Here is a 72089-nt window from a genome sequence, read left to right on the forward strand (position 1 = left end):
GGATCCAGATCCTCATTCCATTGGATCTCAAATTTAGATCCTACATCCAATTTTTAGGATCCAGAATCCAACTCTACTTTAGATCTCAGATTCAGATCCAACATCTAATTTTTAGGATCCAGAATCCAACTCTGCTTTGGATCTCAGATTCAGATCCAACATCCAATTCTTAGGATCCAGAATCCAACCATACTTTGGGTCTCAGATTCATATCCAAAATCCAACTCTTAGGATCCAGAATCCAATTCTACCATCGGATCTCAGATTTAGATTCAAATTCCAATTCTTAGGATCCAGAATCCAACCCTACTTTGGGTCTCAGATTCAGATCCAAAATCCAATTCTTAGGATCTAGAATCCAATCCTACATTGGATCTCAGACTTCAGATCCAAATCCATTCTAGGATCCAGAACCCAATTCTATTTTGGATCTCAGATTTCAGATCCAATTCCATCTTAGAATCCAGAGTCCAACCTTATTTTGGATCTCAGATTTCAGATCCAAATACCATCTCGTATTCCAAATCTTAAATCCAATTCCCTTCAAAATTCCAAATCCAAAATTCCATTTAAATTCCAATTCTTAAAGCCAATTTCATTTCATTCAAACCAAGTCCCTATTTCGAATCCTAAAAATCAATTCAAAACTCTATCCAGAACTTGGATTCGGATTTCATCTTGAAAATCCAAACTTTTACAAATCCCATTTTTTTCAATTCCTTTAGATTTCCCACATTCCCTTCTAAACTTCAAAAGTGGAATTCAATTCTGTTCCAGATATTCATCCAAGTTCAAACTTTTAAATTCAAAGTCCATTTATGACTTTGAAAATTTCCTTCATTCCCTTTTTATTACAAGACTTCAAGATAAATTTCCAAATGCCAGATTTATTTTCCCAAGCTCCTGATTATTCTAAAAAAACTTAGAACTTTAATCTTAAGTTCTAAGTTAGAAAACATTTCTTCATTTTATCAGATTCACTTGGGATTTCTTCAAAACATTTTTTCAAAAGAGCATACATCTTTGCATTTGCACAAGCATGATTCATTGTGCATTTTAGACTTAGGACAAATACTTAGATAAATTCTTTGCAAAGCAAAAAGGCATAAAATTCGACCCTTGGTTTGATTACCCCTGGTAAAGGCGCCAGGAACGGTCGAACCTCGTACCGACGAGCGGATCCCGTCTCCCAATTTTCCCGCAAATGTTTTAAAACGGAGGCGAGTTATTTCAAATATTTTCAAAATTAAGGTCAAGTGAGACCCGCAAAAGAGTTCCTCTTCTCTTCTCTTCTTTCTTTTCTCTTCTCTCTTTCTTTCCGTTCTTTTATCTTTTCTCCCTTCAAAAAGGGAGGAAAATAAGAGGTTGGAAAGGAAAAGAGAAGGAAGAGAGAGAATATTACGAGAGGGAAAATTTTGCGATGATCACAGTATGGTAGATTCCCCCACTCAGGATAAGGGTTAAACCTGAACCATTTGCGAAAGATCATTTGATTTCAAAAGCTATTTCAGTCTCAACAATGAGACGCCCAATTTCTTCTCCCTTTTCAAAAGCTTTAGGGACCCTATATTTTCCCCTTTCGCGAAAACCCCTCTCGGATTTGTTCGTCCGAATTCCGAAGGTCCCATCGTGCTTTCTCCATTTTGAGAAAACCTGTATGGTAGATTTCCCCCACTCAGGATAAGGGTCAAACCTGAACCATCTGCGAGAGGTCATTTACTTTAAAAGTTATTTTCAGTCTCAACAATGAGGCACCCAATTTCTTCCCCTTTTCAAAGCTTTAGGGAATCCTATATTTTCCTCCTCTCGTAAAACCCCTTTCGGTTTTGTTCATCCAAATTCCGAAGGTCCCATTATGGTTTCTCCATTTGAGAAACCCGTATGGTAGATTTCCTATTCAGACTAAAAGTTAACCCGGAACCTCGCTTCGCGAGGTATCTTCCTTTCAGGTTTGGGTTAAACCTGAGTCTCATTCCAATGAGATTGCTCGTTCTAACGATATGTTTCCTTCCAATCCCATCACGGTTCTTCCCATTGAGGAATCCATACTTTGTATATCCATCCAAGAAAGGATTTTACTTAAGCTTCGTCTCACGAGGCATGTTTCAAAAATGTCCCATCAAGGTTCTCATGTATTCCTTTCCTCATTCAATACATTTTTGATATATCTTCGTCCCATCCAGGTTAAGGGCTAAACCTGAATCATTCCAAAAAGAGTATCTTGTCCCACCCACGAGACCTGATCAAAATTCTCATTTCTCACCATTTCGAAATTTCCATCTAAAGTCCCATCACGATCTCCTCACCTTTTACTCAATCATATCATTTTGAGGATTTCGTCTCCCCAAAACCATTCAGGATAAGGTTTTAAGCCTGAGAAGCCATGTTTCTAAAAATAATTCTTCCACACCCAGTTCATATATGATAACTGGGGCATTTTCAAAATTTGGAGTGTTATCTTTGCCACTAAGCTCGGCTTTCAACCGACTTAGTAGCAAAGAGGGGCATCTGTGAACACCCCAAATTTTTCAAAGACTTGCAAAATGACCCTTTTGCCCCTGACTCCATCTTCTAGAAAAATCAAAGCGATTTCAAAACTAAATTTCAGTCATTCTTCAGATTTTCTGAATTAAATTCCATATTGATGTATTCAAAATCAATTCTGGATCCGAATCCAGTGTTTTAAATCCAAATTTCCTCAAAACCCGGATCCAAACCCATTTCTGAAGAAATTTTTTCAAAATAGCTTTAAAATTCTCAGAAAAATTCCCTTTTGTAAATATTTTTGCAAAAACACAAAAAATTAGTTTTAATCTTTGTTTTCTCACAAGCTTTAGGACTCTATTCTAAAAATGCAAAAAAAAATTTGAAAAAACAATACAAAAACCAAAAATTTGGAAAAATTTTGAGAAAAACAAATGATTTTGAGCCTTTTGAAAAACAATTTTCGCTAAAGACCTCTGAAGCCCTCTTTTGTAAAAAAATTGAAAGTTGAAGGGGGGACTTTTGCAGAACCTTTTTAGGGTTTTCTTTTCGTAAGGAAAAAGGGGAAAAGCCGCCCCCCTCCATTTCTCTTCTTCACTCTCTCTCTCCACCGAAACCCTACATCCTCCAAACCCTCTCTCTCCAATGCGCTCTCTCTCTTTCTCTAACCCATCGCACTACTCCATCACCAACGGATTCACCTCCGGCCGCCGATCTCCAACAAACCCCCCCTTTCGAGAGGTTTCTCCCTCTTCTTTAAGAATGGGTAGAGGCAAACCCTACAACCATCGCCTTCACCCCCGCATCTCTTTGTTTCTTCTCCTTCCTCTTGTTTTCATCCGTTATCACCATACCCCAGCCTCTTCTTCTTGCTTTTTCCTTCCTTCTTCTCCTTCACCGCTCTTCACCCCCACATCCTTTTTTTCTTCGACGATCCGTCCATTATCACCCACCACGCTCCTGATTCCCCCTCTTCTTCATTCTTCTTCTTCTACTGATATCTATTGTTTTCTTCCCAAGCAAGCCGAAGGAGGTCGGCTACCTCTGCAAGGATCTCAAGCAACCGACAAGTCCCCCATCCCTAAAAGGCTTCAAAAATCGGTTGGTTCCTTTCCTTCAGAGCCCCTACAAAGCTACGATTCAGCCTCTTCTGATAAGGAATCAGGATTGATCCTGCAGCAAGGGCTCCACAAAGGTAAAATACTTCTATTCTCCCACCCCATCTTCTCTCTATAACCTACGATTCTGTTGTCTTCCTCTAACTTTTCTATTTTCGGCCCCATTAAATGCACCATTGAGTTACGGTTGGGTTGCTTATGGCAACATCAACCTCTCTCTTGTGCAATAGCAAAGGAACGACTCTGCTCCAACATCTCGTTCTCCTTGCCCCTTTTCTTTATATTTTGTTGTTCTGTTTTACATTCAAATCTATCTCCCATTTTTTTTTAATTTGCTTATATGCTCTGCTTCACCTTAAACGATTTGGTGATACTTTTTCTTTTCCTCTCTGCGAGTTGCTGTTCTTTTCCCTAATCGTTTGCTGCTTTTGATTGTAGTGTGGATTTAAATTTCTGTCTATATCTTAGCTTCTTTTCTATTTTTTGTCAAGCACCTGTCTGCATCTTGCTCTCTCTCGTTATTCGTTTTTTTTTTTGTTGACATTTTAATCTCTTTTAGTGATTTCCTATTGTTATTATCAATTGCTTGTTTGTGTCTAAATTCCCAGTGTGCACTACTGTTTCTCCATCCATGATGTCTATTACATTAACAAGTTATGATATCACATCTTGTACCGACATTCATTTGGTGGATTTTGTGTAATTGTTATTTGCAACTTTCATTAAGTTGATCTCTGCATCCGCTGGCATTTGGGTTGATCAGCTACAGTTGTCCTGTATAGGATGGATAGTCATTATATTTTATAATATTTGTAACAACATCCAAGATGGATGGAACATTCCATCTTCTTTGTAAATTCACTTATTCCCCCTTTGCATTACCATACAGTTTCCTGCATGTTTCATTTTTACATATGGCATCATCCCACTATTACCCTGTATGCGTGGTGAGTACCGGAGCACTGAAACCCCTGAGATATTTTTTCTGCTGCCTTCTAAAAACTGAGTTTCATTTTCTGTTATTCGTGTGTCTGAGAATCTTTGGCATTGGATGGCATTTCTGAGAAAATTAACTTTATTCGTTCCAACTGACATTTCCAAATTTGTGATTTCCTTGTCTTTTACATTTTAGCATCTGTTAATCATTATTTTGTTAATATTTTTATGCTCTGTATATGATAGCATCATTGCGTTAATACTTTGTTATATCCCTTCTCTGTCAATTGAAATAAGCAAAACCTCCACAAAGCAAGGCTACAAGTATACTCTTTATGGAATCTGTGTGGATACTCTTCTCCTTATCTTGATGAGATCATAAAGAAGAGTTACTATTTTAGAAATTCTGAAAGGATATCAAGTATTCACTCAGGTATGTGAAATCTTCCACGTTGTAGAATCTCTAAAGCTCTTGTTATATCTCTATGTGAATTTATTTCCCTGATGTTAAAAAAAAAAAAAGGGGAAAAGTATGACAATGTCTTCTGAGTCGAAAGGCCTTGAACTCTTATCTGATCAAAAAGACAGCATGGGTCTTACTGCAAAAGAATGTACAGGCTTAGAAGACTTTATTTAATAGGTTACACGATGTCTCGGGTGAAAGTGCACTAGGATCGAGGCAACGAGCACTAGAGGGGGAGTGAATAGTGCTTTTATAACTTTCTGCGGAATATTGAATGATTTTGCAAATCTCAAAGCAAACACACAAAGAACACAAGATTTTATCCTGGTTCGGTCAAACTCGACCTACATCCATTCCCCAAGCAAAACCCGCTTGAGATTTTCCACTATCAACCTTGTAAACTACAAGATCACACAGACCATAACCGGTCCCACTTTCAGTAACAATCCCACTGAAAGCAAACAACTCCTTTACACCAAGGAGTCCTTCTTTTTACACAAAAGAAATAACAACTTACAATACAACCTATGAGTCTTCCTTTTGAATGCAAATGAAATGCAATTGGCTTTTGAGGTTGTTGAAATACTCTACTCACGAATTCACTATCTCTCAAAGTGATTTGAGTGAAAAACTGAAGTGAAAGTATCACGTGAGTGAGAAAACAAATACTTGAATGGATAGGAGTGAAAAGCAAGAAGTAATTCAATATAATTCTATTGAATTTCATATTTTTGAGTGTAGAATGCACTCATATTTATAGTTAAAAGATTCCATACGTTGAGAGTATGAAAGGGTGTCAAAACTGTCCATTTTGAATGATCAAAACGTTTGAAAAATGAAAAGACACGCCTTTTTGAAGTTTCAGGAAAAATGGCAAAATTAGTCGACTGAAACATCAGTTAGTCGACTAATAGTTAGTTATTAGTAGACTGACAGTTATCGTCGGTCGACTGATCTGTTAATCGAGCCGCTTGAAAATCTGAACTTTTGAAACTTAGTCGACTGGAGAAAAGTTAGTCGACTGATAATATCATCAGTAGACTGAAAAACCTTTTAGTCGACTGCTGCTAAAAACTTTTGAAAAACAAACATTCTGTTCGGTCGACTGATAAAAAGCATTAGTCGACTGCAGCTAATTTTCCAGAAAACAGACATTCTGTCCAGTCGACTGATAAAACCTTCGGTCGACTAATTTGACAAAAATGACTTTTTTTTAGAAAAAATGGCGCGAAAGGATTAGTCGACTGATAAGTCTATTGGTCGACTAATAAACATGAAAATTTAAGAAAAGAGTTTTCTAAAAAGATTTTCAAAAGAGTTTCTTTTTGGAAAGTTTTTCTAAAGACTTTGAAGGTGAAATGCAACCTAAATATGCACTCTAAATAAGGCTCTTACAAGAATCTAAGACTTTTAATGAATTAAACATTTGCACACTAGTCTTCAAGGATTCTTCACAGAATTCTTCAATTTCTTCATAGCCTTAGTTGAAATGTAGTTGATTCTACTTGCTCATCATCAAAACCTTGTACTTGAAGTATCATGTATGGCTTCATTGTCGTAACAATCTCCCCCTTTTTGATGATGACAAACTTAATCAAAGATGAAGCATTTAGATGCATAGATAGAGATTTTACTCCCCCTATCAATATGCTGCAAAACATTTAAAAGTTAGCACATTTAAAGCACATATATCACATATTGATTGGTTTGCATTTTCATTCATCATGCATTTAGGAATACATTCATTCAAAGCTTTCTTTTTCTCTTAATTTTGCATTTCTCATGCAAGATCTCCTGTAATGTAATTGCTATCATCTTTTTCTCAAGATCTCCTTGCAATTTCAAAGTAATGCTATCTTTATCTTTTTCTCCCCCTTTGTCAGAATAAAAAAGAGTAAGGGCAAAAATAGCATAAGCAGAAATAGAGATAAGTTTAAAATATTACAACCCATAAAGTATGTTTTTCAAAGATCAAAGATCAGAAAAGAGAGTTTAGCAAATCCTTAATGGCAGTTACATCCTTCTGAATTGAAGCAAGTTGTTGAGTCACATCTTCACGAAAGGTGTGTTGATGCAGCTCCAAAGCTTCCAGTCTCTGCATAACTTCATCATGGTCTTGATTTGTCGAAAATTTCTTTCTTTTTGCATGAGATGAAGGTGTTGCAGAAGGTGAAGGTTCAGAAATAGATGGTTCATTAGGATCAGATGGTTCAGTTTGATCAACATCTAAGGGAGGCAGATATTTAATTTTCATTCTTTTAAAAATTGTTTGATCAAAGAACTCTTTTTGCTCAATGTACTTTTCATTTGTTAAAGGAACTTTAAAATGTCTAAAAATACGGGTTAAAAGACAACCATAAGGAAGAAATGGTTTTTGTTTCCACAAGTTTGTAAAATACACATTGGCCAAGTTGACAGAAATATTTCTAAATAAAACATAAAGAGCCGTAGATAGATCTGTGGAATAATAATCAAAAGAACAAGTTTTGGGTAAAACATTGTGGGCAAGGATTCGTCCAGCAATGCGTGCACGAGTTTGAAGATTAGTATTTTTGAAAGGAGGGCAGTGAGGTGCTTCTGGAAGAAGAATTTGTTCAAAAACTCTTTCATCATTCAATTCAATAGTGTTGAAAAGAGTGTCTGAAGGTGGAATTTCAAGAATTTCTCCAAGCAATTTCGAATCAAACTCGATTTCAACATCACGAACAAGAGAAGACAAAACTCCAGTTTCATGATTCATTAGTAAATTTGTGTAAAACAAGTGAATAAGAAAAGGATAGTGAAGGGTATCTGCACAAGCATCAAAAAGATGTGAAATACCAGGAAATAATTCTCTTATTTTGTAACGAGAAAATAAGTGAAATAGAACATTTCGGCCTGGTAAAATAGGTAGTGCAGAAATTGATCCAAAAGTGTCATAGAGAAGAGGGTTGCGAAGTAATCTTAGTGAAAAACCATGTCTTGAAGTAGGTGTAGGAGGAGGAGAACCTAAACCTTTTGCAGATGCAGACTTCGTGCGAGGCATGGTTACCAAAATGTCGGCTTCCAAATAACGTTCGGCAAAGGGAAAAAACTTTCTGGCGATAAAAAATGAAGGACAATGTGGTGGCTAATGATGAGGAAAAGTCGGCCAAAAGGGGATTCCGGCAAAGCACTGTCACGGCAAGAGAGTTCGGGCGTTTCAAGATCACGGCCAGAAGATTCCGGCGTCTCCCTGTTACGGTAAGAAAATCCCGGCGATGATGGAGTCGAACGGCACTCCGAGGGTTTTTCGGAAGAGAGAGAGGCAAGAGAGAAAGAGGGGTTTAAGGGTTTCATTTTTAAGAAAAATGAAAAGGTACGAAGTGAAACGATGCCTCTTTTTTTTTAAAAAAAAAACGGGTTTTAAAACAAATCCAAGGGGTGTCGGGTCCCTTCACTTAAATTTTTTTTTTAAAAAATTTAGTCGACTAAAACTTTATCGGTCGACTAAAAAGTGCGACTTATTCTAAAAATATCATCAGTCGACTAGAAATATATCGATCGACTAATATGGTGCGATACATTCCAAAATATAAAACATCAGTCGACTAGAATTTTATCGGTCGACTAATATAGTGCGATTTTGAGATTTTGTTCAAAAATCAACATTTTTATAAATCCAAAAACGAGCAAATACCTAGTTCTCTCCTAATTCTCATAAAATCTTCATTTTTAAGAGGTTTAGTGAAGATATCAGCATGTTGTTCTTTAGTGGAAATAAAATTTAACGAAATGTCTCCTTTTAACACATGATCTCTTAAAAAATGATGTCTAACTTCAATATGCTTAGTTCTTGAGTGCTGAATAGGATTTTTCGAAAGATTTATAGTACTAGTGTTATCACAATAAATAGTTGTTGTGGAGTAATTCAAACCAAAATCTTTTAAGGTATGTTTCATCCAAAGTACTTGTGAACATGCTAAACTAGCCGCTATATATTCATCTTCAGTTGTTGAGAGTGATACTGAATTTTGCTTTTTACTAAACCAAGAGAGTAAGGAATTTCCCAAGAAATGACAAGTTCCACTAGTACTCTTGCGATCAGATTTACTTCCTGCAAAATCTGCATCACTATATGAAACTAAATCAAAGGAAGATGATTTTGGGTAAAACAAACCGAAATCTGAAGTATCTTTCAAATAACGAAGAATTTGTTTTACTGCAGTTAAATGAGAGTCCTTTAGATTAGCTTGAAATCTTGCACACATACAAACACTAAACATAATATCAGGTCGACTAGCAGTTAAGTATAATAGAGATCCGATCATACCTCTGTAGAGCTTAGTATCTACACTTTTACCATTTTCATCTTTATCAAGAGAAGTAGTTGTACTCATAGGATTCCTTCATGATTTCGATGAGTCCATCCCAAATCTCTTGAGAAGTTCTTTTGTATACTTAGCCTGATTGATGAAGATTCCTTCTTCAGTTTGCTTTATTTGAAGTCCAAGGAAGTAGTTTAATTCGCTCATCAAGCTCATTTCAAACTCTTCCTGCATAGCCTTAGCAAATTCTTTACAAAGAGAATCATTAGTAGAACCAAATATTATGTCATCAACATAAATTTGCACAATAAGAATATCTGAATTAAAATGTTTAATAAATAAAGTGGAGTCTACCCGACCAATGGAAAAACCAGATTGTTCTAGAAAATTTCGTAGTCTTTCATACCACGCACTTGGTGCTTGTTTGAGTCCATACAGAGCTCTTTTCAATTTGTAGACCTTTTCTGGATATTTCTCATTTTCAAAGCCTGGGGGTTGCTCTACATAAACTTCTTCATTGATGTGTCCATTTAAAAATGCACTCTTAACATCAATTTGATATAACTTGAAGTTCATGTAACTAGCAAAAGCAAGCATCATACGAATTGACTCTAATCGAGCCACTGGTGCATAGGTTTCATCAAAATCTATGCCTTCTTCTTGATTATAGCCTTGTGCCACTAGCCTTGCTTTGTTACGAATGACTTCACCATTTTCATCCAGCTTATTTCGGAAGACCCATCTTGTTCCAATTACTGGATGATCCTTTGGTCTATCAACTAGATCCCAAACATCATTCCTAGTAAATTGGTTAAGTTCTTCAGACATGGCTAAAAGCCAAAATTCATCATCACAGGCCTCCTTGATATTTTTTTGTTCTAATTTAGATATGAAAGCAACATTTGCAATATATTTTTCTAACTGCCTTCTAGTTTGGACACCACTCTTTATTTCACCAATAACTTGTTCATGTGGATGATTAGGAACTTCTTTCCAAACCGGTTGAAGAGGAATATTTTCTTGAGAAGTACTCTCTATCAAGGGTTCTTCTTGAAGTATTGCTTCTTCTTCTTCGCTTAGAGGTATAACCTGCTCACAATTTTCATCAAATGCAACATGTAGAGATTCTTCAATACAAGATGTTCTTTTATTGAAAATACGATATGTTTTACTTCAAGAAGAATATCCAAGAAATATTGATTCATCTGATTTTGAATCAAACTTATCAAGATTATCTTTGGTATTTAACAAGAAACATTTACTACCAAAAATTTTGAAATATGAGATCTTTGGTATACGATCATAATACAATTCAAAACATGTTTTATGTAAAATTGGTCGAATAAGAACACGATTTAAGACATAACATGCTGTATTAATTGCTTTAGCCCAAAAATATTTTGGTAAATTTTTATCTTGAAGCATGGTTCTAGCACATTCTTGCAAAATTCTATTCTTTCTTTCAACAACTCCATTTTGTGGAGCTGCTCTAGGAAAAGCAAAGTTGTGAGATATACCATGTAAATCACAAAACTTAAGAAAAGATTCATTTTCAAATTCACCACCATGATCACTACGAATTTTAATAATAGATGTAGATTTTTCATTTGTAATTCTTCTACAAAGTTTAGAAAATTCTAAAAAAGCATCATTTTTGCTTTTTAGAAAAATCACCCATGTAAACCGAGAATAATCATCTACTATAACAAAAGCATACTTTCTACCATTCAAACTTTGAATTCTAGATGGTCCAAATAGATCTAAATGTAAAAGTTCAAGAGGACGTTTTGTTGAAACTATATCTTTAGTTTTAAAAGAACTCATGATTTGTTTACCCCTTTGACAAGCATCACATAAGTGATCCTTTTTATATGGTATTCTAGGTAGGCCTCTTACAAGATCATTCTTGGATAATTTTGAAATAATTTTAAAATTAACATGTCCAAGTCTCTTGTGCCATAACCATTGAATTTCATTTGAAACAATAAGACATTTTTCATTAAAAGAGGGTAATTCATCTAGATATAGTTCATACACATTGTTTCTTCTTTTACCTTTAAAAATGATCTTTTTAGATTGAAAATCAGAAATTAAGCATAAATCATTTTCAAAAGAAACATGAAAACCTTTATCACATAATTGACTAATAGATATTAAATTATGCATTAAACCATCCACTAAAAGAACATTTTCTATCAAGGGAAATTTTGGATTACCAATATTACCAATACCTATCACTTTTCCCTTGTTATTGTCACCAAAGGTGACGGTTCCTCCATCCTTATTTTGGAGGGTGAAAAAAAACTCCGGCCTTCCAGTCATATGTTTGGAACAGCCGCTGTCCAATATCCATTTGCTCCTTATGTTGTGTACCTATAACAAAATCAGAAAACAGAGCATTTGACCCCTTTCTATTTTCGGGTCCATGAGAGTTAGTCTTAGGAACCCATATCCATTTGGATTTTGGTTTCCTTTGATAATAAATATTCTTTCTATAAAAGGATTTAGAATAAACATGTCTAGAATAATCATTTCTAGATGCATTTCTATTATAACTAGAAAGTTTAGTTTTATGAACAAAAGGTTGAGAATAATGTCTTTGATTTTTCACCACATAGTTTGGTCTATTTTTAGTATCAAAGAAGCTATATCCTAATCCGGTTTTATTAACCGAGCATCTTTGAGAACCAAGAAGTTTTTCTAGATTCTCTTGACCATTTGTGAATTTGGTCACTATAGAAAGAAGATCATTTGACTTTTCTTTAAGACTAAATGTTTCATTTTGTAAGAGATTGGTTCTAACTCCAATTTCTTTTATCTCAAGTGCTTGGCAAGAATTTTCCTTCTTGAGATCTTCTATTTCTTGAAGTAACACTTTATTTTGAGAGTCAAGAGTTAAATTTTCAGTTTTTAACTCTTTATTTTTAGAACTAAGACTCTTAAATTTAGCATATAAATCATTAAATGCTTCAAATAACTCATCATAGTCAAATTGACTTACCGAATCTTCTTGTGCTACAAAACACATGTTGGCGACTTCTTCATTTGATTCTTCATCGGAAGAGGAGTCACTATCATCCCAACAGGCTTGAAATGCCTTTTTCTTCTTGAATTGGTCCTTGGGCTTGAATTTGAGAAGAGGACAATCTTTCTTGATATGTCCTGCCTTTTTGCAGTTAAAGCACTTTACTTCATTGGGAATGGAAGAATCTGCTTTCTTTGCCTTTCTTTGAAATCTTCCCTTTTTGATGAATCTTCTGAATTGTCTTGTGATGAGGGCAATATCTTCATCTTCTTCAGAATTTTCTGAGTCAGAAGTAGCCTTAAAAGCAAGAGATTTCTTTTTAGGCTCTTCTTCTTGTCTGTTTTGAAGTTGGACCTCATATGCCATTAGGTTACCAACTAAGTCTTCAAGAGTGAGAGTATTGAGATCATTTGCTTCTTCAATAGCAGTGGTTTTTCTCTCCCATTCAGGAGTTAAACACCTTAGAATCTTTCTGACTAAATCCACTTGTGAATATTCTTTTCCAAGGGATTTCAAAGTGTTAGTTATATCGGTCATTCTAGTTACCATGTCCGATATAGATTCATTTTGCTTCATTTTGAACAATTCAAATTTATGAACTAAAGAAGCAATTTTAGATTCCTTTACCTTTGACGTACCTTCGTGAGTTACGAGAAGAGTATGCCAGATTTCATTAGCTGTAGAGCATTGAGAGATGCGATTGAACTCTACCTTGTCAACGCCACAATATAAGGCATTCATTGCCTTGGCATTAAGTGAAGCAGTCTTCTTTTCATCATCGGTCCATCGGCTGAAATCAGTTGATGGAGTTTGGTACTATTCTGAAACAACTCTCCAGATATCGAGATCCATGGATTGCAGGAATATTGTCATTCTTACTTTCCAGTATCCATAGTTTGTTCCGTCGAAGAGAGGAGGACGAACAGAGGAGCTTCCTTCTTTGTGCTGAGACGTTGTAGTTGCCATGCTAGATGATGGTCAAATCAAAGTAATAGCAAACCTGTGCTCTGATACCAAATAAAAGTGCACTAGGATCGAGGCAACGAGCACTAGAGGGTGGGTGAATAGTGCTTTTATAACTTTCTGCAGAATATTGAATGATTTTGCAAATCTCAAAGCAAACACACAAAGAACACAAGATTTTATCCTGGTTCGGTCAAACTCGACCTACATCCAGTCCCCAAGCAAAACCCGCTTGAGATTTTCCACTATGAACCTTGTAAACTACAAGATCACACAGACCATAACCGGTCCCACTTTCAGTAACAATCCCACTGAAAGCAAACAACTCCTTTACACCAAGGAGTCCTTTTTATACAAAAGAAATAACAACTTACAATACAACTGATGAGCCTTCCTTTTGAATGCAAATGAAATGCAATTGGCTTTTGAGGTTGTTGAAATACTCTACTCACGAATTCACTATCTCTCAAAGTGATTTGAGTGAAAAACTGAAGTGAAAGTATCACGTGAGTGAGAAAACAAATACTTGAATGGATAGGAGTGAAAAGCAAGAAGTAATTCAATATAATTCTATTGAATTTCATATTTTTGAGTGTAGAATGCACTCATATTTATAGTTAAAAGATTCCATACGTTGAGAGTATGAAAGGGTGTCAAAACTGTCCATTTTGAACGATCAAAACGTTTGAAAAATGAAAAGACACGCCTTTTTGAAGTTTTAGGAAAAATGGCAAAATTAGTCGACTGAAACATCAGTTAGTCGACTAATAGTTAGTTATTAGTAGACTGACAGTTATCGTCGGTCGACTGATCTGTTATTCGAGCCGTTTGAAAATCTGAACTTTTGAAACTTAGTCGACTGGGGAAAACTTAGTCGACTGATAATATCATCAGTAGACTGAAAAACCTTTTACTCGACTGCTGCTAATTTTCCAGAAAACAGACATTCTGTCCAGTCGACTGATAAAACCTTCGGTCGACTAATTTGACAAAAATGACTTTTTTTTAGAAAAAATGGCGCGAAAGGATTAGTCGACTGATAAGTCTATTGGTCGACTAATAAACATGAAAATTTAAGAAAAGAGTTTTCTAAAAAGATTTTCAAAAGAGTTTCTTTTTGAAAAGTTTTTCTAAAGACTTTTAAGGTGAAATGCAACCTAAATATGCACTCTAAGTAAGGCTCTTACAAGAATCTAAGACTTTTAATGAATTAAACATTTGCACACTAGTCTTTAAGGATTCTTCACAGAATTCTTCAATTTCTTCATAGTCTTAGCTGAAATGCAGTTGATTCTACTTGCTCATCATCAAAACCTTGTACTTGAAGTATCATGTATGGCTTCATTGTCGTAACATCGGGATCAATTTTTTTTTGGAGACAATGGTTGCTTCAGATCAATCAAATTGTTCTCCACATGCCACTGCTCGATGAGGTAGCTCAAATTTCCAGAATGGTCACTAACTGGTTATATTACAAATAAATCTCTACAAGGGTTTCAAGATTTACAAGGGACATCTCTGGTCAGCATCCCAATTTCAATATCCAGTCTTCATTGAACTCTCATAGCCCTCCAGAAGTAAGTCTGATGATCAATTCTTCAGCAGGGCCCATGTCGCATTCATCACCAATTGTCATTTGGTATTGTTACTGAAAGTGCACTAGGATCGAGGCAACGAGCACTAGAGGGGGGGTGAATAGTGCTTTTAAATTTTTTTGCGGAATATTGAATGATTTTGCAAATCTCAAAGCAAACACACAAAGAACACAAGATTTTATCCTGGTTCGGTCAAACCCGATCTACATCCAGTCCACAAGCAAAACCCGCTTGAGATTTTCCACTATCAACCTTGTAAACTACAATATCACACAGACCATAACCGGTCCCACTTTCAGTAACAATCCCACTGAAAGCAAACAACTCCTTTACACCAAGGAGTTCTTTTTACAGAAAATAAATAACAACTTACAATACAACCTATGAGCCTTCTTTTTGAATGCAAATGAGATGCAATTGACTTTTGAGGCTGTTGAAACACTCTACTCACGAATTCACTATCTCTCAAAGTGATTTGAGTGAAAAACTGAAGTGAAAATATCACGTGAGTGAGAAAACAAATACTTGAATGAATAGGAGTGAAAAGCAAAAAGTAATTCAATATAATTCTATTGAATTTGATGTTTTTGAGTGTAGAATGCACTCATATTTATAGTTAAAATATTTCATACATTGAGAGTATGAAAGGGTGTCAAAACTGTCCATTTTGAACGATCAAAATGTTTGAAAAATGAAAAGACGCCTTTTTTGAAGTTTCAGGAAAACGACAAAATTAGTCGGCTGAAACATCAGTTAGTCGACTAATAGTTAGTTATTAGTAGACTGATAGTTATCGTCGGTCGACTGATCTGTTAATCGAGCCGTTTGAAAATCTAAACTTTTGAAACTTAGTCGACTTGAGAAAAGTTAGTCGACTGATAATATCATCAGTAGACTGAAAAACCTTTTAGTTAACTACTGCTAAAAACTTCTGAAAAACAAACATTCTGTTCGGTCGACTGATAAAAAGCATTAGTCGACTGCTGCTAAATTTTTCAGAAAACACATGTTCTGTTGAGTCGACTGATAAAACCATTAGTCGACTGCTGCTAATTTTCCAGAAAACAGACATTCTGTCTAGTCGACTGATAAAACCTTTGGTCGACTAATTTGACAAGAATGACTTTTTAGAAAATATGGCGCGAAAGGATTAGTCGACTGATAGGTCTATTGGTCGACTAATAAACATGAAAATTTAAGAAAAGAGTTTTCTAAAAATATTTTCAAAATATTTTCTTTTAGAAAAGTTTTTCTAAAGACTTCTAAGGTGAAATGCAACCTAAATATGCACTCTAAGTAAGGCTCTTACAAGAATCTAAGACTTTTAATGAATTAAACATATGCACACTAGTCTTCAAAGATTCTTCACTGAATTCTTCAATTTTTTTATAGCCTTAGCTGAAATGCAGTTGATTCCACTTGCTCATCATCAAAACCTTGTACTTGAAGTATCATGTATGGCTTCATTGTCGTAACAATCTCCTCCTTTTTGATGATGACAAACTTAATCAAAGATGAAGCATTTAGATGCATAGATGGAGATTTTACTCCCCCTATCAATATGCTGCAAAACATTAAAAGTTAGCACATTTAAAGCACATATATCACTTATTGATTGGTTTGCATTTCCATTCATCATTTCTTCATGTATTTAGAAATACATTCATTCAAAGCTTTCTTTTTCTCTTAATTTTGCATTTCTCATGCAAGATCTCCTGTAATGTAATTGCTATCATCTTTTTCTCAAGATCTCCTACAATTTCAATGTAATGCTATCTTTATCTTTTTCTCCTCCTTTGTCAGAATCAAAAAAGAGTAAGGGCAAAAATAGCATAAGCAAAATAGACTTTTAACTCGGATCTCTATTTTAAAACACGGCAAGAGAGTTACGGCGTGTTTTGAAGATGCGCCAGTCACTGCAAGAGGATTCCGGCGTTTCAAGATCACGGCCAAAAGATTCCAGCGTCTCCCTGTTATCCAGGCGAAGATGGAGTCGAACGGCACTCCGAGGGTTTTTCGGAAGAGAGAGAGGCAAGAGAGAAAGAGGGGTTTAAGGGTTTCGTTTTTAAGAAAAAACGAAAAGGTACGAAGTGAAACGATGCCTCTTTTTTTAAAAAAAAAACGGGTTTTAAAACAAATCCAAGGGGTGTCGGGTCCCTTCACTTAAATTTTTTTTTAAAAAATTTAGTCGACTAAAACTTTATCGGTCGACTAAAAAAGTGCGACTTATTCTAAAAATATCATCAGTCGACTAGAACTATATCGGTCGACTAATATGATGCAATACATTCCAAAATATAAAAACACCAGTCGACTAGAATTTTATCGGTCGACTAATATAGTGCGATTTTGTTCAAAAATCAATATTTTTATAAATCCAAAAACGAGCAAATACCTAGTTCTCTCCTAATTCACATAAAATCTTCATTTTTAAGAGGTTTAGTGAAGATATCGGCATGTTGTTCTTTTGTGGAAATAAAATTTAACGAAATATCTCCTTTTAACACATGATCTCTTAAAAAATGATGTCTAACTTCAATATGCTTAGTTCTTGAGTGCTGAATAGGATTTTTCGAAAGATTTATAGTACTAGTGTTATCACAATAAATAGTTGTTGTGGAGTAATTCAAACCAAAATCTTTTAAGGTATGTTTCATCCAAAGTACTTGTGAACATGCTAAACTAGCCGCTATATATTCATCTTCAGTTGTTGAGAGTGATACTGAATTTTGCTTTTTACTAAACCAAGAGAGTAAGGAATTTCCCAAGAAATGACAAGTTCCACTAGTACTCTTGCGATCAGATTTACTTCCTGCAAAATCTGCATCACTATATGAAACTAAATCAAAGGAAGATGATTTTGGGTAAAACAAACCGAAATCTGAAGTATCTTTCAAATAACGAAGAATTTCTTTTACTGCAGTTAAATGAGAGTCCTTTAGATTAGCTTGAAATCTTGCACACATACAAACACTAAACATAATATCAGGTCGACTAGCAGTTAAGTATAATAGAGATCCGATCATACCTCTGTAGAGCTTAGTATCTACACTTTTACCATTTTCATCTTTATCAAGAGAAGTAGTTGTACTCATAGGATTCCTTCATGATTTCGATGAGTCCATCCCAAATCTCTTGAGAAGTTCTTTTGTATACTTAGCCTGATTGATGAAGATTCCTTCTTCAGTTTGCTTTATTTGAAGTCCAAGGAAGTAGTTTAATTCGCTCATCAAGCTCATTTCAAACTCTTCCTGCATAGCCTTAGCAAATTCTTTACAAAGAGAATCATTAGTAGAACCAAATATTATGTCATCAACATAAATTTGCACAATAAGAATATCTGAATTAAAATGTTTAATAAATAAAGTGGAGTCTACCCGACCAATGGAAAAACCAGATTGTTCTAGAAAATTTTGTAGTCTTTCATACCACGCTCTTGATGCTTGTTTGAGTCCATACAGAGCTCTTTTCAATTTGTAGACCTTTTCTGGATATTTCTCATTTTCAAAGCCTGGGGGTTGCTCTACATAAACTTCTTCATTGATGTGTCCATTTAAAAATGCACTCTTAACATCAATTTGATATAACTTGAAGTTCATGTAACTAGCAAAAGCAAGCATCATACGAATTGACTCTAATCGAGCCACTGGTGCATAGGTTTCATCAAAATCTATGCCTTCTTCTTGATTATAGCCTTGTGCCACTAGCCTTGCTTTGTTACAAATGACTTCACCATTTTCATCCAGCTTATTTCGGAAGACCCATCTTGTTCCAATTACTGGATGATCCTTTGGTCTATCAACTAGATCCCAAACATCATTCCTAGTAAATTGGTTAAGTTCCTCAGACATGGCTAAAAGCCAAAATTCATCATCACAGGCCTCCTTGATATTCTTTGGTTCTAATTTAGATATGAAAGCAACATTTGCAATATATTTTTCTAACTGCCTTCTAGTTTGGACACCACTCTTTATTTCACCAATAACTTGTTCATGTGGATGATTAGGTACTTCTTTCCAAACCGGTTGAAGAGGAATATTTTGTTGAGAAGTACTCTCTATCAAGGGTTCTTCTTGAAGTGTTGCTTCTTCTTCTTCGCTTAGAGGAATAACCTGCTCACAATTCTCATCAAATGCAACATGTAGAGATTCTTCAATACAAGATGTTCTTTTATTGAAAATACGATATGCTTTACTTCTAGAAGAATATCCAAGAAATACTGATTCATCTGATTTTGAATCAAACTTATCAAGATTATCTTTGGTATTTAACAAGAAACATTTACTACCAAAAATTTTGAAATATGAGATCTTTGGTATACGATCATAATACAATTCAAAACATGTTTTATGTAAAATTGGTCGAATAAGAACACGATTTAAGACATAACATGCTGTATTAATTGCTTCAGCCCAAAAATATTTTGGTAAATTTTTATCTTGAAGCATGGTTCTAGCACATTCTTGCAAAGTTCTATTCTTTCTTTCAACAACTCCATTTTGTGGAGCCGCTCTAGGAAAAGCAAAGTTGTGAGATATACCATGTAAATCACAAAACTTTAGAAAAGATTCATTTTCAAATTCACCACCATGATCACTACGAATTTTAATAATAGATGTAGATTTTTCATTTGCAATTCTTCTACAAAGTTTAGAAAATTCTGAAAAAGCATCATTTTTGCTTTTTAGAAAAATCACCCATGTAAACCGAGAATAATCATCTACTATAACAAAAGCATACTTGCTACCATTCAAACTTTGAATTCTAGATGGTCCAAATAGATCTAAATGTAAAAGTTCAAGAGGACGTTTTGTTGAAACTATATCTTTAGCTTTAAAAGAACTCTTAATTTGTTTACCCTTTTGACAAGCATCACATAAGTGATCCTTTTTATATGGTATTCTAGGTAGGCCTCTTACAAGATCATTCTTGGATAATTTTGAAATAATTTTAAAATTAACATGTCCAAGTCTCTTGTGCCATAACCATTGAATTTCATTTGAAACAATAAGACATTTTTCATTAAAAGAGGGTAATTCATCTAGATATAGTTCATACACATTGTTTCTTCTTTTACCTTTAAAAATGATCTTTTTAGATTGAAAATCAGAAATTAAGCATAAATCATTTTCAAAAGAAACATGAAAACCTTTATCACATAATTGACTAATAGATATTAAATTATGCATTAAACCATCCACTAAAACAACATTTTCTATCAAGGGAAATTTTGGATTACCAATATTACCAATACCTATCACTTTTCCCTTGTTATTGTCACCAAAGGTGACGGTTCCTCCATCCTTATTTTGGAGGGTGGAAAATAACTCCGGCCTTCCAGTCATATGTTTGGAACAACCGCTGTCCAATATCCATTTGCTCCTTATGTTGTGTACCTACAACAAAATCAGAAAACAGAGCATTTGACCCCTTTCTATTTTTGGGTCCATGAGAGTTAGTCTTAGGAACCCATATCCATTTGGATTTTGGTTTCCTTTGATAATAAATATTCTTTCTATAAAAGGATTTAGAATAAACATGTCTAGAATAATCATTTCTAGATGCATTTCTATTATAACTAGAAAGTTTAGTTTTATGAACAAAAGGTTGAGAATAATGTCTTTGATTTTTCACCACATAGTTTGGTCTATTTTTAGTATCAAAGAAGCTATATCCTAATCCGGTTTTATTAACCGAGCATCTTTGAGAACCAAGAAGTTTTTCTAGATTCTCTTGACCATTTGTGAATTTGGTCACTATAGAAAGAAGATCATTTGACTTTTCTTTAAGACTAAATGTTTCATTTTGTAAGAGATTGGTTCTAACTCCAATTTCTTTTATCTCAAGTGCTTGGCAAGAATTTTCCTTCTTGAGATCTTCTATTTCTTGAAGTAACACTTTATTTTGAGAGTCAAGAGTTAAATTTTCAGTTTTTAACTCTTTATTTTTAGAACTAAGACTCTTAAATTTAGCATATAAATCATTAAATGCTTCAAATAACTCATCATAGTCAAATTGACTTACCGAATCTTCTTGTGCTACAAAACACATGTTGGCGACTTCTTCATTTGATTCTTCATCGGAAGAGGAGTCACTATCATCCCAACAGGCTTGAAATGCCTTTTTCTTCTTGAATTGGTCCTTGGGCTTGAATTTGAGAAGAGGACAATCTTTCTTGATATGTCCTGCCTTTTTGCAGTTAAAGCACTTTACTTCATTGGGAATGGAAGAATCTGCTTTCTTTGCCTTTCTTTGAAATCTTCCCTTTTTGATGAATCTTCTGAATTGTCTTGTGATGAGGGCAATATCTTCATCTTCATCTTCATCTTCTTCAGAATTTTCTGAGTCAGAAGTAGCCTTAAAAGCAAGAGATTTCTTTTTAGGCTCTTCTTCTTGTCTGTTTTGAAGTTGGACCTCATATGCCATTAGGTTACCAACTAAGTCTTCAAGAGTGAGAGTATTGAGATCATTTGCTTCTTCAATAGCAGTGGTTTTTCTCTCCCATTCAGGAGTTAAACACCTTAGAATCTTTCTGACTAAATCCACTTGTGAATATTCTTTTCCAAGGGATTTCAAAGTGTTAGTTATATCGGTCATTCTAGTTACCATGTCCGATATAGATTCATTTTGCTTCATTTTGAACAATTCAAATTTATGAACTAAAGAAGCAATTTTAGATTCCTTTACCTTTGACGTACCTTCGTGAGTTACGAGAAGAGTATGCCAGATTTCATTAGCTGTAGAGCATTGAGAGATGCGATTGAACTCTACCTTGTCAACGCCACAATATAAGGCATTCATTGCCTTGGCATTAAGTGAAGCAGTCTTCTTTTCATCATCGGTCCATCGGCTGAAATCAGTTGATGGAGTTTGGTACTATTCTGAAACAACTCTCCAGATATCGAGATCCATGGATTGCAGGAATATTGTCATTCTTACTTTCCAGTATCCATAGTTTGTTCCGTCGAAGAGAGGAGGACGAACAGAGGAGCTTCCTTCTTTGTGCTGAGATGTTGTAGTTGTCATGCTAGATGATGGTCAAATTAAAGTAATAGCAAACCTGTGCTCTGATACCAAATGAAAGTGCACTAGGATTGAGGCAACGAGCACTAGAGAGGGGTGAATAGTGCTTTTAAAAATTTCTGCGGAATATTGAATGATTTTGCCAATCTCAAAGCAAACACACAAAGAACACAAGATTTTATCCTGGTTCGGTCAACCCCGACCTACATCCAGTCCCCAAGCAAAACCCGCTTGAGATTTTCCACTATCAACCTTGTAAACTACAAGATCATTTAGACTATAACCGGTCCCACTTTCAGTAACAATCCCACTGAAAGCAAACAACTCCTTTACACCAAGGAGTCCTTTTTATAGAAAATAAATAACAACTTACAATACAACCTATGAGGCTTTCTTTTTTAATGCAAATGAGATGCAATTGGCTTTTGAGGTTGTTGAAACACTCTACTCACAAATTCACTATCTCTCAAAGTGATTTGATTGAAAAACTGAAGTGAAAATATCACTTTGAGTGAGAAAACAAATACTTGAATGAATAAGAGTGAAAAGCAAGAAGTAATTCAATATAATTCTATTGAATTTGATGTTTTTGAGTGTAGAATGCACTCATATTTATAGTTAAAATATTCCATACATTGAGAGTATGAAAGGGTGTCAAAATTGTCCATTTTGAACGATCAAAACGTTTGAAAAATGAAAAGACACGCCTTTTTTGAAGTTTCAGGAAAACAACAAAATTAGTCGACTGAAACATCAGTTAGTCGACTAATAGTTAGTTATTAGTAGACTGACAGTTATCGTCGGTCGACTGATCTGTTAATCGAGCCGTTTGAAAATCTGAACTTTTGAAACTTAGTCGACTTGAGAAAAGTTAGTCGACTGATAATATCATCAGTAGACTGAAAAACCTTTTAGTCGACTGCTGCTAGAAACTTCTGAAAAACAAACATTCTGTTCGGTCGACTGATAAAAAGCATTAGTCGACTGCTGCTAAATTTTTCAGAAAACACATGTTCTGTTCAGTCGACTGATAAAACCATTAGTCGACTGCTGCTAATTTTCCAGAAAACAGACATTCTGTCCAGTCGACTGATAAAACCTTTGGTCGACTAATTTGACAAGAATGACTTTTTAGAAAATATGGCGCGAAAGGATTAGTTGACTGATAAGTCTATTGGTCGACTAATAAACATGAAAATTTAAGAAAAGAGTTTTCTAAAAAGATTTTCAAAAGAGTTTCTTTTAAAAAAGTTTTTCTAAAGACTTTTAAGGTGAAATGCAACCTAAATATGCACTCTAAGTAAGGCTCTTACAAGAATCTAAGACTTTTAATGAATTAAACATATGCACACTAGTCTTCAAAGATTCTTCACTGAATTCTTCATTTTCTTCATAGCCTTAGCTGAAATGCAGTTGATTCCACTTGCTCATCATCAAAACCTTGTACTTGAAGTATCATGTATGGCTTCATTGTCGTAATAGTTACATCTAAGTTTTGCAGTAAATTTTAATATGTATTATACATTTGAATTATTTTCTTACACATGAGCTTTACTGTGCTATCTTTGAGTTTGGAAGTAGAATTTGATTACCATAACTGAGTATTAAGTGGTTTAGTGCTAAGTATTGAACATTAGTACAAAAGGTGTTTAGTCTTTGGCAGTCAGTAGGTGCATTAGCAGTCAATCTGTGTTAGTATTAATAAGTCTGCGTCAGCAGAGTGTGTTAGCATTATACAAGGTCATCAATCTGCATAGTGTGTATATTGTTAGTATTGTGTGTCGATCTTTTAATTATATTTCCAGCATGATGCTGATAGGGCATAATGTGTACAGTGCCAGCATAGTGAGCATCAACAGTAAAGTTGGGTGTATTAGCAGTATGTTAAATAATAAGTCTGTGTTATAGTGTGTGTGTTAGCATTTGTTAAAATGTTTTGTGATAACATAAGAGTGCTGGTATTATCTGTGCCAAGACAGTGTGTTATAGTTAGGCTATCAGTAGGTGTGTAGTTAAAGCAATCAGTAGAAATCATGATTAGCAGTGAATAGGTGTTAGCAGTAGCAGTTAATAGTCTATATTGCTGAAAGTTAATAAAGGGTGTTAGTATTTGTTAAGCAGTGTATACACATTAGTAGTTAGTATATATTAGTACACTATGTTAGTATGTTAACAATTAGGGTATGATTAGCAATAACAGAGTGTGTTAGGTAGTGTGTTACATTTGAGTTTTATATCTAAGTCTTATAACTAAGTTTAATTATTTCTTTTGAATTCAATCTTGATATTAATTCCAATTCTCAAATATTTTGAGAGCACCAATCTCTTTCGAAAAATTCAAGTCTCAATTTAAAAACAAGGTACATTTTCAAAATTCAGTGCTCGAACTGGTACACTTTCAAAACCCAGTACTCAAACTGGTTTATTTTCAAAATCCAGGGTTCAAACTGGTACATTTTTCAAAATCCAGTGTTCGTGCTGGTAAATTTCCAAAACCAAGTGTTCATGCTGGTAAATTTTCCAAAATCCAGTGTTTGTGCTGGTAATTTTTCAAAAAAAAAAACAGTGTTTGTGCTGGTAATTTTTCAAAAACCCCAGTATTCGTACTGGTAATTTTTCAAAACATAATGCTTGTGCTGGTACATTTTTCAAAATCTGGTGTTAACACTGATACACTTTAAAATTCAGTGTCCACATTGTCTAGTTTTCCTTCGGAATTCGAGTTCTGACTCAATTTTTTTTTCCTTCCAATTGATCTAGTTTTTCTTCGGGATTCGAGTTCCAACTCAAATTTCCTTTCCTTCTAATTGATCTAGTTTTCCTTCAGGATTCGAGTTCCGACTCATTTTTTTTCCTTCCAAATTAATCTACTTTTCCTTCAGAATTCGAGTTCCGACTCGAATTTCTTTTCCTTCCAAATTGATCTAGTTTTCCTTTAGAATTTGAGTTCCGACTCAAATTTCTTTTCCTTCCAAATTGATCTAGTTTTCTTTTAGGATTCGAGTTCCGACTCAAATTTCTTTTCCTTAAAACTAAATTGGTCTAAGTTTTTTCTTTAGGATTCGAGTTTCGACTCGAATTTCCTTTCCTTCTAAACTTTTCAGTTTTTTCTTTAGGATTCGGGTTTCGACTCAAATTTCTTTTCCTTAAATCCAAATTAGATAAAGTTTTCCTTTAGGGTTCGAGTTTCGACTCGAATTTCCTTTCCTTCTGAAATTTTTCAGTTTTTCCTTTAGGATTCGAGTTTCAACTCGAATTTCCTTTCCTTTAAATCCAAATGAGTCTAGTTTTTTTTTCAAAGATTTGAGTTTCAACTCGAATTTTCTTTCCTTCAAAACCAAACTTTCTAGTTTTCCTTTGAAAGCTTGGGTTCTGACATGAATTTTCCAATTTACCTTACAGGATCTAAGTTTCGACTCAGTCGTTCTTTCAAAACCAACTTCTAAGTTGGACTTACCTTCAAAATCCAGCATTGTGCTAGGACTTACCTTCAGAATTCCAATTTCGTATTGTATTTACCTTTAGAGTTCAGGTTCGTGTTAGACCTTCATCCAGAATCCCACTGTTGTGTCAACTCGAATATCAAGCAATTTCTTTCACCAAAGATTCTAAGAATATTTTATCAATTTGTCATTAAATATTTTTGATTTCAAAACCTTTATTGCATAAAAGTATTACCTCAAAATTACCTTCAGTATTACTTCCAAAAGGACAAAGCTTTTGCGAAAAAGGATCCAAAACTCAAAATCTTTCTATTGGCCAACCAAAAGGATGAAGAATAAATCCTCGATATGGCCAGCAAATAAAGTTCAATGTTGTTGCAGAGCCATAAGTGATCGATATTGATCGCAGTCAATGACACATTTTTAAAGATCATTCTTGGAAAATAAGGCAGTCGAACTATCCTTGGTGATACACAAAAATCGACTCAGTTTCCATATCTCCTCAATCACTTAAGCTGCAATTAAATATCTGCAAAAGGGATCTCTCAATTGTCGTCAAGATGAAGACGAATTATAAGAGTTAGACCCCCGAGGCCAAAGAAGATTTGGATCATCTTCAAGATGAAGAAGTTTGTGACGGATCCTTCTAGGGAAAGTTCAGATCACCGTCAAGTTAAAGGCGACTACGATGAGCCTCTCGACAAACCATAAAGGATATTTAATTTCTGCTATCATCAAGAGATTTCCAACCAATGAGCCAATATCGTCAAACCCTGAGAAAAAGAAGGATCAGAGCATCTCCAAGATGAAGGAGTTTGTGATGTACCCTTCACAAAAAAAAGAGAGAAAAGTCAGGACATCTCCAAAATGAAGGATGATGTAATCGCCCCCCCCCCCCCCCCCAAAAAAAAAAAAAAAAAAACCAAGAGAGCACTAATTCTGCCAAAAAAAAAGAGGGTAAAAAGATCATCATGAGAAAAGAATCCTAGGATATCAAACTGTCGAATCTACCAAGAATCTTCTTTAAATTTTGTGAAATTCTATTATCAATATTCTTTCACTAATTGCTTTCATAATATAAAAAATACTCTATTTTTTGTTCATATCAAGGAAATTGATAGCTTCCTTGAAAGAAAGCCAATCGCAAGCAATTTGAATCTTGATTCTACAAAGTTAGGCCAATTGGAGGTAATACTTTGGGTAGAAAAGAGGAAAGATTTTCATACCAATATACATCAGTTTCAAGTATTTTGAATCAACAAACAATTTTTAACATTTTGGCAATACTTTCTTACTATCTTCATATGAAGTGAAGAGTCTGATGTCGATCTTGACATATTCTAGCATCACCTTTTACCTCCTTAAGAGAGTAACCTTTATCGTCTTTCACGTTGTTGAAAGATTAGCCATCTCTCCGAAAGGATAGCCTTTGTCATCTTTTGAGTTGTCGAAAGAATTCATCTTTTGCGTTGTCAAAAGAATCACCTTGCTCCTTTAGATCGCCTTGTCATCTTTTGCGTTGTTGAAAGAATCGCTTTGTTCCTTTGGATCGCCTTGTTCCTTTGGATCGCCTCTGTCATCTTTCGCATTGTCGAAAGAATTTATCTTTCGCATTGTCGAAAGAGTCGTCTTATTCTTCTTCAAAAAAGTTGTCTTATTCGCCAACTTACCATTTTTCATCTTCTCGGTCAGGTTAAGGGTTAAACCTGAGCCTCATTTTGATGAGGTATTTCAATTCCCGGTCAGGTTAAGGGTCAAACCTGAGCCTCATTTTTACATGAGGTATTTCTCGTCCCATCCAGGTTAAGGGCAAAACCTGAATCTTACTTCTTTGAAGTAAATTTTTCTTCTTTATTCTCCATTTCATATCTACCAATTTCATTAGGGCTAATCTTTATATCCAGTTAGATCCTTCTAACTAAGGCATTTTTATAACCCAAATTTAGTGTGTTTTCTTTGCCATTAAGCTCGTCTTCAAGCCGGCTTAGTAGAAAAGTGGGGCATCTGTAAACACCTGTGATCATCACAAAATTTTTCCTCTCTTGGTGTTCCTTCTCTCTTCCTTTCCAACCTCTATTTCTCCTTTTTGAAGGGGAGAAATGAAAGCCAGAAAAGAAGAGAGAAGAGAAAAGAAAAGAAAGAAGAGAGGGAGAGGAACTTATTTTGCGAAGGTCTCACTTGACCTCAATTTTTGAAAAGATTCTAAAAGATTACTCGCCTCCATTTTGAAATATTTGCGGAAAAATTGGGAGACGGGGCTCGCTCGTCGGTACGAGGTTCGACCGTTCCTGGCGCCTTTACCAGGGGTAATCGAACCAAGGATCAAATTTATGCCTTTTTGCTTTGCCTTAATATTGTTTAAGAATTTATTCTAAGGCTAGAAAATGTACAATGAATCATGCTTGTGTAAATGCAAAAGATGTATGCTCTTTTGAGAAGAATTTGGAAATTTTATCCAAGTGGTTTTGAAATTATGAAGAATATGATGAAGAAATGGTTTTTGAAAGTTGAAGACGGACTTGGAGAAGTTAGATTTTCTAACTTAAGATTTAGAATAGATCTTGAGTTTTGAAATAATCAAAGATTGAGATGAACCAGATTTTGAAGAAGGAAGTTTAAAAGATAAGAATTGAAAGTTTGAGTATGGACTTCAAAATGGATCTAGAATTGGGAGTCAAGATGGAATTTAAAGATAGAGGGAAACTCTAGATTTAAATTTTGAAAATCAGAATAAAAGGTGGAAGAGATCTAGATGGGATTTTTAGAATTTGGGTATGAAATCCGGAATCCATAATAAAATTGGCTCCGAAATCTGGAATCTGAGATGGAATTGGATCTAGAATCCGAGATGAAAAAAAATAGAATTGGATTTAAGATTTAGAGTCCTAGATGGAGTTGAATCTACAATCCTAAGTGAAATTGGATCCGAAGTCTGGAATCCAAAATAGAGTTGGATCTGTAATCTAGAATTCTAAATGGAGTTGGATCCGAAGTTTGGAATCCAATATGGAATTAGAAGATGGATTTGGATTTTGGAAATCCAGATGGAATTTGAAGATGGATCTGGATTTGGAAATATAGATGGGATTTGGATTTTGAGAATCCAGATAGAACTTGGAATTGGATTTGAAAAATCCTAGATCAATTTTCAAAATTTGGGAAAGAAGGATAGAGAATGAAACTTGATTTTGAGATCAGGAGATGAATCTGAAAATTGCAAAGTTAAATTGAATTTTGAATTTTGATCTGAAATGTTGAATTGAATTTGAATTTGATTTATGAATATGATTTTAGAATCTCAAAGTTGAATTGAACTTTGAAATTTGACTTGAATGGGAAATTGAAATTTTTAATGTAAAAAAATGAATTTGAAATTTCAAAGTCAAATTGGACTTTGAAGTTGAAATTTGAATTTTAAAATAAGATAGAATTGAGAAAAAGAATTTGAATTTATAAATGATAATTGATTTAAGAAATAAAGAAGGTATTTGAAGAATTATTTCAAAATCACTTGGATTTTGAAAAATAATTTTGAAAATATGATGTAATTCTATCCTAAATGATGAAATGAATTAAATAATTTTGAAATTGAATTTGAAAAGCATATTTCATTCTTTAAGTGAATTAAAATAAGATTGAAGATATAATACATCCCTGACTATGGTCATTGAATGTATTATATAGTAATCATATTTAAATTCAAGTGAAGAATAAAATACATTTTGGTGCCTTTATAGAGTTTAAAATGAAATTAACTCTCAATATATCCTGACTATGGTCATTGATATATATCTTGAGTTAATTTTAAATTAAACTCTAATAAAGGAAGAAAATATTTGAAAATATGATGATTTTTTATAAGGGATCCAGTGTGGATCCAATGTTACTCCATAAAGATGAAAATCTTAAGTTTTGTTCACACCCTGACTATGGTCATTGATGCAAATCGTCAACTTAGGATTTAATCACCTTTTATTTGAATGGTGCATGTGTCATTCATGTTCCACCATGGTGGGTTTTTGAAATAGAAGAGAAAATTGATATGAAAATAGATAATTCAAGATAAATGCATGCTCATACACTCTATTCTAAGCTGAAAATGTAAAATTTTCATTAATGTTAACTTATTACAATCTTTAAATCGAAATTGAAATGATAAAATCCTAATCTAGGGAAGAAATCAGCATTTCCTACATATTTCCTGCAAAACAAAGTTGACACAAGATAACATGCAAAATATAGAAGAAGAATTAAAAATGCTATATTAAAACTAAAGACATACCTGAAAATGCTTATTCTAATGAAGAAACGAATATACTAAATGCAAAGCTTAAGATAAAAAAAATGCATATGGTATACCCTATGCTAAATGAGGAAATATGACATAATACAATGGAGTGGAAAATGCACATGGGATGTTGGGCTGGAGATATATGCAATATAGGAACATGAGGGTGTGATGCATTGTGAGAGGTGATGCAATATACAGCAGCACAAGTGAAGATGCTTGCTGCAATGGGGTGTAGACGTAGTAATGATGTTGTGGTATATAGGTGGCGGGAGCTAGAAGAGTGTTGGTTGGAAATACAGATGGAGCAGCATATGAAGTGGAAGGTACGTCGTTGCTATAAAGGCAACAGGTGCAACAGATAGAATGTGCATAGTGGTAGTGGAGTAGTGCTGGCGAGAATTGGGATGCACAAGTGACAGGGGTATTGTTGTGATGATGCAGAGGCTACAACATGTGCTATGAAGGGTGATAGATGCTGTGTAATTCTGTGCGCAGGAAAGTGGCTAGTGCCAATGGGAGGTATAGGTGATGCAAAGGGATGACTAAGAGGTGATAAATGCAGGGGAAGATGAAGGCGCAACAGTGATAGCATATAATGGATGGTGCGTAGGTGGTGATGTGAGTATAGTGGAGCATAGTGGAGGTATGTGAATGTGAGGTATAAAGGTGTTGAAGGTTACTGTGTTGTGTGCATGCAAGTGGAGTGGCTGTTGAGGAAGGTAAGTGGAGTGAGATATGCAAAAAAAGTGTTGTGAAACAGGGGGTGAATGTACACAATAGGTGGTGTGTGTTGGGAGGCATTGAAGGTGGCAGGTAAGGTGCATGTAGGAATGTTGTGAATGTGCTAATAGGTATAGAAGATGGTGACTACATGTGGGGAAGATGAAGTGCTAAAGCACACTGTGGATGCAACTTACAACAGGTAAGTGTGGGGGATATATCAGTGATATAGTAGTGGTGCAGAAAGTTACAGCAATAGTGAAGGAGGTAGGTGCTGGGGAGTGAAAGTGCAAGTGATTGCTGGAAGAAAAAAAATGGAAATTGTGCTGGGCAAGTGATGTTGCCAGCACAGTTGAATGTTTGAGTGTATTGGGCAGCAATCATGTAATATAAAAAAAAAAAAAAAAATTGGTTTGGGCCGGATCCGGATCCGACCCGGACCCGACCCGGGCCACCGCCCCTCGCTGTCATTAAAAGACAGCGAGGCAGGCGGGAGGAGGGTTACGAAACCCCCCTCACCGCCACTCGCTCTCTGTCTCTCCGTTTCCCTCTCTCGCTCGTCCACGGTCACCGACGCCGGCGACCCCCGACAGCCGCCGCCACCGACATCGGCGACCCCCCCCTTTTTCCTTCCGGCGAGCTCCTCTTCGGCGAGTTCCTCCGAAAACCCCCTGGTACGCCATCGCTTCTTCTTTCTCCCTCTTTTCCCTCTCCGTCTCTTCTCTCTCTCTCCCTCATTTCTCTGTGTGGCCACGGGAGGGGTCAAACCCCCTCCCTTTGCCCCCTTTTAGCAGGGGAGGGGCACGACACCCCTCCCTGCTCTCCGTTTCGGTAGGGGAGGGGCCGAGCCCCTCCTCCCTGTTTTTTTGTTACGGCAGGGGAGGGGCCGAGCCCCTCCTCCTTGCCCCTTTTTATTGTACCAGCAGGGGCCATCGGCCCCTGCCTTTTTATTATGCCAGCAGGGGCCATCGGCCCCTGCCTTTTTATTATGCCAGCAGGGGCCGATGGCCCTTGCCTTTTGTTATGCCAGCAGGGGCCATCGGCCCCTGCCTTTTGTTTTGTGCCAGCAGGGGCCCATGGCCCCTGCCTTTTTAGTTTGTCAGCAGGGGCCATCGGCCCCTGCCTTTTTATTATGCCAGCAGGGGCCGATGGCCCTTGCCTTTTGTTATGCCAGCAGGGGCCTATGGCCCCTGCCTTTTTGTTGCCAGCAGGGGCCGATGGCCCCCTGCCCTTTGTGCGCAAGCCGATACCCTTGGCCGACAAGCCCGGGGAATCTTTGGAAGCTATATCGTGATGGGGACAGATCATTACAATTGTTGGTCTCCAACGAGGAATTCCTAGTAGCGTGAGTCATCTGTTCGCATTTGACTACACCCCTCTTTTGGCAGCTAGAGTCTTTTGATCCTGCCCCATCTTCTTTTCGAGTCAATTGGGACGGTTGGCCCCAACCCTATGTATCGGAAAAGTCGAGTCTTTGCCTTGCTTTTGCTTTTGTCAGAGTTTGCTTGTTAATATCGCATATTTGCAGCTACGACGGATCCCACTCGCGCTCCGCGACCCGAGCCGTCAATCGTGTACGTCCGCAGACGTCAGCAAGCTCGTAACCCTCCAAGGTAGGGGAAAATTGCACGGAAGACTTGGATATTTGAATTAAGTTCAATTGAACTAAAAGCTACCATTGAATATATATATATATATATATATATATATATATATATATATATATATATATATATATATGTATGTATATATTTATACGAGTATCCACTTCACTCAAGGATGCGGTTTCGCAAATCCTTGCCCTTTACCTTGCCGTCGCGCTCTGCGCCTAGCCTCTTGCTTTTGCATACGTGTTGGTATTGCCTGGCTGTTGCAGATGACGTGCAGGTTCTTGCTCTTTGCGGATGCCTTAAGGGCATCCTCGTGGAGGATGCAAGGAGCATTTACCACTCTCCCTCTTGCGACAAGAGTTTAGTCGGGAGCGAGCGAACTTCTTAGCGGGTGTTCTGTTGAGAAACCCGTATCTCGTCTATCGAGGCCGGTATCGAGTCATGCGAGACATGTAGATACCCCGATAGCGGATGTGATTCGAGATAATCACATGCATCATGTTGGCACAAGGTACTGCTGTTTCAAAAGATAGAGTAAAGTTGATAAACTTTACATCTTTGTGAAACACTCCTGTTGAGGCTTCTATTGAGGAGCTATACCCCCTTTATCGTAGAGTACTTATAGTCGTGCACGACACGTCTAGTACTGCGATGATCGGATGAGACGGTCGTGCGACCTCGAACAACGCTAAATGCAAACTGTTGTAATCACATAAATGGCCTCACATTCGCCTTCACAGGCAAGATGCTCGAGTGGTTTAAAGACCACAGCATAGAATGGGTCGTTAGTTAAGCAACCCCTAACGCACCCGTTCGCTTCTGGTTGTCTGTCAAGGGAGAGGACAGATCGGTACAAAAACTCCAATGGACAGGTTGTTAACAACCACCCCACGGGCAAAGATCCGGCCTCCCCAGTCATTGGAGTTAGGGGAAAGGGGCTACAATAGTTAGCTTAACACTTCTGCAGAAGTTGGATGCATCCGTGGCACTGCTTTTCAGCCTCTGGGGAATCCTCTCTCGGCTAAAGCCGTCCCCTTTGGAGCGGACTCAACTAGCTATTCGGGTTATTGAAAATACATAGAATAATAGACGCCCGAACTAGTCTCAGTTGTTTCTATGTTTTGCCTGCGCGTACCCGCAGGCCAGTAATATCGGAACATAAAGTCTGTTCACTTTGGTTGTTGGGCCGTGAGATTCGTTGCACTACTGATTCGCTGCACTACTGATTCGTTGCACTACTGATTCGCTGCACTACTGATTCGCTGCACTACTGACTCGCTTGCACTACTGATTCGCTGCACTACTGATTCGTTGCACTACTGACTCGCTTGCACCACCGACTTGCTTGCACTACTGATTCGTTGCACTACTGATTCGCTGCACTACTGATTCCTTGCACTACGTATTCGCTTGCACTACTTACGCGTTTGCACTGGTTATCTGCATGCATTGCTTACATGTTTAACTGCATATTTGCTTTAAACTGTGTAACTTACTGAATTAAATTACATAATTCAGATCCTTGTAGTCTCTCTTGTGCGCCTACTAGTTTTTCGTGAAACTAACCCATTCTATGGGTACAGGTGATGATTAGGTACACCACAGGCGATGGCGCGATGGCTAGATGGCTCCAAGACGTTCTTCTTCCTGCTCTTAGCTCGCGTCCTGTTGTTTGGGGTTTTGTAACGGATTTTCCTTGGGAGATCCTAATTTTGTACTATTTGGAGAACTTCTTAAATGAAAGTGGCTTTTCCAAGTGTCCGCAAGTAGCATGTGTTGTGCGTTTTGGTTCTTTTAGCTAACGCGCTCAAAGTTGTCAGCTTGCCTTTCTGAAATTAATAAAAGTATAGTCTTCCGCTGATTTCGTAAATCATCTCTGAGATGAAGAGATTCCTTTTTAGTCTCTTGTCTTCTTTTTTTTTCTTTTCTTCTTTTTTTTCGAAAGGTTTGCAAGCTTGAAATTTTGGGGTGTTACAACTTGGTATCAGAGCTAAGGGAAGCAAGGATTCTTGACCATTGGGCATCCGCATCGCACTGTGAGTATACTTTTCCTCTTGCTTAGTAGGTGCTCAAGGCATTGTTAAGTTAAGTGGCTTGACGTGTTTTGTGTGTATACCAGCATTGTTGGGGTTTCATAAACTACTCATGTTAAACATGAATAGTACTTATGTTTTTGCTTGTTTTGAGTTTCCTAAAATTTCTAATTATGGGTATTCCTTGTTTACTCCAAGGATGGCAAGGAACTCGAACGAAGGGTCTGCTGACGAATGGTCAGATCAGCGGGGATTCGTGATGGATTCCCTGGGTTCCCTGGCAGCGGCTATGCGAGACCAAATTCGTTCCCAAAGGGAACCAGCGCCCGTTCCTGAGCCGATCCCGCATACCGCAGTGACGTATGAGAAATTTCTGAAGCTTGACCCCCCGACCTTCGACGGCAAGCCCGACCCAGATATGGCTGATAACTGGGTGAAGGAGGTAGAACGAGTGTACGAGGTCTTGTCAGTACCCGATGACAAGAAGACGCTTTTCGGGACCTTCAGGCTGAAGGGGAATGCCCGCAGTTGGTGGGACATGGCGCGGGGTGTGCAGTTTTCGGGAATTTCGCCCATTCCTTGGGAAGCTTTCAGGAAGGCTTTCTTGGAGAACTACTTCCCACCTCACGCAAGGGAGAAGAAGAAGGTGGAGTTCTTGGAGCTCTGCCAGGGCAATTCGAGTTTGACGGATTACATCGCCAAATTCCAGAGTTTGGAACCCTACTGCCCTAACCTGTTCGCGGATGATCGCGAGCGAGCAGGAAAGTTTGTTCGAGGGCTGAAGGAGGGACTCATGCATCGGGTCCTAACGAGCATGCCCTCGACCTTCTCTGCGGCAGTTGCTGCCGCTACCGTTCTGAGTGAAGCATGGGAGCGCACTAAGAGTGCTCAGGGCAGGAGGCCACCCGCTACGGGTGGTGAGCCGAAGACACCTTCCGGCGACTCAGGCAAACGACCGTTCCTTCCTGTAAAGAGCGAAGGAGGAAGGAAACGATATCCTCCTTCGAAGCGTCAACGGCCACAGGGCAATCCTCCAGCCAGGCAGCAGGCTGGCAGCGTATGCCCCAGATGCCAGCGATCTCACTTTGGGCAGGCGTGCCCGCTCGACACAGGCGGATGCCTGTATTGTGGCAAGATGGGCCACTACGTCCGTGATTGCCGCAAAAAGGCGGCTGATGATTCCAGGCAGACCAGCGGAGCACCTTTGCTCCCTCGGCCGCCACTGCCGCAACAGCAGTATCAGTCGCCACCACCACAGACGAGCGGTCAAAAGAGGGCGCCGGGACGTGTCTACTCAGCCAAGGCTGAGCAGTTGACCAAGGGCGACCTAGTGCAAGGTACCCTTTTTGTCGCTAACCAAGCGGCCTTTGTGCTTTTTGATTGTGGTGCCACACACTCTTTTATTTCGGTAAATTTTGCCGAGTGTTTGCACATACCTGTAAAACCCTTGCATAATACTCTTGAAGTGTATAACCCGATTGGGAAAAATACCATTTGTGCGGCCTACGTACCAGAGTTGGACGTAGTCTTAGCAGATCGGCATTTACCGGCTTGTGCTATCCTGCTAGTGATGACAGAATTTGACGTCATCCTAGGCATGGATTGGCTGCACAAGTATCATGCCAAGATTTTCTGCCGAGATAGTAGGATTGTTTTATCTCCACCATGAATGCCCAAGATGGAATTCAAGATCCTGAAACCCGTTCGGGCGAGCAAGTTGATTTCGTCGTTGAAGGCGCAGAGCTACCTGAGGAAGGGATGCACTGCCTTTTTGGTCAGTGTCATCCAGTCCGGGCCGACGCAAGTCCCGATGGGAGACTTGGAGATTGTTCGAGATTTCCCAGACGTCTTCCCGGAGGAACTGCCAGGCCTTCCTCCACCTCGCGAGGTGCAGTTCAGCATCGAGTTGCTGCCGGGTACTGCGCCAATTTCTAAGGCTCCATATCGGATGGCGCCAGCCGAGCTCGCAGAGCTCAAGAAGCAGTTGCAGGAGTTGATGGATCAGGGATTCATTCGCCCCAGTGTCTCGCCCTGGGGAGCTCCCGTCTTGTTCGTGAAAAAGAAGGACGGATCATTGCGGTTGTGCATCGATTATCGGATGCTTAACCAGGCGACAATAAAGAATAAGTACCCGTTGCCGCGCATCGAGGATCTGTTCGATCAGTTGCAGAGGGCCAGGATCTTCTCAAAGATCGACCTTAGATCTGGGTACCATCAACTCAGAATTAAGGGAGATGATATCTCCAAGACGGCCTTCCGGACCAGGTATGGGCATTACGAATTTACGGTTATGCCCTTTGGACTCACTAACGCTCCTGCAGCGTTCATGGATCTCATGAATAGGGTGTTCAAACCCTTTTTGGACACCTTCGTGATCGTGTTCATCGACGACATCTTGGTGTATTCAGATAGCTGGGAGCAACATCGTGAGCACTTGAGAGTTATTCTCGAAACCTTGCGAAAGGAGCGGTTGTTCGCTAAGTACTCTAAGTGCGAGTTTTGGCTCGAGGAGATCATGTTTTTGGGACATGTCATCTCCAAGGAAGGTGTGTCCGTGGATCCAGCGAAAGTTGAGGCTGTACTCAGTTGGCAGCAACCGAGGAATGTTCGTGACATTCGGAGTTTTCTTGGATTAGCTGGGTATTACCGAAGATTTATCCAGGACTTTTCTAAGATCTCTCTACCCTTGACGCAGCTCCTGAAGAAAGAAGCTAGGTTCGTGTGGGACGACATGTGTGAGAGCAGTTTTCAGAGGTTAAAGGAACGTCTTACGACTGCTCCCATTTTGGCCTTACCTTCGGGTCAAGGCGGCTTCGTGATTTACACAGACGCTTCCGGGACAGGTTTGGGTTGCGTCTTAATGCAGAACGATAGAGTGATCGCCTATGCATCGCGCCAACTTAAAATACATGAGAAGAATTACCCGACTCATGATTTGGAGTTAGCAGCGGTAGTCTTCGCATTGAAGATATGGCGGCACTATTTGTATGGGGAGCGGTTCGAGGCTTTTACAGATCATAAGAGCCTAAAATTTTTGTTCTCGCAGAAGGAGCTGAATATGAGGCAGCGACGTTGGCTGGAATTCCTCAAGGATTACGACTTTACCTTGTCCTACCACCCAGGAAAAGCGAACGTTGTGGCCGACGCTCTGAGCCGCAAGTCTCCCAGCGTTTCCGTAAATTTGTTGTTTGCGGGGTGGAAGCTGGTCGAGGATCTGATATCGTGGGAACCGTTTGTGGTCACTCCAGTTTCGATCAGTCTTTCCAGCATGGTAGCTCAGCCTGAGCTATTGTCAAAGATCTTTGTCAGTCAGAAGATCGATGCGCAGTATGATAAGCTGAATGCTCTAGCGCAGCGGGCCGATACCCCCTTCCGACTGAGTGAGGAAGGAGGTGTATGGCGTAAGGATCGTCTCTGGGTGCCAGAAGATCCTTTTTTGAGAGATGAGATTCTCACTGAGGCCCACAAGTCCAAGTACACGATCCACCCGGGCGGCACAAAGATGTTCAAAGATTTGCAGCGCAGATATTGGTGGAACGGAATGAAGCGGGACGTAGCCGAGTACGTTTCGAAGTGCTTGACTTGCCAACAGGTTAAGATCGAGCACCAACGACCAGGCGGAGTGGTGCAGCAAATGGAGATTCCACAATGGAAGTGGGAGGACATCACGATGGACTTCATCGTCGGTTTGCCGAGGACGCGGAGGAAACACGATGCGATTTGGGTGATCGTGGATCGACTCACTAAATCGGCGCATTTCCTCCCTATACGGCTCAGTCAGTCACTGGATAGCTTGGCAGACCTCTATGTCAGGGAGATTGTGAGATTGCACGGTGTTCCTGTGTCAATCATCTCCGATCGTGACCCGAGGTTCACCTCCAGGTTTTGGGGGCAGCTGCAGTTGGCCTTGGGCACAAAGCTAAAATTCAGCACTGCCTTCCACCCTCAGACTGATGGACAATCTGAACGCACGATTCAGACTTTGGAAGACATGCTGCGAGCGTGCATGTTGGACTGGAGGGGAGAATGGGACTCTCATACTGGGTTGGCAGAATTCGCGTACAATAATAGTTACCATGCCAGTATCGGTATGGCCCCTTACGAAGCCTTGTACGGGAAGCCTTGTCGATCACCCGTTTACTGGGATGAGGTTGGTGAACGGATGCTAGATTCACCTATAGTGCTACAGCACTATACTCAGCAAGTGCAGATGATCAGGGAACGTCTGCGTACCGCGCAAAGTCGGCAGAAGTGTTACGCCGATCGTCGACGTAGAGAGCTCGTGTTCTCAACAGGAGATATGGTTTTTGTTAAGGTATCTCCTACCAAGAGCGTCTTCCGGTTCGGGAAAAAGGGAAAGCTGAGTCCGCGATTCGTCGAACCTTTTGAGATCCTGGATCGGATCGGCGAGGCGGCTTACCGCGTTGCGCTGCCTCCTCAGTACGCTCAGATTCACAACGTCTTTCACGTATCCATGCTGAGAAGATATGTTCACGACCCATCGCACATCATTCATTATGATGATGTGGATATCCATAAGGACTTGACGTTCGAGGAAAGACCAGTAGCAATCGTTGATCGTCGAGACCAAGTGCTCAGATCGAAGACGATTTCTCTTGTAAAAGTACGTTGGCAACACCATGGAATTAGTGAATGTACATGGGAGCTTGAGTCGGATATCAGGGATAAATACCCCGACTTGTATTTTGACCAATTTATGCTATAGAAATTTCGCGGACGAAATTATTTTAAGGAGGGTAGGATGTAATATCAAAAAAAAAAAAAAAATTTGGTTTGGGCCAGATCCGGATCCGACCCGGACCCGACCCGGGCCACCGCCCCTCGCTGTCATTAAAAGACAGCGAGGCAGGCGGGAGGAGGGTTACGAAACCCCCCTCACCGCCACTCGCTCTCTGTCTCTCCGTTTCCCTCTCTCGCTCGTCCACGGTCACCGACGCCGGCGACCCCCGACAGCCGCCACCACCGACATCGGCGACCCCCCCCTTTTTCCTTCCGGCGAGCTCCTCTTCGGCGAGTTCCTCCGAAAACCCCCTGGTACGCCATCGCTTCTTCTTTCTCCCTCTTTTCCCTCTCCGTCTCTTCTCTCTCTCTCCCTCATTTCTCTGTGTGGCCACGGGAGGGGTCAAACCCCCTCCCTTTGCCCCCTTTTAGCAGGGGAGGGGCACGACACCCCTCCCTGCTCTCCGTTTCGGTAGGGGAGGGGCCGAGCCCCTCCTCCCTGTTTTTTTGTTACGGCAGGGGAGGGGCCGAGCCCCTCCTCCTTGCCCCTTTTTATTGTACCAGCAGGGGCCATCGGCCCCTGCCTTTTTATTATGCCAGCAGGGGCCATCGGCCCCTGCCTTTTTATTATGCCAGCAGGGGCCGATGGCCCTTGCCTTTTGTTATGCCAGCAGGGGCCATCGGCCCCTGCCTTTTGTTTTGTGCCAGCAGGGGCCCATGGCCCCTGCCTTTTTAGTTTGTCAGCAGGGGCCATCGGCCCCTGCCTTTTTATTATGCCAGCAGGGGCCGATGGCCCTTGCCTTTTGTTATGCCAGCAGGGGCCTATGGCCCCTGCCTTTTTGTTGCCAGCAGGGGCCGATGGCCCCCTGCCCTTTGTGCGCAAGCCGATACCCTTGGCCGACAAGCCCGGGGAATCTTTGGAAGCTATATCGTGATGGGGACAGATCATTACAATTGTTGGTCTCCAACGAGGAATTCCTAGTAGCGTGAGTCATCTGTTCGCATTTGACTACACCCCTCTTTTGGCAGCTAGAGTCTTTTGATCCTGCATCATCTTCTTTTCGAGTCAATTGGGACGGTTGGCCCCAACCCTATGTATCGGAAAAGTCGAGTCTTTGCCTTGCTTTTGCTTTTGTCAGAGTTTGCTTGTTAATATCGCATATTTGCAGCTACGACGGATCCCACTCGCGCTCCGCGACCCGAGCCGTCAATCGTGTACGTCCGCAGACGTCAGCAAGCTCGTAACCCTCCAAGGTAGGGGAAAATTGCACGGAAGACTTGGATATTTGAATTAAGTTCAATTGAACTAAAAGCTACCATTGAATATATATATATATATATATATATATATATATATATATATATATATATATATATATATATATATATATATATATATATATATATATATGTATATATTTATACGAGTATCCACTTCACTCAAGGATGCGGTTTCGCAAATCCTTGCCCTTTACCTTGCCGTCGCGCTCTGCGCCTAGCCTCTTGCTTTTGCATACGTGTTGGTATTGCCTGGCTGTTGCAGATGACGTGCAGGTTCTTGCTCTTTGCGGATGCCTTAAGGGCATCCTCGTGGAGGATGCAAGGAGCATTTACCACTCTCCCTCTTGCGACAAGAGTTTAGTCGGGAGCGAGCGAACTTCTTAGCGGGTGTTCTGTTGAGAAACCCGTATCTCGTCTATCGAGGCCGGTATCGAGTCATGCGAGACATGTAGATACCCCGATAGCGGATGTGATTCGAGATAATCACATGCATCATGTTGGCACAAGGTACTGCTGTTTCAAAAGATAGAGTAAAGTTGATAAACTTTACATCTTTGTGAAACACTCCTGTTGAGGCTTCTATTGAGGAGCTATACCCCCTTTATCGTAGAGTACTTATAGTCGTGCACGACACGTCTAGTACTGCGATGATCGGATGAGACGGTCGTGCGACCTCGAACAACGCTAAATGCAAACTGTTGTAATCACATAAATGGCCTCACATTCGCCTTCACAGGCAAGATGCTCGAGTGGTTTAAAGACCACAGCATAGAATGGGTCGTTAGTTAAGCAACCCCTAACGCACCCGTTCGCTTCTGGTTGTCTGTCAAGGGAGAGGACAGATCGGTACAAAAACTCCAATGGACAGGTTGTTAACAACCACCCCACGGGCAAAGATCCGGCCTCCCCAGTCATTGGAGTTAGGGGAAAGGGGCTACAATAGTTAGCTTAACACTTCTGCAGAAGTTGGATGCATCCGTGGCACTGCTTTTCAGCCTCTGGGGAATCCTCTCTCGGCTAAAGCCGTCCCCTTTGGAGCGGACTCAACTAGCTATTCGGGTTATTGAAAATACATAGAATAATAGACGCCCGAACTAGTCTCAGTTGTTTCTATGTTTTGCCTGCGCGTACCCGCAGGCCAGTAATATCGGAACATAAAGTCTGTTCACTTTGGTTGTTGGGCCGTGAGATTCGTTGCACTACTGATTCGCTGCACTACTGATTCGTTGCACTACTGATTCGCTGCACTACTGATTCGCTGCACTACTGACTCGCTTGCACTACTGATTCGCTGCACTACTGATTCGTTGCACTACTGACTCGCTTGCACCACCGACTTGCTTGCACTACTGATTCGTTGCACTACTGATTCGCTGCACTACTGATTCCTTGCACTACGTATTCGCTTGCACTACTTACGCGTTTGCACTGGTTATCTGCATGCATTGCTTACATGTTTAACTGCATATTTGCTTTAAACTGTGTAACTTACTGAATTAAATTACATAATTCAGATCCTTGTAGTCTCTCTTGTGCGCCTACTAGTTTTTCGTGAAACTAACCCATTCTATGGGTACAGGTGATGATTAGGTACACCACAGGCGATGGCGCGATGGCTAGATGGCTCCAAGACGTTCTTCTTCCTGCTCTTAGCTCGCGTCCTGTTGTTTGGGGTTTTGTAACGGATTTTCCTTGGGAGATCCTAATTTTGTACTATTTGGAGAACTTCTTAAATGAAAGTGGCTTTTCCAAGTGTCCGCAAGTAGCATGTGTTGTGCGTTTTGGTTCTTTTAGCTAACGCGCTCAAAGTTGTCAGCTTGCCTTTCTGAAATTAATAAAAGTATAGTCTTCCGCTGATTTCGTAAATCATCTCTGAGATGAAGAGATTCCTTTTTAGTCTCTTGTCTTCTTTTTTTTTCTTTTCTTCTTTTTTTTCGAAAGGTTTGCAAGCTTGAAATTTTGGGGTGTTACAAATCACCACAGGCGATAGGCTGTAGGCCTAAGGTATGAAGATGTTAGGTGAATAAGGTAAGTGAAGTGTTGGAGTTAAAAGGGAACACAAATGAAGTAATGAATGTGGAAAGTATTGGTGGCAGTAAGTGGGTGATGTACATAGTGAAAGTGCTGGTGTTTGCAGCAGCTGTGCACGGTGTGAAGTAGTGTAAATAGATGAAGTAGTAGGGTGGCGAGGTACAGGTTGGAGATAGTGGGTGCAATGGAAGTCACAGTAGTGCCTTGCACTGCTGCAGTTGCAAAAGGCCACAACAATGTAGTGACGTACTGGTTCTTATACAGAATAAGATGGCATGGTGTGAACACACAGATGTAATAGTGAAATGTGATAGTGCCTTTAAGTGTAGGAAGTGGAGTATTTGGACAGAAAAATGCGATGATATGCAGGAATCTAATGCTGATGCTAATGAAGTCCGATTGGTGCTGACTCATAAAATATAACAACCAACAGGCGAATCCGACAATATGCAGTGATGTGTTGTAAGCCTACTGAATATAGCTGAGACTATCTGAAAAAAAGGCCTTCTTCCAAAAGTTGGGACACCTCTTACCTTTTATCATTCCTTCTTTCTTTCTTTTTTATCAACAGATTATGACAATTTTTTATAGTAACAAAAGCAAATCAGAACAGTAGTTTATCATAAACCAAATAAGCAATTTTATGGCAAATTAAAGATGAATGTTTGGATGATGCACAAATAATATATAGATAATGTGTTGTGTATGGCATGCAGTGGATGTATAGCTATGGCAAACAATATCATTTGTAGAAGAAAAAAAAAATGTATATGGCAGGTATGACTCACGATAGCTTGTGAACACCCCAAAATTTTTTCAAAGTTTTGTAAAAATGACCTTTTTTTGCCTCTGACTCCATTTTCTAAGAAAATCAAAGTTATTTTTCAGTTGTTCTTCAGATTTTCTAGATCGAATTTCATTCAAAACTCGATTTCGGAGCCGAACCCGGTGTTTAAGATCCAAATTTAAGCCCAATTTACAAATGGAAATTATAAAATATCAAAAACATTTTCTAAATGGCTCAAACAGCTCATTCGGCACCCATTTGGATCCACTATTTTATATTTTCTTGATTCGAGGTTCAAACCTCAAATATCACTTCACATTCCGGGTCCAAATTCGCTTTCTGGAAAAATTTTCAGAGAAATAGCTTTGGATTCCCAGAAAACTCTCTTTTGTAAATATTTTGCAAAAATACAAAAAAAATTAGTTTTTAATCTTTATTTTCTCGTAAAACTTTAGGATTTTATTCTAAAAAATGCAAAAAAATGTAAAATAATAAAATACCAAAAATTTGGAAAAAACTACAAGAAAAACAAATGGTTTTAAAAACTTTTTAAAAGCTAATTTTACTAAAAAACTCATTTTAAAACCATTTTTATGAAAATTTTTGTTGAAGGAGCCTCTTTTTGAAAAACAAAAAAAAAATGATTTTTCACGAACCTTCCCAACCCCCCTTTTTTTCTCACTCTCTCCACCTCTCTCTCACTCTCGAAACCCTCTTCTCCTCAAACCCTCTCTCTGCTTCGCCCATCGGGGAACCACCCTCTTCCTCCTCCGCCAATCTCCAACTGATCTTCTTCTCAAACCTTCCTCTCCTTCCTTAAAAAGGCACTCAAGAAAACCCTAAAGTCATCCGTTATCACCCCTCCACTTGCTTTTACTTCCACATCTTGTTCCTTTCCTCTGAATCGACCGCCTCTCACCCCCGCACCCATCTTCACGCAGCAACCTTCCTTCGGCATACTTCGATTCATCCCGACAATCCACAATCATCCATGGCATCCCACTCGAAGCTTCATCGATCTTTTCCCCAGTAGCCATCGTTGATCATCACTTGATCGAGGATCCAGTCCTGACCCCTCCGGTTTCTCTTCCCCACCATTATATCCGATCAACTGAAGGCATTAATCGTCTCCTGCAAACAAGAGCACAGAAGGTACCTCTCTTCCTTCAGTTAAAACAAAAGAATTCGGTAAGAATCCTTTGCTTCTCTTTGTTTTGATTCTATTCTCTTGATTCTTACTCCATTAACGCACCCTCCATAAACTCGATTTGCATATAGCAATATCGATTTACGGATGTGCAATATCAATGGACTCAGTGCATTCCAGCATTTTCTTTCTTATTTGTTTACAATTTTTCATAAGTTTGACCTATATCTTTCTTCTTTCCATCTCTTGTCCGCATTCTGATGTCTTTTGATTTTCGGTTTCTTTTTTTTTTCTTCTTCTTCTTTTTTTTTTTTTGCCTCATTGTATTGAATTGTTCACAGTATTTGATGATCTTTCCAGTTTGATTTTTGTCTTCATTTATCACCATTGCGGTTTGGATGTCGGGTGAGCTCTGCTTTGAAAGCCAATCATGTAATCTCTGGATCGATTCTGGTCCATCGAAATCCTGTCAAGGTTTGATCTGGTTGGTTATCTGAGTGTTTAGTGGTTGCAATCTGATTTCTGGTTTTTCATGCATTTTTTTTTAATGCTGGTTTACGCCAGATTTGATGTTGACTGGTAGCATCATCATATTCCTTTCATATTTGCTAACGCATACCATCAGCTGATCTCATTTATCATGTTTTGATTCTGCACACATTTTATTAGTTAATCCCATACATTCAACACATTTCATCATATCTAGTATGTTTTCTTTGCTGCTTCATTTATGTGATTTTCTATATTGTTACATTTCCTATTCATTTTAGACATAACTGATTGCCGCAAGAACATCAATCAGAATCATTTTGATCGACACCCGTTTGGGCTGGGTCAAAACATTATTTCACCAGCATTTTTTTCATTTGTGGATATACCACCCCATCCTTCTTGAGTTTGAAAGAGAAGCCAAGATATTGTGTTGATGTTGGTAGATTGCTCGATTTATATTTACATTTTCAACATGGATATGAATGTTGTATGATTTTTCTTTTAAGAAGAGCTACTTTGTCCAAATCCTAGCACAAAGTGCTATCCGAGTTGTTACTTTCCCACCTCACACTCCATTAAGAAAGGTTGTTGTAGTCTCAGTAAATCAATTTATTGTGGTCTTGCCTGCTGCATTACTTATATCAATGGATCAGTACCTCCAAGGCTTGCTTCTTCTTGCTCATGATCCTGCTGCAAATGTTTGAGAAATTGGGTCTATGCTGAGGATGATAAATCTTGGGATAATGCTGAGGATGATGAATCTTTCCCAGACCGAGATCAGGACCTGAAGCCATGTTTTCATTCTTCTCGACTACATGGAGTTGATAATCCTGCTGAAGAAGATCCTTTGTGTTTTTGTAGGATGATGATATTGTCAATATTTGGAATCTGAGTAAATGTAGTGCAACAGCTCTTGATGTTCTGTCGAATTTTTTTTTCTGGGTGATGGGATTCATCCAACTTTAATTCCCTTGGTTCAGATCCAATTAGCCACTTCTGGGGATGCTGCATGGAAGGAAAGAGAAGCAATTGTATGGGCATTAGGTGCTGTTACGAAAGGCTGATACAATTATCCTCATTTGCCTAAGATGCCTCCCATTAGCTGTTTAACACCTCGGGAAAGCCCACCCCTCTTCCCTCTCAAGCTGAAGCCCAACAATTCGGGTATTGGCCATCAGAAGTATCATGAGCAAATGTGATAAGGTTCTTATGGACCTGCTAAGAAGAATATTGGACATAAATAAAGCATGTTCAGGAGGTTGCTTGTTCTGCTTTTGCAACACTTGAAGAGTAAGCTGTAGAAAAATTGGCTCCTCGCTTGGAAATTATTTTGCAGCATCTTTTATTAGCCTTCAGGAAATATCAACAAAGGAACATTCGAATTATATATATTGGTACTTTGGCAGATGCATTCAGAGGAGAGCTGAATCAGCCAAAGTATCTTGAAATTTTGATGACACCCCTAATTTCTAAGTGGCAACAGATATCAAACTCAGATAGAGATCTATTTCCATTACTCGAAGTGCTTTACATTAATAGCACAGACATTAGGACCTGGTTTTACACAGTTTGATGAACCTGTTTTTCAGAGGGCTTGTGGAAGGTCTTGGCAGTGGAGTTGAGAGGCTGGTTTTACGAAGCAATTTGAAGGATTTGCTCTTACAATGTTGTAAAGATGCTGCCTTTGATATTTGGCAAAGTACTTTTGCACTCCTTGGTGACCTTGCGAAAAGTTTGCCCAGCTCATCTGCACCCTTGGCTGACTGATTTTCTTAATATTGCAGCTAAACAGTTGAATACTCTTGAGATCAAAGAGACAGTTTCAGTTACAAATAATGCTTGTTGGGCTATTAGTGAATTAGTTGTTAAAGGGTCAGCAGAGAGGCATATCAGGTCCACTGTTGGAACGGTGATCAGTGCGGGAAGGACATTTTTTTTTATATATTGGCCTGAACTCCTCCAATCACTTGTGCATTGCTGGGATAGCAATGATTTTAATCATATAGAGGGTGATATGGATGCCTTATCAAAGATTTGCGAAGATGTTCCAGAAGAGCTTGATATGGATGTGCCTGGGTTGGCAGAGAGGCTCATCAATGAATTATTGCCAAAATTACTTCAGTTGTTCCACTCACACTTCTGCATTTTCGGTACATCTACATTTACTGCAACATTATTATATCACCCTTGCACAGTCCATGTGCCCTGCATATCGCGCATCATATTATATATACAATGCGTATTTGATCCTATCTTTATGTGTGTGATGCACCCTTACATTTGGCAGTTACATATAGTATATTAGAGATATTGAGTTCCTGCTACATTACCATGTCAACATCCACTTCCTTAACCATATTTTTCATGTCATCTGCATTATAAATTGTTAGTTCTTCAGATAAGTTTTTGCTCTTGCATAAAATCATATATGAAAGGGTTGTTACTTAGGTTTAAGCTTCTATTTCTGCTCTTTCCATTTGTTTTCTTGTAATGTTAGCAAGATCATATATTTCTTGATTACATGATACAGATCAAGCATCTTCACGTTTTCTTGTTACCTGCACATTCATTTCCAAGCTTGCTGCCACAGGAGCACCACTGGACATTCACTGGGTTGGCAGCTTCATTACAAGCAACTATTGGTACACCGCAATCTGATAGATTGAGGCAGTCACTCTGCATGGCCCTGTGGCTTCTTGATGTTTTACTATTGCTTTGCTAGATATCAATGACTCTCTCATATGTGTTTTGATTCCATTGTTAATGTGTTCTCCTGGTTTCATTGCATTATTGAAGAAGCCTATCATTGATAGACTTGGAGAAGCATATGACAACACTGCAAAGACTGAGCTTACATTGCAGTTGTGCAACTTAAACCATCCATATATATTCTTTGTGTTATAATTGCACAGCATGCAGAAATCACAGCAGTTTTCATTAAACATTACCAACACTTCTCAAGTACATTGTCTGGTATTGAGGTTCATGAAAGAAGCTTGAGTATTGGTCTTCTTTTGGCTTTAGTGAAAAGAAGTTATCCTGTTGATATTGAACATGTTCCAGGCTCTCCAGAATCTTCGTTTTCAAAAGAATGGTAAAAGGAAATAGGTATTACGCCGAAAACTCTGTTGTTTGCTATCCTTCTCACTTTCTTTTTCAACAAACATGCTGCTCACTCCCTTATGTATCTCCACAGTCTCACAGTAACACCTCGAGCATGGTACCATTAACACTACCACACAACTTCACTTGTTATTGTTCATGGTATCACCCCTTATAGCACATCATATGGTTGAATGCCTGTATATAAGCAGCCACCTGCAGTTTCATCTCACCATTTATTGTACTTACAGTGGCACCCTGCCATCCACTGTGTATAATGCTGACTCATTTGAGCACACCCTTTTGCTAGCCATAGTTATGGCTGCTACAACATTCATGGTGTTGCCTATAGCTGCCAACACCCCCCCCCCCCCCCCCCCTTTACTACATCTCCTATCTATGCCCTGTATATATATATACATATATATACCTATATGCATGTATATATATATATATATGTATGCATATAGGTATGTGTCATTTTCCATCTTTCCATCCTGTAAATCTTGGTATATGAACATTGTTCCATTAAACATCCATATAATATGTGCAACTCTCTTCTTTTCATACTAACTAAGTGTTTTGTAGGGAATATGTGGAAAAGGTCATTATTTGGAGTTGTAAATTCAATTTCATGTTAGACCTTAATGAGAATTTACATTTCCTGTTTTAGATAGAATGAATGAGCATTGTAAATATCATAAATTGCTTATTTTCATGTTTTTTGCCTTTATTTCTCAAAATCTCACAATGGTGAAACACGAATGGCACGTGCACCATTTAGTAAGAGGTAATTAATCCTAAGTTGATGATTTACATCAATGGCCATAGTTAGGATGTAAACAGAAGTTAGTATTTTTATCTTTTATAAAATAACACTGGATCCACACTAAATTCTTTTCAAAATTCATCATATTTTCTTTAAATGTTTTTCTCTTTTATCAGAGTTTGGTCTGAAATTGACTCAATACATATATCAATGGCCATAGTTAGGATATATTGAGAGTTAATTTCATTCTAAACTCTATAAAAGCACCAAAATATATTTGATTCTTCACTTGAATTTAAATGTGGTTATTATATAATACATTCAATAGCCATAGTCAGGGATGTATTATATCTTTAACCTCATTCTTAATTCATTTAAAGAATGAAATATAAATTTCAAAATCTAATTTCAAAACTATTTAAATTCATCATTTAGGATAAAATTACATCATATTTTCATAATTCTTTTTCTAAAACCCAAGTGATTTTGAATATCTTTTCTTCAAATTTCTATATCAAATTCGAGATTCTATCCCATTTTCAAGATTCAAATTCAATTTCAAAGTCCAAATTGACTTTGAAATTTCCAATTCATGTTGTATTCAAATTTCAATTTTCAAAACAAAATCCAAACTTCAAAGTTCAATTTAACTTTGAAGTCATCTCCTGCTTCAAAAATCAAGTTTATTTTCTCATCTTCAAATTCAGAATCAAATTTTGAAACTGATTCTAAAACCTCAAGGTTTTACCTTTCCTAAATTTTAATTTTAATATGGGTTTTCAGCACCCAGATCCATCTTCAAAAGTCCCATTTGGACTTTCAAAATCCAAATCCAAAGTTAGATCAACTTGGATCAGGATTTCTAAATATAATCTCCACTTTTTGGATCTCAGACTTCAGATCCAAAATCTCTTTAGGATCCAGAGTCCAATTCCATTTTGGATCTCAGACTCCATATCCAAAATCCGTTTAGGATCCAGAATCCAATTCTATCATTGGATCTCAGACTTCAAATCCAAGATTCGTTTAGGATCCAGAATCCAATTCCATCATTGGATCTCAGACCTCATATCCAAATCCCATTTAGGATTTTAAACCCAGAATTCAATTTTGAATCTCAACTCTATTTAGAATCCAGACTTTGGATTCAAATTCCCTCTTGAATTCCAGATTTCAAATCAACTTCTATTCTCAATTCCAATTCTTAAATCCAATTCCATTTCTTCTAGATTTCAAAATCCAAGTTTAGATTCCCAAAATTCCAAAAAACCAATTCCATCTCTCAATTTTACTTAGATTTCTTCAATTTTAAGATTTACAAATGAAATTTGAATTATATTCCAAATTTCATCTCTACCCTGATTCAAAATTCTAAACTCAAAGTCCATTCATGACTTTGAGATTTTATTTCTTCTCCTTTTTTTTATTTTATCTCAACTTTAAAATCATTTCTTTCAAAAATTCAGATTTATTTTCACCAAAGCTCTGATTATTCCAAAAACTTAGAACTTTAAATCTTAAGTTCTAAAGTTAAAAATCATTTCTTCACTCTATTTTTATCAGAAACACTTGGAGATTTCCAAAATCATTTTTGAAAAAGCATACATCCTTGCATTTGCACAAGCATGATTCTTTGTGCATTTAGACTTAGAATAAATTCTTAGATAATCTTTTAGCAAAACAAAAAGGCATGAATTCGACCCTTGGTTTGATTACTCCTGGTAAAGGCGCCAGGAATGGTCGAACCTTGTACCGACGAGCGAATCCCGTCTCCCAATTTTTCCCGCAAATATTTCAAAACAGAGGCGAGTTATTTTCTTAAATATCTTCAAATTAAGGTCAAGTGAGACCTCGCAAAAGAGTTCCTCTTTCTTCTCTTTCTTTTCTTTTCTCTTCTCTCTTTCTTTCTGTCTCTTATTTTCTCCCTTCAAAAAGGAGGAAATAGAGGTTGGAAGGAAAAGAGAAGGAAAAGAGAAAATATTACGAGAGGAATTTTTTTTTGTGATGATCACATAGCTACAAAAGCAATAACCATTGTCAGTTCAGTTTACAACTTTCAAAACTATATTCCTTTAACCATCTATTCTGGAATAGTGTGGATATTTTCTGATCATCTGCGTACCTCCCTGATACTAGTCGACCTTACCTAAAACTTTTAATTGATCACATCAAGAACTAACTGCCATGACAATACATACAGGAAATTTAGAATAAATTCTATTGTTTCTTAGTCTAGGCTGTGAAATAATGAAAGAGTCCATCAGAAACTGATTACATAACTTCTACTCTTTGTTGGAGTCAAATTTCTGGACATGCTTTGGCCTTTTGTGAAGGCAAAACCTACGAACACTAAGGTGGATCTTAATATTTAACTGATCCCCATCAGTGGATCGATCTTTCGTATCACTCTGCCACAACCTCGCACCTTGGCAAGCTACTCCCCAGCGATGGGCCTATTCACAATGAATAGATTTCCATGTATTGATTACAACAAAAGAATGATAAACCGTGGATCAAATGGATGAACTAACCTTGCTGAGTAATAATATGGGATATATCACACTACACAATGTTGAGGAAAGAGGAACATGGATGTACAGATGGTGTCTTAAACAGGAGGCAACAAAAATGATGAATCAGATATCGTTAAAACAGGAGATCAATTGCAACGGATAATCAGATATGGGCCATCAAATTCAAAAAAAAAAAAAAGGAAAAAAAATGCAAGGGATATACAATGAGAACCAATGGACATATGACGATGAACAGGACAGTCGTATGTGATGCAGTGCACAAACAAAATATCATGAAAAAAAATGAAATTCCATCGACTGCTATTAAAACAAAAAAAACAAAAAAAAAAAACAAATACCAACAGGCATTTAAAGTGAAACAGGAAATCAAAACCCCCATAAGAGAAGGAAATGGGATTTAGTGTGAGAAGAGAAAATCATGACCATCAAGATTGACAACCGATCCAGATGGAAACAAAGAAATAAAATAAAATAAAATAAAATAAAAAAATAAAAAAGTGAAATCCAACAGATGATCAAAATAAAACAGGAATTCGTTGCAAATTGAAAATCAGGATAAACATGAGAAAGGAAAAGGAAAACGTTAATAGGAAATCACATATAGACAGATGGTGAGAATGAAACACGAAAATAAGGTGTAAATAGATATTCGATCAAAAAATTAAAGAGATTCAATGAATACGAAAGAATTGTTGGAATAATCATTTCGTTAATGTAGCATTAGGTGGGGCGATTCTGCTATAGGCAGGTCGATCCCCACCCTTGATGCTTTGGAAAAAAGGGAAAGAAAAAAAAAAAAAAGAGGAAAGAAAGAAAAGAAAAGAAAAGAAAGAATAAAACAAGAGAGAGAGGATCTAAATAAACAAAGATGCAATAAAGAGAGATGAGATTTTTGCAGAAAAATCGAATGAAGAGAGGAATGCTTACTTACCTGCAACTTTGCTCGCGAGGGATTGCCTCTCAGCTGCTCAAAAGGGAGGCTCCGAGAACCGAAAGAAAAGAAGAGGAGGAAGATTGTAAAAATGGAGGGGTGAAGACAATGAAGTTGAAGAGAGCCCCCGATCGTGTTTTTATAACAGGAAACCGTTATGGTTTTTACCATAAGGGTCCCCTATGTTTTCCGAAAATTTCAAAAGAGGGGCTTTAGAAAAGAGTTTTGTAAAAAAGGGGTTTTTTAGCTAAAGAGGGTTTTTAGAAAAGGCGAACAAACTAATTTTTTGACATTTTTGAAGGAAAGACCCGAAAATGTAAGAAAAATGGGGGGGACTTTAACAAGCGAGACCAAAATGAGGTTTTTGAAGCATTTTACAAGCTTTTTGTTTTAAGACTTTAAGATTTTTCTAAAATGAGTTTTTTATGAAAAATGCCAGATTTGTTTCAGAAAATGAACTTCAAAATGAATCTGGATCCAAGATTTTCAGAAAATATTGGGTTTGGATCTCAATTTGAGATCGAATCTAGATAAAACATCTGGGAAAATTCAAAGAATTGAATTTTTTGATTTTTTTGAAGAATAAGAGATTCGGGATCAACCTTGGGTCCAGATACCCAATTTGGATCAGAAGTTGGGTCAGAGATAAAAAGTGAATATGGATTTCAGCGAATCTGGGCAATGAATGGAAATTTGATTAGAAATTGGCCTAGTTGATTTAGAGAAAGGGCTCAGGGGCAAAAGGAGAATTTTTTAGATTTTTTGGAAAATTTGGGGTGTTCATAGATGCCCCTCTTTGTTGCTAAGCGGGTTGTAAGCCGAGCTTAGCGGCAAAGAAGACACGCCAATTTTTCTTTAAATGCCCCAGTCAGAAGGTCTGAACTGGGTGTGAAAGAATTTATTTTTTTGTAAAACATTATTCTCAGGTTTGATACCTTATCTTGAAAGGTTTGGGGAAGAAACGAGATCCTCGAGAATGAAAATAATTTGGACAAAAGAAAATAAGGAAATCGAGATGGGACTTTGGGATGAATATCCCGAAATGGTAAAAGGGAGAGATTTTTGGAGAAGTCTCATGGCTGAGACAAAGATAAGAATTTTTTGAAAAGACATAGGTTTAACCCTTAACCTGAATGGGACAAAGATATTTGAAAAACCATGATGGGACATTTTTAAAAAATACCTCGTGAGACGAGGTTCAGGTATAATCTTTATTTGAATGGATTTACAAAGCATGGATTCCTCGATGGGAAGAACCATGATGGGACTGGGAGAAATACCTCATCGAGGAAACTCTCTTTGAAAAATACAAACAATGCTAGGTTGCATCAAAATAGATATGAAGCATTTATTTCATTTTTGGATAACCAAAAAAATTTGCCAATAAGACGAAACTGTAATTGATTCAAATGCTTTGAAAGTGTGCACGTATGTGCAAAAGATATTTCCTCTTTTACCTAGAGTATTTCCTCCAACGAGGTTAACTCCCCGGATTCTATAGTCAGATTCAAAATTTTAAAGCTGTTGAGTTTCTTTAAGGAAGGTATTCATTTCCTTGACATGAATAGAGAAGAAATACTCTTAATTTCATAAAAGCAAGTAGTGAAAAGATATTGATGAAAGAATTTTGCATAAGGAAAGATGATTTCTAGCAATTTTGGCGGTTTGATATCCTGAGGCTTTTCCCATAAATGATCTTTCTGACACTCTTTTGAGTCATTGAGCTTTCTTGGGTTTCAGGAGAAGTTTATTACATCATCCTTCATTTTGAAGATGTCCTGGCTTTTTTTTTTCTCTTCGGGGATGGGTACGTCACAAACTTCTTCATCATGGAGATGCTCCAATCGTTCTTTTTCTCAGGAATTATATTGGCTCATTGGTTAAAAATCTCTTGATGATAGCAGCAAAATATCTTTTAGGGTTTTTTCGGGAGGATCAGCGCAGTCACCTTCATCTTGACGGTGATCTGAACGTTCCCTAGAAGGATCCGTCACAAACTCCTTCATCTCGGAGATGATCCAAATCTTCTTTGGCCCCGGGGGTCGAACTCGCATATTCGTCTTCATCTTGACGACAATTGAGAGATCCCCTTTGCGGATAATTGATTGAAGCTTAAATGAATGAATAAGGAGATATGGATTGAGTGGATTCTTTTTATTGCTCAAGATATTTCCACTGCATGATTGCCAGAAAATCGTCTTTAAACATGCGCCATAGCTATAATCAATATCGATTCACTTCTGGCTTTTCAACATCATTGAATATTTCTTTCGCTAATCATACCAAGGACATTTCTTACTGTTACGACAATGAAGCCGTACATGATACTTCAAGTACAAGGTTTTGATGATGAGCAAGTGAAATCAACTGCATTTCAGCTAAGGCAATGAAGAAATTAAAGAATTCGATGAAGACTAGTGTGCAAATGTTAAATTCATTAAAAGTCTTAGATTCTTGTATGAGCCTTACTTAGAGTGCATATTTAGGTTGCATTTTACCTAAAAAATCTTTAGAAAAACTTTTCTAAAAGAACCTTTCATGAAAATCTTTTTAGAAAACTCTTTTCTTAAATTTTTGTGTTTATTAGTCGACCAATAGACTCACCAGTCGACTAATCCTTTCGCGCCATATTTTCTAAATAGTCATTTTTGTCAAATTAGTCGACCGAAGGTTTTATCAGTCGACTGAACAGAACATATGTTTTCTGGAAATTTAGCAGTAGTCGACTAATGCTTTTATCAGTCGACTGGACAGAATGTATGTTTTTTAGAAGATTTTAACAGCAGTCGACTGAAAGGTTTTTCAGTCTACTGATGATATTATCAGTCGACTAATTTTATCTCTAGTCGACTAAGTTTCAAAAGTTCAGATTTTCAAACGGCTCGATAAACAGATCAGTCGACCGACGATAACTGTCAGTCTACTAATAACTAACTATTAGTCGACTAACTACTGTTTCAGTTGATTAATTTTGTCGTTTTTCCTGAAACTTCAAAAAGGCGTGTCTTTTCATTTTTCAAACATTTTGATCGTTCAAAATGAACTGTTTTGACACCCTTTCATACCCTCAACATATGAAAACTTTCAACTATAAATATGAGTGCATTTTACACTAAAAATAACTTCAATTCAATCAATTTGAATCAATTACTCTTTGCTTTTCACTCATATTCATTTTCTCACTCACGTGATATTTTTCACTTCAGTTTTTCACTCAAATTCCTTTGAGAGATAGTGAATTCGTGAGTAGAGTATTTCAACAACCTCAAAAGCAAATTGCATCTCATTTGTATTCAAAAGAAGGGCTCATAGGTTGTATTGTAAGTTGTTACTTATTTTCTGTAAAAGGAAGGACTCCTTGGTTTAAAGGAGTTGTTTGCTTTCAGTAGGTGTGTTACTGAAAGTGAGACCGGATTTGGTTTGTATGATCTTGTAGTTACACAAGATTGATAGTGGAAATCTCAAGCGGGTTTTGCTTGGGGACTGGATGTAGGTCAGGAAAGACCGAACCAGGATAAATTTTGTGTTCTTTGTGTGTTTGCTTTTCAAATTGCAAAATCCGTCAATATTTCGCAGACAATTTTTAAAAGCACTATTTACCCCCCCTCTAGTGCTCGTTGCCTCGATCCTACTGCACTTTCATTTGGTATCAGAGCAGGTTTGCTATTATTTTGATTTGATCTTCATCTAGCATGACAACTACAACATCTCAGCACAAAGAAGGATGCTCCTTTGTTCGTCCTCCTCTCTTTGACAAAACAAACTATGCATACTGGAAAGTGAGAATGACAATATTCTTGCAATCCATGAATCTTGATATTTGGAGAGTTGTTTCAGATAAATACCAAACTCCATCAACTGATTTCAGCCGATGGACCGATGAAGAAAAGAAGACTGCTTCACTTAATGCCAAGGCAATGAATGCATTATATTGTGCCGTTGACAAGGTAGAGTTCAATCACGTCTCCCAATGCTCTACAACAAATGAAATCTGACATACTCTTCTCGTGACTCACGAACGTACGTGAAAGGTAAAGGAATCTAAAATCGCCTCTTTGGTTCATAAGTTTGAATTGTTTAAAATGAAGCAAAATGAATCTATATCGGACATGGTAACAAGAATGACTGATATAACTAACACTCTGAAATCCCTTGAAAAAGAATATTCACAAGTGGATTTAGTCAGAAAGATCCTAAGGTGTTTAACTCCTGAATGGGAGAGAAAAACCACAGCTATTGAAGAGGCAAATGATCCAAACACTCTCACTCTTGAAGATTTGGTTGGTAACCTAATGGCATATAAAGTCCAACTTCAAGACAGACAAGAAGAAGAACCCAAGAAGAAATCTCTTGCTTTTAAGGCTACTTCTGACTCTGAAAATTCAGAAGAAGATAAAGATGAAGATATAGCCCTCATTACAAGGCAATTCAAAAGATTCATCAAAAAGAGAAGATTTCAAAGAAAGGTAAAGAAAGCGGATTCTTCCAATCTCAATGAAGTCAAGTGCTTTAACTGCAAAAAGGCAGGACATATCAAGAAAGATTATCCTTTTCTCAAAATCAATCCCAAGGACCAATTCAAGAAGAAAAAGGCATTTCAAGCATGTTGGGATGATAGTGACTCCTCTTCCGATGAAGAATCAAATGAAGAAGTTGCCAACATGTGTTTTGTAGCACAAAAAGATTCGGTAAGTCAATTTGACTATGATGATTTATTAGAAGCATTCAATGATTTATATGCTAAATTTAAGAGTCTAAGCTCTAAAAACAAAGAGTTAAAAACTAAAAATTTAACTCTTAACTCTCAAAACAAAGTGTTACTTCAAGAGATAGAAGATCTCAAGAAGGAAAACTTTTGTCAAGCATTTGAGATAAAAGAAATTGGAACAAGAACCAATCTCTTACAAAAAGAAATAACTAGTCTAAAAGAAAAATCAAATGATCTTCTTTCTATAGTGACCAAATTCACAAATGGTCAAGAGAATCTAGAAAGACTTCTTGGTTCTCAAAGATGCTCGGTTAATAAAACCGAATTGGGATATAGCTTCTTTGATACTCAAAATAGACCAAACTATGTGGTGAAGAATCAAAGGCAATATTCTCAACCATTTATTCATAGAACTAAATTTTCCAGTTCTAATAGAAATGCATCTAATCATGAAACTTATAATGCTTATAAGCCTAGACATGATTATTCTAGAAATGCTAAATCTTTTTATAGAAAGAATATTTATTATCAAAGGAAACCAAAATCCAAATGGATATGGGTTCCTAAGACTAACTCTCATGGACCCGAAAATAGAAAGGGGTCAAATGCTTTGTCTTCTAAATTTGTTGTAGGTACACAAAATAAGGAGCAAATGGATATTGTACAGCGGTTGTTCCAAACATATGACTGGAAGGCCAGAGTTATTTTTCACCCTCCAAAGTATGGATGGAGGAACTGTCACCTTTGGTGACAATAACATGGGAAAAGTAATAAGTATTGGTAATATTGGTAATCCAAAATTTTCCTTGATAGAAAATGTTCTTTTAGTAAATGGTTTAATGCATAATTTATTATCTATTAGTCAATTATGTAATAAAGGTTTTCATGTTTCTTTTAAAAATGATTTATGCTTAATTTTTTATTTTCAATCTAAAAAGATCATTTTTAAAGGTAAAAGAAGGAACAATGTGTATGAACTATATCTAGATGAGTTACTCACTTTTAATGAAAAATGTCTTATTGTTTCAAATGAAATTCAATGGTTATGGCACAAGAGACTTGGACATGTTAACTTTAAAATTATTTCCAAGTTATCCAAGAATGATCTTGTTAGAGGCCTACCTAAAATACCATATAAGAAAGATCACTTATGTGATGCTTGCCAAAGGGGTAAACAAATCAAGAGTTTTTTTAAAGCAAAAGATATAGTTTCAACAAAACATCCTCTTGAACTTTTACATTTAGATCTATTTGGACCATCTAGAATTCAAAGTTTGAATGGTAGCAAGTATGCTTTTGTTATAGTAGATGATTATTCTCGGTTTACATGGGTGATTTTTCTAAAAAACAAAAATGATGCTTTTTCAGAATTTTTCAAACTTTGTAGAAGAATTACAAATGAAAAATGTACATCTATAATTAAAATTCGTAGTGATCATGGTGGTGAATTTGAAAATGAATCTTTTCTAAAGTATTGTGATTTACATGGTATATCTCACAATTTTGCTTTTCCTAGAGCGGCTCCACAAAATGGAGTTGTTGAAAGAAAGAATAGAACTTTGCAAGAATGTGCTAGAACCATGCTTCAAGATAAAAATTTACCAAAATACTTTTGGGCTGAAGCAATAAATACAGCATGTTATGTTTTAAACCGTGTTCTTATTCGACCAATTTTACATAAAACATGTTTTAATTGTATTATAATCGTATACCAAAGATCTCATATTTCAAAAATTTTGGTAGTAAATGCTTCTTGTTAAATACCAAAGATAATCTTGATAAGTTTGATTCAAAATCAGATGAATCAATATTTCTTGGATATTCTTCTAGAAGTAAAGCATATCGTATTTTTAATAAAAGAACATCTTGCATTGAAGAATCTTTACATGTTGCATTTGATGAGAATTGTGAGCAGGTTATACCTCTAAGCGAAGGAGAAGAAGTAATACTTCAAGAAGAACCCTTGATAGAGAGTACTTCTCAAGAAAATATTCCTCTTCAACCGGTTTGAAAAGAAGATCCTAATCATTCACATGAACAAGTTATTGGAGAAATAAAGAGTGGTGTCCAAACTAGAAGGCAATTAAAAAAATATATTGCAAATGTTGCTTTCATATCTAAAATAGAACCAAATAATATCAATGAGGCTTGTGATGATGAATTTTGGCTTTTGGCCATGCCTGAAGAATTTAACCAATTTACTAGGAATGATGTTTGGGATCTAGTTGATAGACCAAAGGATCATCCAGTAATTGGAACAAGATGGGTCTTCCAAAATAAGTTGGATGAAAATGGCGAAGTCATTCGAAACAAAGCAAGGCTAGTAGCACAAGGCTATAATCAAGAAGAAGGCATAGATTTTGATAAAACCTATGCACCAGTGGCTCGATTGAAGTCAATTCGAATGATGCTTGCTTTTGCTAGTTACATGAACTTCAAGTTATATCAAATTGATGTTAAGAGTGCATTCTTAAATGGAGACATCAATGAAGAAGTTTATGTAGAGCAACCTCCAGGCTTTGAAAATGAGAAATATCCAGAAAAAGTCTACAAATTAAAAAGAGCTTTGTACGGACTTAAACAAGCACCAAGAGCGTGGTATAAAAGACTATGAAATTTTCTAGAAAAATCTGGTTTTTTCATTGGTCGGGTAGACTCCACTTTATTTATTAAAAATCTTAATTCAGATATTCTTATTGTGCAAATTTATGTTGATGACATAATATTTGGTTCTACTAATGATTCTCTTTGTAAAGAATTTGCTAAAGCTATGCAGGAAGAGTTTGAAATGAGCTTGATGGATGAATTAAACTACTTCCTTGGACTTCAAATAAAGAAAACTGAAGAAGGAATCTTCATCAATCAGGCTAAGTATACAAAAGAACTTCTCAAGATATTTGGGATGGATTCATCGAAATCAAGAAGGAATCCTATGAGTACAACTACTTCTCTTGATAAAGATGAAAATGGTAAAAATGTAGATACTAAGCTCTACAGAGGTATGATCGGATCTCTATTATACTTAACTGCTAGTCAACCTGATATTATGTTTAGTGTTTGTATGTGTGCAAGATTTTAAGCTAATCCAAAGGAATCTCATTTAACTGCAGTAAAACAAATTCTTCGATATTTGAAAGATACTTCAGATTTTGGTTTGTTTTACCCAAAATAATATTCCTTTGATTTAGTTTCATATAGTGATGCAGATTTTGCAGGAAGTAAATTTGATCGCAAGAGTACTAACGGAACTTGTCATTTCTTAGGAAATTCCTTAGTCTCTTGGTTTAGTAAAAAGCAAAATTCAGTGTCACTCTCAACAACTGAAGCAGAATATATAGCAGCTAGTTTAGCGTGTTCACAAGTACTATGGATGAAATAGACCTTAAAAGATTTTGGTTTGAATTACTCCACAACAACTATTTATTGTGATAACACTAGTGCTATAAATCTTTCGAAAAATTCTGTTCAGCACTAAAAAACTAAGCATATTGAAGTTAGACATCATTTCTTAAGAGATCATGTGTTAAAAGAAGATATTTCATTAAATTTTATTTCCACTAAAGAACATGTCAATATCTTCACTAAACCACTTAAAAATGAAGATTTTATGAGAATTAGGAGAGAACTAGGCATTTGCTCATTTTTGGATTTATAAAATACTGATTTTTTGAACAAAATCTCAAAATCTCACCATATTAGTCGACCGATAAAATTTTATTCGACTGATGTTTTTAAATCTTTAGAAAGAGTCGCACATTATTAGTCGACCGATAAAATTTTAGTCGACTAAATTTTTTTTTTTAAATTTTAACTGAAGGGACCCGATACCCCTTGGATTTTTTTTAAAACACCCGTTTTTTTTAAAAAGGGCATTGTTTCATTTCATTTTCACACCTTTTCATTTTTCTTAAAAATGAAACCCTTTGAAAAACGAAAACCCTCTTTCTCTCTCTTTCCTCTCTCTCTTCCGAAAAACCCTCGGAGTGTCGTTCGAACCTATCCTCGCCGAAATTTTCTGGCCGTGACAGTGAAACGCCAGAATCCTCTTGCAGTAACCGGAGCATCTTCAGATCTTGCCGGAATCCTCTTGCCGTGACGGTGTATCTTCAGTCCTTGCCGGAATCCCCTTGTGGCAGCATTCTCACCCGCCGTCAGCCACTGTATCCTCCTCTATTTTTGTTGCACGACAACATCTTCCTCCCGCCGAACGCCATTTGAAAGTCAACATTATTCTCTGCAACTATTTTTTGAGGTGAATCTGTTTTTTTTTTAACCATGCCTCGTTCGAAGACTGTATCTGCAAAAGGTTTAGGTTCTCCTCCTCCTACACCTTCTTAAAGACATGAATTTTCTCTCAGATTACTCTGAAATCCTCTTTTATATGATACTTTTGGATCGATTTCTGCACTACCTATTTTACAGGCCGAAATGTATTGTTTCACATGTTTTCTCGTTACAAAATAAGAGAATTATTTCCAGGAATTTCACATCCTTTTGATGCCTGTGCAGACACCCTTCACTATCCTTTTCTGATTCACTTGTTTTATACGAATTTACATTTTGATCATGAAACTGGAGTTCTTTCCTTTCTTGTTCGTGATTGAGTTTGATTCTAAACTACTTGGAGAAATCCTAGAAATTTCACCTTCAGACACTCTTTTCAATACTGTTGAACTAAATGATGAAAGAATTTTTGAACAAATTCTTCTTCTCGGTGCACCTCATTGCCCTCCTTTCAAAAATACTAATCTTCAAACTCTTGCACGCATTGCTGGACAAATCCTTGCCCACAATGTTTTACCTAAAACTGGTTCTTTTGATTACTATTCCACAGATCTATCTACAGCTCTTTATGAATTATTTGGAAATATTTTTATAAATTGGGCCAATGTGTATTTTACAAATTTGTGGAAACAAAAACCATTTCTTCCTTATGGATGTCTTCTAACTCATATTTTCAGACATTTCAAAGTTCCCTTAACTAATGAAAAATATATTAAGCAAAAGGATTTCTTTGATCAAACTATTTTTAAAAGGATGAAAATCAAATATCGGCCTCCTTTAAATGTTGATCACACTGAACCATCTGATCCTACTGAACCATCAATTTCTGAACCCTCACCATCTTCTGCGACACCTTCATCTCAAGCAAAAAGAAAGAAATTTTCTACAAGTCAAGACAATGATGAAGTTTTGCAGCGACTAGAAGCTTTGGAGCTGCATCAATGCACTTTTTGTGAAGATGTGACTCAACAACTTTCTTCAATTCAGAAAGATGTTACTGCAATCAAGGACTTGCTCAACTCACTTTTCTGATCTTTATTTTTTGTCTTTACTGAACTTTAATATTTTATGGGTTGTAATATTTTAAACTTGTATTTACTTTTTGCTTATGCTATTTTTTCCCTTACTCTTTTTTATTATGACAAAGGGGAATAAAAAGATAGCATTTTGCATGAGAAATGCGAAATTAAGAGAAAAAGATAGAAATTGCATATTGCATTATGACATGGAAATTACATCATGTGAAAGCACTAAAAATTTCATTTGTGAAAAAGATTTAAAAATGCATGAGGTAATGATGAAAATGCAAACCAATCAATATGTGATATATGTGCTTTGATTGTACTAACTTTTAATGTTTTGCAGCATATTGATAGAGGGAGTAAAGTCTCCATCTATGCATCTAAATGCTTCATCTTTGATTAAGTTTTTCATCATAAAAAAGGGGGAGATTGTTACGACAATGAAGTCGTACATGATACTTCAAGTACAAGGTTTTGATGATGAGCAAGTGAAATCAACTGCATTTCAGCTAAGGCAATGAAGAAATTGAAGAATTCGATGAAGAATCTTTGAAGACTAGTGTGCAAATGTTAAATTCATTAAAAGTCTTAGATTCTTGTAAGAGCCTTACTTAGAGTGCATATTTAGGTTGCATTTTACCTAAAAAAACTTTAGAAAAACTTTTCTAAAAGAACCCTTCATGAAAATCTTTTTAGAAAACTCTTTTCTTAAACTTTCGTGTTTATTAGTCGACCAATAGACTCACCAGTCGCCTAATCCTTTCGCGCCATATTTTCTAAAAAGTCATTTTTGTCAAATTAGTCGACCGAAGGTTTTATCAGTCGACTAAACAGAACATATGTTTTCTGGAAATTTAGCAGCAGTCGACTAATGCTTTTTTCAGTCGATCGGACAGAATGTATGTTTTTCAGAAGATTTTAGCAGCAGTCGACTGAAAGGTTTTTCAGTCTACTGATGATATTATCAGTCGACTAATTTTATCTCTAGTCGACTAATTTTATCTCTAGTCGACTAAGTTTTAAAATTTTAGATTTTCAAACGGCTCGATAAACAGATCAGTCGACCGACGATAACTGTCAGTCTACTAATAACTAACTATTAGTCGACTAACTACTGTTTCAGTCGACTAATTTTGTCGTTTTTCCTGAAACTTCAAAAAGGCGTGTCTTTTCATTTTTCAAACATTTTGATCATTCAAAATAAACTTTTTTGACACCCTTTCATACCCTCAACGTATGGAAACTTTCAACTATAAATATGAGTGCATTTTACACTCAAAATAACTTCAATTTGAATCAATTACTCTTTGCTTTTCACTCATATTCATTTTCTCACTCACGTGATATTTTTCACTTCAGTTTTTCACTCAAATTCCCTTGAGAGATAGTGAATTCGTGAGTAGAGTATTTCAACAACCTCAAAAGCCAATTGCATCTCATTTGCATTCAAAAGAAGGGCTTATAGGTTGTATTGTAAGTTGTTACTTAATTTCTGTAAAGGGAAGGACTCCTTGGTTTAAAGGAGTTGTTTGCTTTCAGTAGGTGTGTTACTGAAAGTGGGTCCGGATTTGGTTTGTATGATCTTGTAGTTACACAAGGTTGATAGTAGAAATCTCAAGCGGGTTTTGCTTGGGGACTGGATGTAGGTCGGGAAAGACCGAATCAGGATAAATTTTGTGTTCTTTGTGTGTTTGCTTTTCAAATTGCAAAATCCATCAATATTCTGCAAACAATTTTTAAAAGCACTATTCACCCCCTCTAGTGCTCGTTGCCTCGATCCTACTGCACTTTCACTTACATCCTCTTGTTTGATCAACAGAGAGAAGATTTGAATTTTACCCCTTTTGCGCAAAAAGTTTCACCCTTTTGAAAAGAATACTAGAGGTAATCTGAGGTGATTCTTATATGCAATAAAATATTGGAATCAACACATTTTTAGCAGATTGGCAAAATTTTCGCGAATCCTTTGTGAAATAATCACTCAATATAGATTTTGATAGGACCTTGAGCTGAAATTTTTTTAATCTTGGCAATTCTGATCAGTAAAACTGGATTTTACAGGACTAACTTAAAAGATGAGGTTTAAGTAAAAAAAATTTGGTAAAGGACCTTGGTAAAAGAATTTGGTAAATGACTAGTGTTAAACTCGAATTTTGAGAAGAATTTTGGTAAAGGACCAGTGTTAAACTGGAGTTTGAAGGACCAATTTGTGAAAATTAGAATTTTGAGGGACCAATATACACATTAGAATTTTGAAGGACTGAATTTTGAAGAATCAATTTTGAGAAAGTTTGGAATTTTGAAAGACCAATGTGCACATTGGAATTTTGAAGGACCAGTGTAAGAACTGGAATTTGAAGGACCAATTTGGAATTTTGAAGGATCAATGTACATATTGGATTTTTGAAGGACCAATTTGAGAAATTGGAATTTGGAAGGACCAATGTAAACATTAGAATTTTGAAGGACCAGTGTAAAAACTGCAATTTTAAAGGACCAATTTGAGGAACTGGAATTTGGAAGAATCAATGTAAACATTGGAATTTTGAAGGACCAGTGTAAAACTGGAATTTTGAAGGACCAATGTAAACATTGGAATTTGACAAAGGATCAACTCGAATTTGGAGGACCAGTGTAAAACTGGAATTTTGAAGGACCAATTTGAGAAATTGGAATTTGGAAGGACCAATATAAACATTAGAATTTTGAAGGACCAATTGGGATTTTGAAGGACCAGTGTAAAACTAGAATTTTGAAGGACCAATGTAAACATTGGAATTTTGAAGGACCAATTTGAGAAATTGGAATTTGGAAGGACCAATGTAAACATTGGAATTTTGAAGGACCAGTGTAAAAACTAGAACTTTGAAGGACCAATTTGAGGAATTGGAATTTGGAAGGACCAATGTAAACATTGGAATTTTGAAGGACCAATTGGGATTTTGAAGGACCAGTGTAAAACTGGAATTTTGAAGGACCAATGTAAACATTGAAATTTGACGAAGGACCAACTGGAATTTAGAGGACCAGTGTAAAACTGGAATTTTGAAGGACCAATTTGAGAAATTGGAATTTGGAAGGACCAATGTAAACATTGGAATTTTGAAGGACCAATTGGGATTTTGAAGGACCAGTGTAAAACTGGAATTTTTAAGGACCAATTTGAGAAATTGGAATTTGGAAGGACCAATGAAAACATTGGAATTTTGAAGGACCAATGTAAACATTGGATTTTTGAAGGACCAATGTAAACATTGGATTTTTGAAGGACCAATTGGGATTTTGAAGGACCAGTGTAAAACTGGAATTTTGAAGGACCAATGTAAACATTGGAATTTGACAAAGGACCAACTGAAATTTGAAGGACCAATGTAAAACTCGAATTTTGAAGGACCAATTTGAGAGAAAATTGGATTTTTATTGATGGACCAGTGTTCAAGCTGGATTTGAAAGGACCAATGTGAGAATTGGATTTGATGAAGGATTTAGACTGGATTTGGAAGGATCAATGTGAGAATTGGATTTGGTGAACGATTTTGATGGAGAACCAGTGTTAGACTGGATTTGGAAGAACCAATGTGAGAATTGGATTTGATAAAGGATTTTGATGGAGGACTAGTGTTAGACTGGATTTGGAAGGACCATTATAGAAGGTTGCACTGCTTCTATGAATGGTTTCAAGATTATCCCTTATCCTGAATGGGAAACTCAGGTTTATCCCTTAACCTGAAGGGGAAAGAAGGAATTTTGAAGAGAATAAACCTGAAGCTTGAAAAAGGAGTCCGAGTCGGAACTCGGATATTTAAAAAGAAAGATGGACCAACCTAAGAGTTGGGTTTTTGAAAAAGAGAAGAGTCTGACTCAGAACTCGGATATTTAAAAGGAAGATGGAACATATAAGCGGGGAAACCCGAGTCGGAACCCAGATCTTCAAAATAAATGATAAAATGGGAAAATTGAATTTGAAAACTCGAATTTTTGACGCAACGATTGGTTCCAACACAAGCATTGGATCCAAAAGGAAGTCCAAGTCGGGACTTGGAACTTCAAACTAAAGATAATGGGGGAAAACCCAAGTCAGAACTCAGATCTTCAAAATAAAAGATAAAAGGAAAACCCGAGTTTAAAAACTCGAATTTTTGAAGCAACGATTGGCTCCAACATGAGCACTGGATCCAAAAAGAAGTCTGAGTTGGAACTCGGAACTTCAAACGAAAGATAAAAGGGGGAAAACCCGAGTCGGAACTCGGATCTTCAAAATAAAAGATAAAAGGAAAACCTGAGTTTGAAAACTTGAATTTTCAAAGCAACGATTGGCTCCAACACGAGCCTTGGATCCAAAAGGAAGTCCGAGTTCGAACTCGGAACTTCAAACAAAAGATAAAAGGAGGAAAACCCGAGTCAGAACTCGGATCTTCAAAATAAAAGATAAAAGGAAAACCCGAGTTTGAAAACTTGAATTTTCGAAGTAACGATTGGTTCCAACATGAGCATTGGATCCAAAAGGAAGTCCGAGTCGGAACTCGGAACTTCAAACGAAAAGATAAAAGGGAAGACCCGAGTGAGAACCTGAATCTTAAAATGAAAAAAGATAAAAGAAAACCTGAGTTTTTGGAACTCGAATTTTTAAAGAAAATGATTGGTCCAATGTGAGCATTAAAACCAAAGGGAAGCTCGAGTCGGAACTCGAAACTTCAAAAGAAAAGATAAAAAGGAAGACCCGAGTCGGAACCCGAATCTTAAAAGAAAAAAGATAAAAGAAAACCCGAGTTTTGGAACTTGAATTTTTTAAAGAAAATGATTGGTCCAATGAGAGCATTAGAACCAAAGGGAAGCTCGAGTCGGAACTCAAAAATTCAAAAGAAAAGATAAAAAGGAAGACCTGAGTCAGAACCTGAATCTTAAAAGGAAAAGATAAAAGAAAACCCGAGTTTTGGAACTCGAATTTTTTAAAGAAAACGATTGGTCCAATGTGAGCATTAGAAGCAAAGGGAAGCTCGAGTCTAAACTCAAAACTTCAAAAGAAAAGATAAAAAGGAAGACTCGAGTTAGAACCCGGATCTTAAAAGAAAAAAGATAAGAGAAAACCCAAGTTTTGGAACTTGAATTTTTTAAAGAAAATGATTGGTCCAATGCGAGCATTAGAACCAAAGGGAAGCTCGAGTCAGAACTCGAAACTTCAAAAGAAAAGATAAAAAGGAAGACCCAAGTCGGAACCCGAATCTTAAAAGGAAAAGATAAAAGAAAACCCGAGTTTTTGGAACTCGGATTTTTTAAAGAAAATGATTGGTCCAATGTGAGCATTAGAACCAAAGGGAAGCTCGAGTCGGAACTCGAAACTTCAAAAGAAAAGATAAAAAATAAGACCCGAGTCAGAACCCGAATCTTAAAAGGAAAAGATAAAAGAAAACTCGAGCTTTGGAACTCGAATTTTTTAAAGAAAATGATTGGTTCAATGCGGGCATTAGAACCAAAGGGAAGCCCGAGTCGGAACTCGAAACTTCAAAAGAAAAGATAAAAAGAAAGACCCGAGTCGGAACCCGAATCTTAAAAGGAAAAGATAAAAGAAAACCTGAGTTTTTGGAACTCGAATTTTTAAAGAAAACGATTGGTCCAATGCGAGCATTAGAATCAAAGGGAAGCTTGAGTCAGAACTCAAAATTTCAAAAGAAAAGATAAAAAGGAAGACCCGAGTCAGAACCCGAATCTTTGAAAGAAAAGTTAAAAAGAAAACTAAGAATTGATGAAAATTAAAGAAATTATGGAAGATGATTCAGGTTTATCCCTTAACCTGAAAGGGAAAAGAAGAAATTTGAGAAATTTGACAAAATTGATAAAAGGTTTGAAAGAATTGATAAAGAATGATAAAGAATCAATAAAATTTGATAAAATTGATAAAAATTAAGAATTAATAGAGAATTGACAAAGATCTGGTAAAAATTGATTAAAATTGATGGAGAATTGATAATGCTTGAAAGATGATAAAAGACTTCAGGACTATCCCTTATCCTGAAGGAAGAAGGACCTCGTAGGACGAGGTTCAGGTTTATCCCTTAACCTGAGAGGGAAAAGAATAGGATAGACAAATTTGACCAAATTGATAAAAGGTTGATAAAGAATCAAAAGAATTTGATAACAAAAATGATGAAGAATCAATAAAATTGATAGAAAATAAGAACTAATAAAAAATTGACAAAGACTGACAAAGATCTGGTAGAAATTGGTAAAATTTGGTGGAAAAACTGAGGATACTTGGAAGACGATGAAAGACTTCAGGATTATCACTTTTCCTGAAGGAAGAAGGACCTCGCAGGACAAGGTTCAGGTTTATCCCTTAACCTGAGCGGGAAATTCAGGTTTATCTCTTAACCTGAGTGGAAAATTCAGGTTTATCCCTTAACCTGAAAGGGTAATTGAAATAAGAATTGACAAGAAGTAATAAAAATGGATGAAAAATCAATAAAATTGATAAAGATGAATAAAACTGATAAGACTGATACAGATTGATAAACGAAAAATTGAGAAAAAGAGTTTGTTTGATCTTGCTTGCAGGTGGGATCTTTAAAGTGAGAGGAGATTATTCATGAGAAAATCATTTTTTGGAAAGAGGATAAACCGTGAGGTTGATCTTGAAGAATGATCAATGCGAGAGCTGATCTTTTGAAGAAGAATCAACACGAGGGTTGATTTTGAAGAGAGATCAACATGAGGGTCGATTCTTTGAAAACAATGGTTTGGAACCGATTTTGAAAAGGAGGATCAACACGATGGTTGATTTTGAAAAAGATTGGATCAAAATTTTGAACTTTTGGGTGATCATGATGGAGATTTTGCAGAAATTTTTCAGATTTTTATGATTTTGAAAAACCCTCATAGGTAATATCATTTCTCTCATGGATGATGTCGGGATTGCCCCTTATCCTTAAAAGAATAGGAATTTGATGGCAAAAGAATATTTTGAAGTTGTAAATGTAATTTTAATAATAAAAGATGCCCCAATAGGGCGAGAGAAGTAAGAATTTGAACATCAAAGATAGGATGGAAATTGACATTTCATTGATAAGCAAAATAGATAACAAAGACTGAAATATCTACAAGCATCTTGACCAAAATGGTCACAAAAGACTCAGGCTGACTTGCCCTTACATGATGGTTGGTAAAGAAAATGGAGGAAAGCAGAAAGACTCTAGCATTGTCAGTTTTTTGAATGATCTGGGAAAGGCTTGGTCAGGATGCCGAGTTGCTCTTCATCTTCATCCTCTATCAGAAGATTTTTATCGATGCAGTCTTGGATGATGTTCTTTAGGACGAAGCAGTGCTCTGTATCATGCCCCACAGCTCGGTGAAACTTGCAAAATTTGTCCTACCATTTTCCCAGGGGAACCGGGGGATCAACAACTCTTGAAAGTTTAATCATATCTTTGCTCAACATATACTCCAGAACCTGCCAGAGGGACTGTTCTAGAGCAGTGAATTGGCGGTCATAACCCCAACCTTCACGTTTTATCTTCTCCTTCTGCTTGGCCGGAACTGGCTTGTCATTCTGCTTGAAGGGTTCCTCTCGCTGACCTGTCTGCTTGTTTTTGCTATCCTTGTTGCTACCGCCGCCAGAGTTGGTCGAGAAGGTATAATTCACTTTCCTTTTGAGGTCTTGATTGCTCTTGATGAGAGTGATGCCCTCATATATCCCATTGTCCATCCCCATCTCGAGCCACTCAGCTCGTTCAATAAGTTTTATGAATGATTTTGATGGGTAGGTGGAAATAAGGCTCCTGAGAGGTTGAGAGAAATTATTCAGGATGACTTGGAGCGCGTGTTCTTCTGAAATGGGGGTTCTCATTTTATTGCATGTATCTCTCTACCTCCGAATGAAGTCTATGGCCTTTTCTTTATCCTCTTGTTTCAGATTGTACAAGTGATTGAGGGTTGGCAATGCCTCAGTGTTGAACATAAATCGCTCCACAAACAGGTTAACGACTTTGTCAAAATCCCGCAGCTCAACAGGATTGATGTGCTCTGCGTACCATTTTGCTGTTGCGCTTTCGATACTGCGTGGGAAGCATAAGAAAAGAGCGCGGTTGTCTTCACTGAATCTGGCACACTCTCCCCATCTAGACCGAGGTAGAAGTCTTGCCTGGTATACACTTTCTTTCCCTTATCTAGAATCTGCAGATCTTTGACCATCTTAGTCAATACTTGAATTGATTCTTCTGCTGGGATCCCATCTCTAGGCTTGCTTACTGATTTAGGCTCTTCTGCTACCTTCTTGGGCTGTCGCAGATGTCTTGGGACGAATACAAACTGTTCTTCCTCAGAATCCTCCTCTCCTGATTCCGTACCTTCAGATGTGTTGTCCTGTTGGACCCTCTTTTTGTTGATCCTGACATGTTTCTTTATTGGCTTTCTTTTGATCTTATTTTTAGAGGATGTTTTCTTTGAAGCTGCCCCAGCTTGTTCGGACATCATTTTTTCCATCATCTTTTGAAATATCTTATATATTGCTGGATCGACATCATCCTCATCTGAATCATGTTTCTGGGATAATCTGGGAGAGTTCACTTCCTCTACTTCACTGTCATTGTGCTGCTGAGCTGCCCTCCTTCTTGCTCTCATTTGAACCATGATAAAATGTTGATGCTTTCTGTAGAATAAAGGAAGGATTTAAACTCAAGGAGTTTTTGGGAAAAAAAGACGATGAAGGAGATATTTAAAACATTTTAAGAAGAGATCTCCTGAAAAGAAGAAAAAAGGGATCTTGGATGGGAAGATAGAATTTTAAAGACATATTTTTAAAGATGGATGACAAGACCTGAAAAAATTGCAGGCAGGATCGAAAGAATTTAAATAAATCAGGAGAAAAGAAGAAAAATACACCTGGACTTTTGAAAGATAGGGGAAAAACTTAAAAGAATGTCTAGGTTTTAAGAAAATCATGAAAAAATAAAGAAATAAGAAAATATACAATCCTAAATTTTTGAGAAAATAAAAGATTTTTTGTGAAATAAACATCCAGGGTTTTGAAAAATAAGAATTTTCAAGATAATATCCATAAAGAATCAAATTATACAAGCAATGATGCACAGAATAACACTTCCTAGAAGCTAACTCTAAATGTAATATTTGAAATGGCTCGTAGGACCTTAATCCTAACTCTATGGTTCAGATCATCTTATTCCAATCATGGTATGCCGATATACTCAAGCCGAAGCTCGAAGTATGTGGCATATAAAGTATTTCTCCGGTTCTAAGGCAATGGCTTTCCAACATCCTTGAGCACCTACCGATATACCTCGGACTATGGCCCTTAGGTACGTTGTAGGGGGGCGCTAACCCAAATAAGTGGTCCAATTGTGAGGCTCTCTCCCAAACTATGGTTCAGTGAGACAACCCAGCAACGTGAAGACCAGGACAATATAGGTAGGGATGTTTTCAAAAATATGCTCAACATGCAAGAAATCAGATGGCTCTAATGCAAGTCCTAAAGAGATAGAATTTAAATGAAGAGAAGCACACACTTGCATACATTGTTTGCATTCAATCCCTAGAATTGAGGAGAGTTGTATTTCAGACCTAAGTCTAATGTGAACATGAAATAATCTACTCAATATGGTCCTACCAAACCATACTTAGATCCTATATGCAATGATGTCAGCTAGGACAAAGCCTAGGCTCCTAAGGTTTGCATGAAAATGAAGCTGACATTTGTAAAATAAAGACTTAGACAATATCAAAGCAAAGCTAAAGGCACAAACTCGACCAAACGGAGACGAGTCCCATCACGGTCGCCAAATCTGTGATCATCGCAAAAAATTTCCTCTCTTGGTGTTTCTTCTCTCTTTTCCTTCTCTTTTCCTTTCCAACCTCTATTTCTCCTTTTTGAAGGGGAGAAATGAAAGCCAGAAAAGAAGAGAGAAGAGAAAAGAAAAGAAAAGAAAGAAGAGAGGGAGAGGAACTTATTTTGCGAAGGTCTCACTTGACCTCAATTTTTGAAAAGATTCTAAAAGATTACTCGCCTCCGTTTTGAAATATTTGCGGGAAAATTGGGAGACAGGGCTCACTCGTTGGTACGAGGTTCGACCGTTCCTGGAGCCTTTACCAGGGGTAATCGAACCAATGATCGAATTTATGCCTTTTTGCTTTGCCTTAATATTGTTTAAGAATTTATTCTAAGGCTAGAAAATGCACAAAGAATCATGCTTGTGTAAATGTAAAAGATGTATGCTCTTTTGAGAAGAATTTGGAAATTTTATCCAAGTGGTTTTGAAATTATG

General features: G+C 37.2%; 1 pseudogene; it reads left to right on the top strand.

The window, feature by feature from the left end:
- The first annotated feature begins 30487 nt into the window (after positions 1 to 30487).
- LOC149816772 (transportin-1 pseudogene) lies at positions 30488 to 47126 on the top strand (annotated as a pseudogene).
- The last annotated feature ends 24963 nt before the right edge of the window (positions 47127 to 72089 follow it).

The sequence above is a fragment of the Nuphar pumila genome, chromosome 14, assembly GCF_984573655.1.
Source record: "Nuphar pumila chromosome 14, dmNupPumi1.hap1.1, whole genome shotgun sequence".
NCBI classification, from domain to species: domain Eukaryota; kingdom Viridiplantae; phylum Streptophyta; class Magnoliopsida; order Nymphaeales; family Nymphaeaceae; genus Nuphar; species Nuphar pumila.